We start from the raw sequence: 72,089 nt of genomic DNA on the forward strand, positions 1-72,089 counted from the left end.
CGCTGTCCTCACAGCTCCACTCCTGCCAGCTGGTGGAGTTTAGCCACACAGATTTCCACACAGACTCACCCAACACTGTGCACCCATCCGCATGGTTCACAGGTGGACAAAAACTGCCTTACCAGCAGGGTGAACATAAGGTTTTCTTTTCACCCAGTCCAGGGAGAGGAAACTACAAACCAGCCCCTTCATATCTAAATGAAGTCAACACACCATTTTTATTCCTTTCTCCCCTGAGGAGATGAGGCTATTCACGCCTAACTGGTTCCGATAAAACAGCTTTCAAGCTCCATTTTTTTTCTTGGTAAAAGCTAACATGTTCTGCCATTCCTAAATAGCCTTATCCGAATTGGATTCTCTGTCCGAATCTCATCGCTCTGTGCAGTTGTTGCAGGCTGGCAGATAAAACTGGGGGTTCAACCCCTCCCTAGAGTACACTGGTGCTATCACACCACAGAACTATAGGTTGGAGCTGTATTTCAAAAGCAGTGGATTCACAGCTGTATAGGCATCAAGTGCATTGACTACTCAGATGTATGACCTCTTACACTTTGTACATGAGCTGAACAGCCTCAGAGCTGGAGCACAGAAGGCTCCATCCCACTGCTGCAAGCATATGAAGGGTGTTAATTCTTCTAACAACAGAAAAGTCTCCTATCTATACATGGTCCCGTTTAGCCATCAGGAAACCTGAGGCTTCCCATAGCATGCAGGAGGGGCTTAACAAAACAATCCTGTTCCCAGTCTTTTGCCATGGATTTTATTTATGGGGAGGTTTTATGATGGAAAACTTTAATCTGAAGGACACTGTACTGGTATTGAAGGACATGGATGGCAGCATGTCAAACATGGGCAGTGCTAGAAAATCAACACACTGGGCGTCTGACTTCTGCTCTGCATAAACTTCTACAGCTCTGCCAGCACAGGAGAGCTACGATGTTGTACCGGCTTAGTTGCAGTGACCTTTTTTTTTGTACAGAGTTCAACTTCTGCATTAGCCAAAGCTACCATATCTTGACAGGAATAGGCAGCATGTACCTCATCGAGATTCTCCCTCAGAGAATGCCACCCTGCCATATTTTATACTGCAAAAGTCAGTTATTTATCAAGTAACAAATGCATACATACTTATAACAGGTTTTACTATACTTGCACTTATATACAAACAGTCTGAGGAATTAAACTGCGATTTTGAAGGTGCCAGGCTTTTTGGGTTTGATCTTAAGGGTCTTTTCCAACCTAGTTGATTCTATAGTCCAAATCCTGAGGCACGTCTGTTAGAAATGGTTGTCCCTGGGTACTGCTGCCCAAACCCACAGATTCAGAGAAAGGCCTGTGAAAAGCCACAGCTCTCACACAACCCAACCCAGCCCAACCCACCCGCCCGCCCTGCTGCAACCGACCCTCAACGCGGGGCTCTCCGTAAGAGCACCTGCCAAAGCGCGAGGCCGGCTGCCCCAGGCAGACTACTCCGGGCAGACCCTCCCGGAGCCAGCTGCCGTCAGCAGGGCTGCTCGACCCGAGGTGGGTGCCGCAGCAACACCTGCTTCCAATCACAGGCAACACTGGACTCTCCCCCCCACCCAGTAAGCGCTCTTGTCAGCTCCAGCAGCCCTAGCGAGGCTCCGATCCGGGTCAGCTGCGGAGCACTCACCAATTAGCCACCGGTGCTCGCAGCCGCCCTTCCTCCCGCTGCAGAAAGCACGGAGGGGACGTGTTCTCCCCGTGAGGCGCAGCGGTGGTGCCTGTGGTAGCTCCACAGGCTTTTTCTCGCAGTTGCCTAACACTTGCCCTGTCCGCGGCCTTTGGGCTGCTTTGTTTTGGTTCTGATCCGTGCCGCAGCCGGCTCTCCCTCAGAGCTGCCCCTGCCCGCCCGAGGCTTCCCCAGTGACCGCTGCAGAGCCAACTGCCTGTGCGTCGCCGGGAGCAGCAGATCTCGGCGGCTGTGGCACTATGCTTGCCGCCTTCGCCGGAAAGTGCCTGGAGAGGCTGCTGCTGCTTTGCCTCTGCCTCAGTCTCTCGGGCGGGAGCCCAGCAGGTAAATGCTCCCTTCTTTCGCGGGTTGGGCTGGGCTAGGTGGTTGCCATGCTGCAGCCACCCTGTCCGCCCTCAGAACCGGGGTGGAATGGGGCAGGGGGGACAGGGGCACCACCTGGGAGCTGCGGCCGAGCGAAGGTTCTCCCTGCCCTGCAGCATCCCCGTGGCTCCGCAGGGAACGAGGCGGGGGTGCGGCGAGGCGGGTGTCCCGCGACCCTGCCTTCTCAAACGATCGAGGCGTTTCTTCTCAGCGACACCGAAACTCCCCGGCGTCGGAGCTCCTTGGTGCCGCCTTCCCTCTGCCTCCGCGTGCTCTCGCCTTTAGTTTCAAAAACGTGCTTGTGTTTCTCACAGGTCTGCTGGCAGTAGGGACCCCCTGGCCGCCTCCGTGTAATTGGCGGTGACATGGTGGTCGGCGCGGTGCTGGCTGAGGGGCAGAGGGCGCACTGGGGCCTGGGGTCTGGCTCCATCGCTGCTCCCTGCCGCGCGGACCGGAGGGTTTATTAGTTCACAGGTGCAGGAGTTAGTGGTTTATTGCTGCCTTACGATTATTGGATAAAGCTTTGTTTTAAATTCTGAAAAACACGAATTGGTAAGTTGCGTAAACTATAAGTATGCATGGCAGGTAGTGAGGCATATTCCTTGGAGGATTTCAGATTGGGTTTTTAAATGGGGCACCGAAAATCCAAGAGGGAAGAGGGACTTGGACTGACTGGGCTCTGTTCTTCCTTTAGTAGTTTTCAACAGAAATAGGAGTTTGGTTTTGTGTGTTTTTTTTTTTTTTTTTTTTTTTTTTATTGGGCGGTGGGGGTGTTTGTGTTTTTTTTTTTTTTATTTTTCGGTTGGTTTGTTTTCCCTTCCCTAAAGCTAGTGTATGTCTGTTAATTGCTGGTTTTGGAGCATTGCAAAGTAGTACAAAATGACTGTGGAAGGAAATGCCGGATTGCTAATGTCAGCTGTGCGAGACATGACTGTTGGAGTGTGTCTTGACAAGGCAGAAAGTTCTGCCAATGTATGTATGTGAACATTATTGCTGAGGCTTCAATTCATTGTCAGTGGTTTAGCTGCGTTTTCAGTGTGTGCTATGTAAGCAATTACATATCAACACAAGTTTTTGTGCCTCTGTTGGTTTTTGTAACACTAAGAGAAGCAGTAGTGCTCCATGTGTATGATAGCCTCTGTAGAATTTGTAGTAGTTTCATATAATACATAAATATTATGATTTGCATGAATATATAAGGACAGAAAATGTGTTTTACACTTATTAAGGCTTGTATGCACACAGAGGAAAATCTGTAGTTCTTAAGCTGTAAAATACATGTGTATTTATGCACACAAAGCTTTAAGTCCTTTCAAACAGTTTATTTCATTAATCAAAATATTTTGTGACTGTAAATGGCCTGATAATTGTAGGAGCACAAGTAACATCATAGCGAGTTAGCCACATGTTGGTGACTGCTACTGCTGAAAACTACCTAAAGGTAGTTGAAGCAGTTCTAAGTTTATATAAAGCCATCAGTGAAATAGAATCTTCTGAAAAACAAACAAAATACGTATTTTTTTAAAAAAAGGCCAGAACCACACACACACAAAAAAACAACCCAACAAAATTCTATTTGTGTTTTCAAAATTTCCAAAGTCTATCTTCCTGAAGTGGTGGATATCATGTCTGGCTTTGAGCAGACTTCAGAAATAAGCCACCTGCATTAGTACCCTTTATCTGTATAGAGGCTGTTGTTTTTTGGATTTATATTAAATGCTTTTGTATTTCTATAAACTAGGTAGGAAGGCTTCATCCTTCCTACCATGGTGATTTCCATGGTGATTTAAATGTGAGGAAGAGTATTTTAAGCTTTCATTGGTTATTAACGAAATGTACAAAAAGCTTGTCAGGCACAGGGGCTATCTGCACACGTGCAGTAAAGGTGAGTATCATGTTGTTTTGGAGGGTGGAGAACTAAAATTGCCTTCCTGTGAAGTCCAGAAACAGTATGCGTTCAGGGGATGTAGCGGTTCAGCAGTCTTCTTCAGGCAAAAGGCGTGCTTGCAGTAGAAACAACCAGAGTGAGTAGTTAAGTGCACAAGGACAGTTGCAGGAAGCTGGGTTGCGTAGTCTTCTGCAGCTGGTCAGGCAGAAACCACAAGAGGCCTCTTAGATTTTATTTTGATAAGTAGCTTGAGAAGAGTTCTTACTCTGCTTTTGTCTTTTAGTCTTGTAAACGTTAATTGTTTTGAAAAAAAAAAAAAAAATAAAACCGTTACTCTTACTCTGTACTGAATTGAGAGTAATTTCTCAATCAGAGTTTGTTGCTTCATTAGGCAACCTTCGTGGTTGCTTAGTTTAGTTGCAGCATTCCTCAAGGAAAAGCAAACCCACCACATCTCATCTCCCAGCTTCTGCCTGTAAAGATACTAAGGAGTTCTAGGAGTAGAGGATGCACCTAACTTAAAGACTTTGCTTCCAGGCTGGATTTTCTGTTTTGTCCTGACAGAAGGGCTTCTGTCTCAGGGCATTTGGAAATCTTATTTGTGTGAATCCTCTGTTGCTTTTGGGAGAGCTCAGCATGCAGCTTTTACCTTTCCTAGGAGTACTGAGAGGTTCTGGTGGCTGATTTTCGACAGTAAAGCTGTGTGCTTGAACAGACTTGTGAAATTGGTATGAAGTAAATTGGCATTAAATTAAACATTAAATTGATGATGTTAAAATAACCCAAATTATATCTCAGTGCTTTTCTATTCAGCTGCTTTTCTGACTGAAAAAGAATGAATAGATTTTGAAGCCTGAAATTGCTCTGGTGATGTGTGGTACATCCACTTTCTGTCCCACAAGTATTGGCCGCAATATAGAGCAGAGGTAAGGCAGAAAAACAAATTAATGACCTCATACTCTTCCCCAGCTCCTTCCTGCATAAAGATCAGGGCACCAAGAGAAAAGCAAGCCACCACATTATTGATTAAATATAATGCACATCAATTGTAGGTGAAGGTATGCAGCCATGACTCAGTAGTTTGAGAAGGTACTCTATTGGACTTGCTTACGTTGCTGCCTGACTTGATGGCACTAAGCATGCAGTGCTGGGTCATCGTGATTTCTGATGCTGTTCAGCAGGTGTATAGGAGAGGAGAAGAGCGGTGCAATGTTATCTCTGCTATGTAGTTTGACATGTGAACAGATAAAAGCTAAGATGTGGAAGTGGTGGTGACTAGAATAATGCTACTTGAACTGCTTTCACTTGGTATGTGAATCAATGAAGACAGCCAAGATGAGAACCATATTAGTATGCAAAACATGTTGCAGGTTATCTGCGTTCCTTGCAGAGCGATAACAGAGCTGCTGTATAGCTTGGCTCTAGCATCTTATAAGTTCATCATCTTTTGGGATTTTAATTACTGTGCAGCTGATGCATCTACTGAGCTGACAGGTGATCCATGACATCCTTAGAATGCCTCAAGATGCTACAGATATAAAAATTCATGGACCTTTCTTCAACCTTACCATGAATATTGGAAGCACAATAGCTCTCCCTGCTCTCAGCACCTTTGTTAAGACAACTTGGTCTTTTTGCTGGCTGAGTCATAAGTCAGCAGATACTCAGAGCAGATTTCTTAAGTTTTTTGCTTAGGTGAAGGGCTGTGAGGGAGCACTTGGCTGTAGGACCAGTGGTTTGTTGTGAAGAAGTATGAAGAATTAAGAGGCTGTTGCTAAGAACTGCTAATGCTTAATTTTTAAATAACATTATTTGTCTATCTTGTTTTACTTTTGAGGCAGATTGAGAAAGCAGATGGTGCAAGCTGGGCATGACTCTGTAGTCTGGAGTACCTGTGTGCTGTAGGTGCCAGTGGGAGAGTCTGTAGGTGGTCTATGTCCATCGCGCTGAAATAAGGCAGGAGTGTTAGTAGTGTTGTTCACTTGTAGGAACTGGTGGGGTGCTGACTTTACCTTCTGCTGAAGGCATGCAGCTCTCAGCGCCGAGCTTGGGCACACTTTAAAAGTATGATGTAGCTTTTGACTTTCCATCTATACTTGCTGCTGTCTTTGATGTCTAGCATAGATTATTAACCCTGCCAGACTTTAATTACAAATGCAAAGCATGTGTCCTTTTTTCCCTGTGTAGGTACCAGCCATACCACTTAAAAAGCTACTAATGTGAGATTGCTCTGAGTTCGAGAACAAGTATGTCCTAGTGTTATGGTAGTAGAATATGTCCTGGAATACATAAGCATCTGAAGGTAGTAGTATTATTTTACAATAGCTAGTTCTGCCACTGAAATGTGGGAACAGAAAGGAAGGGATAAATATTTTGATTTTTATAAAATAACTAGGGACCTTGAATTGTTAATAGAAGGGCGACACAGCAATATACTTGAACTAAGCAAGTCTTGTGCCTCTTCCCCTGTCTTTTCTCCAGTCAAGACCATAAAGCAAAACCCTAGAGTCTTGCCTGGCTCTTGCAAAATCTGTATTACAGGAGCTGAATAAGGTTTGCAGTGGTGATAAACGGAAATAGTCATTATTAATACTTGAACTCCATATTTAAGATGAATGCTTTTGCTTTGCCCACCAGGGTAATAGCAGGAAAGGAAGTTTTTCACTGCATCACAGAACAGGCTAGATATGTCAGGTTGTAATGAGGTCCTTATTCTATTAGTGAATCTGCTAATCTTTGTTTAAAAATAACCAACTAGTGTTAGTGTCATAAAACATGGTGGTCTAAGCCCCTAAACAAGACCGAATTTGAGCACAGCTTGTAAGGTTTGTTGGCCTGGTGGAATATCCTGAAGAATGGCTTTGCCTCACTATAGGCTAGCTACAGGAAAAGATATGTCTACAGAGATTAGAGGTCAAATGCTGCTTCTGTTCTTTAATCTTTTCTTGCCTAAAGTAAGCTAAAGAAATAATGTAAAGTAGTTCTTGCACATTTTGGCTACATATGCTCAGAACTTTGGGGAAAAAAAGTAGGTAGTAGGCTGTGGTGAAGAAATTATTTTTTTATTTTCGTTAAGTAGATGCTTCTGACTCAGCTCAACTTAGGGAGAGTAAAGTTTCTTTAAACCCTTTTTTCTTTCTTTAGATCCAGCTATGACAACACAAGATGCAAGCAGTCAGTCTCAGGCAAACTCTTTGACTAATATGAAGAATGGACTTAATGGTAATTGTTTTATTTCAGTACACCTAAAGCTATAATATATTTTCCTAGTGATACTAAATTATGGTGTAGAGTTGATGTTTTTATACTAAAGTCTTTGAAAATAAGATTGTGACTTTTCAGGGGAAAGAGAAGTAAACATGTAATCTAGGTCTTTTAAAACCACTGTGAGAGCTAAGGTGTAAACATCTTGAGGACCGGAAAAAGCTGTCTAACTGCTAATTTTGTGATCTGTTGCCTTTATGCATATATGTGATAAAAGCAGGCAATGACCCTGGAGATGGGATAATTCCCAACCTAGAAACATTGTTGGAGGTTCTGTTTTAGCACTTACCCCTGATAAGAATTCTTCACACAAAAAATTATCTTAAGCTAGTGAGAGATATAATAATGCCCTTGCACCAGGGCATTAATAACATATGTTATTAACTAACTAGATATATATGCACACACTAACTATTCTATGATTCTGTTAATAATGCCAGGCACCTTGCTATTGTGTGCTATCTTAATCTGTTTGTTTTTTAAATTATGGATATGTCAAAACCTTTGGTTGTCCCTGCACTTTATTCGTCATATCCTGGATGTTAACTATGGTTTTAATAGGGAACAGACAATAAGTTCCAGGCAGGAGAAGAAACTGATGATTGTTGATTCCACCTCTCCTTTCTCATAAACAAAGAAGCAGGAATTCAGCAGTGTACCAAAGCTCATGTTGGTTAGTGCTTATCAAACATAGACTAGGTTACATTTATACATGAACTCAAGCAAGTTTGGACAAGTTGCTCCATCTACAGTTCCGTTGCATTCAGTAACTCTTTCCATATGTAAGCACACATATGCATAGAATCACAGAATGGTTTGGATTGAAAAGGACCTTAAAGATCATCTAGTTCCAACCCTGTTGCTATGGGTAGGATCACCTTCCACTAGAGGTTCTATAAAAAGATGTGATCTAGAAAGGACTACAAATATGTTTTTGAAAGCTTCCATGAACTAAAATACACAAGTATTTTATATAATATGACCTAACCTGATTATTTTCATTTATATGTGAATTGAGAAAGAAAGTCAGTATAATGATCCTATTAGTGTGCAGGACATTTTAAAGGTGGTTTTGTTTTTTGTGGATGGATAACGATTACCATGCGGACTGGCACTGCTGCCTTCTAAATGTATTATCATGAGAGAGTTCAGTAATAAGTGATACAAGTACTAGACTGACATAAATTCAAGTGATCCATGACAAAACAGGGTGTTTTCACACATAAGCAAAGATTCTCTAGAACTCTTTCAGCCTTCATGTCTTACTTCAATGGTAAATATTTGGGCTAGTTTTTCTCTTGTCGGGTAGAGATCAAGGCTTGCTTGTGCTCTTATCTAGAGAACCAGGACTTATTGTCTAGTGCTGGGAGACAACTTTATAATTTTTTTTTGCTTAAAAAGCCATTTTGTAATAGCACTTGAGATTGACAACAGTCTACTGTCAACAACCAAATGTAGCTGCGTTCTTCTGCATCATCCACCTTAATATGCAGGTTTATTGTTACTTGTCGAAGCAGGAGGGAAGGTATGAAAGTGCAGATGGAACAAGCCAGGCAAAAGGCTGATTGCCTGTGACATAGTGTTCTTAGTGTTATGAGCTGACATGCAGACAAAAGAAAAACACTGCTTTACAGAACGGTCCTGCAGCTTGGAAGGCATGTGGTACCTGTGTTTATGCTTGCTCAGAGACTTTTGGATTCAAATCACTAACGTGGCCCTCCTTCACAGCCAGATTCTCTCAAATTGTAGCTGAGAGAAATACATTCAAGAACTTTGCCTCAAAGTTCAGTATTTTATGCAGGAAAAGTGAAGGAGTAATTCTGAGGAGACCTAGGCTTTCAAGAGACTATTTTTACTGCGCAGTGATCAACTCTGCCACCCAGTGCTTCTGTCAGTAAGAAATCAAGCTCTAGGACAGTTTGCTCCATTTTCCTGACTGAATATGAACCTTTTCAATCCACGCACAGGAGACATAATGAAGCCCTTCTACAAAAACTAGTATAGTTTTCCCCTATAATGTTGTATGATTAGGCAGATTCAATATATAGTTACTATTTATACATTTCTGAAATGCATTATAAAATTGACAATAAAATTGCTTTGCAAGCATGTAAAACTAAAAGCATTTAGTGTGTTTTACCTACTGTGTGTCAGGAGGAATCTCTGTTGCTTTTGTTTCTTCTCTAAATTGAAAGAAAAATATTTTTTTGTAACAGTTTTTTTTTTTGTCACCTTTCAGAACACATGGCAACTACACAAATTGTCAATTGGCAAACGCAGGGGCGCCCTTCGGATCATGTGACACTTGGACATGAAGTATCTGTGCCTGGTAAAAGCAATCACGTCACTCTACTGAAATGGTTGTTTTAGTTACCGTAAAGTTCTACCTCTTTTTTTTTTTTTTGTAATTTTTTTGTAATTTATAAGAAGTGGTTATGGAGGGTTTGTATTTGTTGGTAATTAAAAAGACAAAGATGTTCAAGCTGTACTGAAAGTAACTGTGGAAACGGAATTGCTAGAACTGTGTTAAATTGACCTTTCCTTTAAGCATAACTTCTAATGCCTTTTCTCACAGTGTGTTTCAATTTTCTAGGGATTTGTATGCAGATAGTACAATATTAAGGAAACAATTATGTATGTAGATGTGGAAGGATGATGCTTCCTTAGTGAGGCTACGCCTGCTATTAATGCTGTAGTTTATCAATTTGCTTTCTTGCTCTGTCCTGGAAATGGATGGAGCATGAAAACAACTAGAGTAGTGGGAACAGACTATTCATGCGCACAGTTGCCTGCCTGAGAGCTGTATAGAGTTTTATAAAGGTAGTCCCTGAAAAGTAGGCTATCCATAGCCCAACAGAGAAGAGTTTTTGCAGGCCGTATTAAACCTCCTAAACACAGTTTTCCCTTGCAGAAGGAAATGAGTATATTTTAGTCAGGCATATGATGGTCAATATATATATCTTTTGAGGAAGAGTGTTCCCTGCAGTGAGGGACTGACCATGTTCCAGTGGAGCACAGGATGTTCTTGCGTCTGCATTTGTCAGATAGTCTACCTCTGGCTTTTTGGCCATATTGTTAAATTGCAGTGGCTTTGGGAATGGCAGTGTTCTGTCCTTCTGGGTTATGTTGTGTGTGTGTGTGTTTGTGGTGGTGTGGGGTTTTTTTTTTTTTTGGGTTTTTTTTTTTTGCGTGTGGGTTTTTTTTTTTTAAAGCTTATTACTTTTCCAAGCTCTACTTAAACATTGATGTAGTCCTATACAGTTCTAGGGCCTACCTATCATCTTTGAATCAAGCTTTTAAATGGATAGTTACAACTTCTTCAGAGTATTGACATTCACAGTTACAGTATATTAAAGCTAGAAACGATCTTCTGAAATGACATAATTACTATAGCAGCAGCCACACAACACTGCAGTTTTCAGATTCTGACTTGTAACCCACAAGGTATGTGAAAGGATCTACACAGTAGTTTGTGTTTAGCAAGGTCCTTTTCTTTCCCTCATATTACTGTAAGAAATAATTGCAGCACTGTATTGATGTTCTGTAACATATCACTTTGCTTCCTTTGCAACCTTGTTAGGTCCAAATCTTGCCACAGTAGAGTCCAGGCAGACGAGCAATCAGAGTGTCAGTTCTGTACAGTATGAGTTACTCCTACCTGGTATGTAGTTTTTCCTTTTCCAGTTACGTTATATTGAATGCCTTTGATTATGCACAATCTTTTATATGAGTTACAGAACTCACAGTAAGCATGTGATGAGCCCAGTAAAAGGAAATATTTGTAAGTTTGTTGCATTATTGAGTATTGTGTTCTAATAATTATTTTTATTAGTGGAGAATGAGATTCTTACTTTTTGAAAATTGAAGGTAAAATCAGCTCATAGCTATGTGTTTCCCCCAGATCAATCCAAGTGACAATTTCTTTGCGCTAGTGAATCCACTTGTGAAGGCCACATAAGCTAGGGTACTTGTTAACCAGCAGGTGTTAGTCAGCTTTGCAGCATTACAGGATTTAAAGCATTGAGAAAAGGCAGGATAAAGCTTTTCCTACAGTAGATGCGAAGTTCCCGTAATAATAATTTATAACTAATTTCATGGACAACTGGAGAAATTAATCTAACTGAAATATCTCTCAATGGGAGGAGATAATTTAGAATTCCATTGCAAAATTCTGGTATGATATTTTAATGACGCTATTGTACAGCATTTACACTGTATTTCTTCTAGCAGGAAGCTTAAGGTAGTATCTCTTGTTTTGGTACATATACTCTTGGTACAGAGATGTCCCAGATACCGGTTGTGGTAGTGGTTAGCCTTCAACAGCATTGGGTTTTCACATTCCATTCATTTAAAGTGTGAAGTTTTTAAATAAGCTCAAAGTATAGATTCTACTTTTAGTCAGTGTAATTAATCTGACTGTAAAGGTTTAGCTACTCTGAAACCAATTCCATTTTTAATTTGTAAAATTACTTCTGTCGTAAACAACGAGGTGAGTTATGCTTGGCTCATTTATTAAGTATACTGGCTCTAATAAATGAGTTGCAGTTACTGACTTTCCTCTGCTATGAAAGCTTAAGGTGTTGCACCTGTAAGTTTGACCCCAGTTCAACAGATCTGTGGTATTTTGGCTGGGATTTGGACTTTCGGATGTGCTGTTTGGCTGTGTAAATGTGTGTACCAGACCCAGTGAAGTTTAAATATTTTATGGGAGTATCAGGGCTTCTACTTCAGCCAGTCTTTGCTGCTGCTTAGGTATGACTTGCAGTACTAGGGCAAGGAGCTGTACCTTAAAACTTGCTTTTTCTCAAAGAATTTGAGTGAGCTGTGAAATACAGATGTACCGTTTACCATCAAATACTACAAGGTAGGTGTAGGATTGAGGTGAGGCCTGGAATAATTTTTAGTGGAGTATTTGGATAGACTAACCACAGTTGTATCTAAAAGGTATGAAAGAAAATGCTAATTATGAAATAAAATGTCAGTGTTGACCAGTAAAAAGTCAAGTGTGTTTATAAAAGGCTGAGTAGATCAGAGAAGATACAAGATAATCAGGTGATCATAGACTGGTTAAGGTTGCAAGGGACCTTAAAGATCATCTGGTACAAACCTCTGCTGCCACGAGCAGGACATTTTCCACTAGACTGGGTTGCTCTAAGCACCGTCCAACCTGGAGTTGAAATCTCCCACAGATGGGGCAGCCACAGCTTCTCTGGACAACTTGTTCCAGTGCCTTAACACCCTTGCAATATCTGCTGTTGAAGTCTACTTTTTGGGTACACTCACTTTTGCTTTTAACAAGCTTCATAAGCATAAAACAGTGTCAGGTGGTTTTACTGTATTGGAGTGTTTTCATATTGTACTGGCTTGCCGCTAGGAAGGCAAAGGCATCCATAATTTGAAGATGATCTGTTTGCAAATTCAGCAGCTGTAGCATGAAGAGACAGATGTGAAAATTTTAGGGCTGTGGATTTTTGTCAGCGTCTTCACTAGCAGCGGGACATTACTTGTGCTCTCACAGTATCATAAAAATATGCAACTGGCTGAAATCTGGGTGCTTGCAGATACTTAAAAGTAAAACTTTTTGAGATTATTAATATTTTTCCTATGCTTTCTGTTACTTTTTATCTAATAAATCCTGCTTTTTAAATACCAAATGTGAATTTGAAAAGGAAGTTTAGATTGGGAGCAAATATTGTTGCCCCTGGTGAGAGCTAAGTACTTAATATACTTTGGTTTGGGTTAAATTATGTAGAAGAATGTCTTATCTTGCTTTCACTGAAAGGATATCTATGTTTATATGTTAGAACTCCATAAGAATTCTACCTACAGAATGAGTGTAATTTTTGTAATGGATGTGTATCATAACTCAGTTGTGGCTTAAGAAAATTACTGGCATTGTCTGATTTTGGAGTTTTAGCCTGGAAAGTATAACAGCAACACAATATATCCACTTATAATCCAGCATATGTGTAAACCACAAATTTGAATCTGTTTTTCCTCCGCAATGAAGAAATGTTTTTCGTAAATACAGTTTTTAAACTTTTTAGGTGCTTCTGGTACTTCTGTGGAAACAACTGTCAGTTTGGACAATGTAGCTGAAGTTGAACTTACTTGCATATTGGACAAGCAATATTCTTATTTGAAAAGTTTTCAGGTGACTTGGGAGAGGGGAAATGAAACAATCAGTCATACCAATAAAACGGGTAACAGCTGGAGCATCAAGTAAGTAGCATTCTTTGCAGTTTGACCTGCAGGTCCTAATGAGTTATCCCATGCATATACGCTGCCAGCACTAGTCTATGTGTTGCAGAGCAAGATGCAGTGATTAATATATGTCTGTAATTGGCACATTGAAGCTGCAGGAAAGGAGAAAGGTTGCAGGTACCACAAGCGAAGGAAGAACTCCTGTATTACAAAGAGCTTAAGGAGTCTTAGTCTGAGATTGCTAAAATATCTCAATTACTTTTTCAAGTTCCCTGTTTTTCCACATTCTCTTTTCTATCTCAGTGCTCCTTGCAGTAATCTGAGAGTCATCAATGATTAGGTCATAATTAGCAAAACAAAAGAAAAAACAGCTTTACAGCAAAAATGTTTTGTTTTAAAGATTTTCTTAACTCTTTATAACCTCTGAGGAGACTCAAGAAATGTAGAAATCTTCCTCAGGGATACTATTTACTGTTGGACTCTAAAATTAACCCCTCTACAGATATTTAATGAGGTTGTCTTCAGTTGATTTCTGTATAGCTTTGGTTTCTTAACATCAGTAATATTTATCTAAAATTCCTATGATGGAAAATGTGGTGAGAATGTATTTCACTTTTCTGCTACTCTGTATACACAAGCACAGCCATGTAAATCTTTGTACAAAGTGCCTGTGAAATGTTTACAGACAGAGATGTTGTGCTTCAGTAGGTGGCAGCTCTTTAAAACTGTTCTGTGTTGAAGCTGTGCTAGCCATTGGCTGGCTTTAGAAAGAATAAACCATTCAGTCTCTTCTGAAGTCCTACATTGGACATGGGTTCGCCAGGTGAACTACATATCCTGTTTGGTAAACTGTAGAACATACTGCTTAAAAATGTTTGGCCTTCTATGAGCATCGAAGGTGAAAATATTTATGTTCACAGCTGTGCTTGTGCTTTTCTGTTTTCTTAATAGTGTCATGCTGTTTCTACATGGCAGTGAATCTGAATCCAGTGTTTCAGCAATGTCACTTCTCTGTTCCACATATGTTTGTTTATTTAGAATGTTAGTTAGCAGTCACCAATAGTTGTAGGAGAAAAGAGAATACAAGCAGAAAACAAAATTGGTGATTTTTTTTTTTCCTTCCCCCCCCCCCCTTTTTTTTTTTTTTAGGGTTAGTGTCTCAGATAGCAGTAAGTTGGGAAGTTACAGCTGTACCCTGAAAGGTGAAAAACAGCTCAGTGGTATTTTTCACTTCCAAGGTAATTGTATTCAATTTTAACTAACTTCAGTTTTATTTTACTTCAGATTTGCTTCACTTGACTATTGAAATTGTGTGTTATGATGGTTTCTGGATAGTATGGAAATAGCAACTTAATTTGATAAGCATTGACTAATATGGACAAGCTAAGTGATACTGTCAAAGACGTGGAGGGAAGTAGAATTTTGAAGCCTTTTAAGCAAAACTTGTTAGCAACCAAAAGAGCGTATAAGCCTACTTTTTTCCTAAACGAGCAACTAATTTCCCCTTCCTTTTCCATCCCTAAGCGGGAGTAAATGCTCATCACTTTCTGGGGTCTGGGAGGAAAGGATGGTGTCTCAGATAAATTCTTCAATAAGCAGAGCCAATGACTTAGAAGTTTGGCTTGAGATTCGATGCTACAAGAGGAGCAAATGATTGGCAGAATGGAGGCAGGTTTTTGAACAAATTCAGTTCTATTTCTGAAACACCAAATTACTGCTTTAGTACATCTGTCATTCTGTCTAAGAACAGCACTTACATTAAAAGTTACTGTGTTTAATTGTGCAGTAGGAGTGCCCTTTCTTCTGTGTTACGTTCTTTTCTCCAATAATATTGTCCCAACAGTAGTAGGTGAAATCCGGTTGAATGCAAGATGTGGGAATTGAACAAATACAAGCTGCAGAGAACCTTCATATCTTAATGAGAGCTATTGCCTTTTCCATTCTCACCATCCAAATTTTGTAAAGAGTGAGACAAACATTTCATCTGTGAAAGGTCCACAGGCTGCTATATATATGAGAGAGATTCTCACTGAACATAGTCTTCTAAAACTGATACCTCTTCAAATACTTACCCTAACCTCAGCTGGGCTAACCATCAGGGCATTGCACTTCAGTGGTGCAAGCTGCCTTTGTTCAGTGGGATATCTGCTCATATGTCTTGAGGAAACTCATGTATGTTCAACTCTTGAAACGATACCTGTACCTTCAGCCAGGGGAGACTAGCTTGTAGTATTGAAGAAAGCAAAAATTGTAGTTTATTCAGGTTTTTTTAATCTCTAAAATGATTGTATGTTTTTCTTGTCAGTATATGCTTAAATTTTAGTTGAATATCTCCCCAGTTCTGTTTAGATTTAAAAAAGTGAAAGGAGACCTTATTCATTTGAAAGTATACAGTAACTGTTTCAGTAAGGGCAGGAATGACTCAATAGGGAAGTCATCTTTTCCAGAACAGTGCATAGGACTGGTTGATTTATTACAAGAAGGTGTGACAATTGTTTCACAATGGTTGAATGCTGCCACTTCTGGTGCCATAAAAAGTACTGGCTTGACATTTTTAAAGATTAATGTGTGAGTGAAGGAAATGGGAAGGAGAAGTCCTTGAATCTTCCAGTCAATAATGCAGAGAGAGCAAATCTCAAACTGAAAGATGAGTAATATGTTGATAGACTCAGTGGCTAAAGTCATCACTGCTGTAACAAACTGCAATGATTTTCCACAAGGCAGTAGTTAGGCATTATGGATGTCTTACCTCTCCTCCCCTTCCTCCCCATTCTGGCATGGCATGACCCGGCAAATTTTGAGGTGTTAAGCTTTTACCCATGTCTGCAGAAAACGAGATGCTTATAGGAAGATCAAATTATTAAATATGGAGACCATTCATGGGTATTTTGAAGTGTTGCAGTAGCTATATTAAAGGGTAGAATAATTTGTTTGCCCTTTGTTCAGGGGTCCTTGAGCTCCTGTCCAGGTATATGCGCTGTGAAACAACTCTCATCTTTGTAAACTAGTGTGGAACTCTTCACTGGTACAAATGCTGGTGTGATCACCTGTCTGCTCATTTCAACATTTTTCAGTGCAGCACCAGTGCTGGGTAAAAATTCTTGCAAAAATATCTGGAACAAAGAACAATATTTCCTTACACATTCAGGATTAACAACTCTGTTAGAGCCAGATCCCAGAACTCATGATAGATATTTGTGTACTTGTTTATGGCTAATGTGGTCATAAGTGTTGTTGGTATGCCAGTATCTGTAGTTTGCCACTCATCAGAATGGCTAAACCTTTTTGACCAAAAAAACCCTATTGTGCTGGGTAGGAGGATTTTCTGTTTGCTTTCCTTGTTATGTTCTTTTTTTCCCTTAACGTCTTCTGTTTTTTCTCTTCTATAAATTGCCAGGGAGGTGTAAACAATTACTGGCAGTTACCTGACAGGAGCGAAGGTACTCTGCCATAGCTCTTTAGAAGGATAGTGTTTAATGATTAAAACAAATATGTATGGAGTGAGAAGACTTCACTAGTAATGATGCTGGGTTGATGTATAGTGCAGCAAATTCTGAGGTTTTAAGCAGTGTCCTTTTTAAGAAATTGGTTTCATATCTTTCTCTGGAATGGAAATTTTGAAGCTTGGTTGCTCACAAGAAGTGAACTTTTTTGTGGAAAATTTGTGCTTAGCCAATTAAGAGGGGAGTGAACAAGCATAATCTTAGTTTATACCAAATTGTTCCATCATAACTGCTGAAAACAAGTTCTTGGCCTGTTTAGTCTATTGTGACCAATATGATTTAAGATGTACTGGATTTGTACTTACAAGATAGAACAATGAAACTTTTAGGTAAAATTTAAATGGATCTGAAGAAAGCATGCTGGTAAACATCCTAATAAAGAGGGGAAGAAAGGGGAAGGGAAAATACATACCCTATCATGATATAATTACAGCTGAGCAAATATATCTGTGGCATGCCTGAATATATTCAACAACTCTTGGCTTTTGCTGTTGGAAGGCTGTGGGTCATCTGTAGTTATAGTGGCTGGGACAAGTAGCTCTGAAGTTACAAACTGATGCATTGTTTCTTCTGGCAATGTTCTGTCCTTACCAAGATTGGACTGACATTCTTTTGTATTGGCATGCAGCTGAAAGCCATACTTCAACTCAAAATATTTTTAACCGCAGAGTTCTATCAGTCTGTTGTTTTGTCTGTATGCTCCCTGCATACGCAGTCATTGCCACATACCCATTATGTTATAGCATTACGTCTGGAATAGACTTCCATGACTTTTTGCTGATTGAGTGAAATTGCACAAAAATTGGTATGTTTTTCTAGTGTACTAGAATTGAAGCATGTAGCTCACAGCTTTTAAGGAAAGAGGAAATGGCCAAGGGTAGAAATTGCAATCTGAGTATCACTTGATTTTAATTTTTAATTGACAACTTTTAAGATCAGACAGCAACTGAACAGGATTCTCGTATTTTCTGCTTAAATTCTGTATGTGTAGTGTCAGCCTGAAATGACTCTTCGTTTACATCATGTCATGAATAATAGAATCATCTATATTTTAAGGAAAAAGGAAGTGAATGGACTACTATAAGTAGATATCTAAATATCTTTTTGCAATATTGTAATTAAAACTTGTAGCTCTCACATAATGAACTTTTTATCACTTCATAGTACCGAAAATTGAACGAAAAGAAAAACCCACAATCAGTTACCTTAGAGATACAGCTGTAATGACTTGTGAATGTCCTGGCTATACAGCCATTTCTTGGACCTGGTATATGACCAATGGAAGTAAACAGGTAAGGTTTCCATCTGTTTGCCAAGCAAAACAACGTGGCAAAATCCAAGTAAGACACTTTGTAAAATATGATGACTTTTTGCTATAGGCTCTAATAATTGAATTTCTGTTGAAGCTCATTTAAATCTCTGTAGATGAGGGGGAAAATCTGTGACATTTAGGAATAGTCATTATTACAGGGGTTTAGTTTTTGTTCTGTTTTTTTATGATGTTTGCTTTCCAGAGAGTCCCTGCCATGCTATTATAGCCCAGATAGAAGTGAAACAAGTCAGGCGGGTCATTAGGTATTTCATTTTGCTATATTAATGGTCATATTTTGTTCAAATTTTGCTGCTTGGTACCAAGAAAAATCTTGCAGCACGACATTTCTAAAGACATGAAAGGTATTGGAGGCTTGAGGTGAACAGGCACATACCCATTTTTCTCCTTCTCAATATACAAGTAATTCTGTATTTCCCAGTCTGTATGGCCTCAGAGGCACTGAAGCTAAAGGAGGTCATCCCATTGTGGAGGCTGCTGTGCCACTTGATTCTGAAGGAGCTGAAACCTCTTCTCACTTCTGCTCTTGCCTTAAAGGCTGTAAGGAAAAATCTTGCTCAGCAGTTTCCCTCCTTCATATACCCACGTTTCAGGATCTCCATTAGTCCTGGAAGCATAGCCACTTTGTTCTAGCCCTTTTCTGGGGGAAGCACCATTTAATTTCTAAAATAAGTTAGAGAGGAGGTAAACAGATTTGTCTCCTCTGTGCTGCTGTAGAGTAGCACTGGCTTGTAAGACTGTCAACATAATTTCCAGTGAAGCAGCATTTGCAGTTCAGCTTGAAAGTACATGCTTTGTGCTGTGGTAAAACCTGGGTATTGCATCCTGACACCTGAAGCTGCCTTTGTCAGTGGAGTGTCAGTACAGTCAGGGATACCTTTCATCTGATCTTAAGTAGACTAAAACAGGTCAGACAGCTTGCTCATTAAAAGTGTGTATTTTCCTCCACTGAATATAACGGGAACACAGGCAGACAGCTAAGATAAAACTAGTGACAGAGCACTGGAACAGGTTGCCCAGGGGGGTTGTGGAGTCTCCTACACTGGAGATATTCAAGGCCCGCCTGGACAAGTTCCTGTGTGATGTACTATAGGTTACCCTGCTCTTGCAGGGGGGTTGGACTAGATGATCTTTTGAGGTCCCTTCCAACCCTTGGGATTCTGTGATTCTGTGATTCCCTTGGAGGTGCATTAAACATAATTCACAAATGCCACTTGTTCTGACTTGTTTTTACATCGCTCTGTATAGAACTATCTATTGATAATATAATTTGATTAGACACTTCCTCATTGCATTAATAAGACTTGTATTTTTTAATTTCAGATTGTCATTAATGAGTCTTTGCTGGCAGACAGGTATGTAATAAGTAAGAAGTCTGCCAGTATAACCCAGCTGAAGATACTGAAGCTCACCAAGGAGGATGATGGTGAATATTGGTGTGAAGCTGCTTTTGAATTAGGGAAAAGTGAAGGAAGACTGGAGCTTAAAGTTCTGTCCTTCATGGTGCCTCTCAAACCCTTCATAGCAGTCGTGATTGAAGTTGTTATTTTAGTAGCTCTCATTGCATGTTACGAGATACATTCAACAAAAGTAAAATGTACAGGTAAGCCTTTTCTAGTTTTCCATTGACATTGCAGACAAAAGTAGAAAGATATGACATGTAATACTTCATATATGAAGTTCAGTGTGATTTCCCCCCCCCCATCTATTTTTTCTGATTAAAATCCTTTCTTCTAGAGCACTGCATTATTTTTTGATTTTTAAAATCTCTTCCATGAGTCTTGAATTCAGGTACAAAGTGCTTTCAGTAAACAGTGCTTTTCCATAAATATTTTGATATAGTCATTACTTTTTTCTTTACAAGACAAAATAATCTAGAGGCTATACTTGTTTAGGAATGGAAGTAACTCTTAGTAGTCTTGAAGAGAGAAGCTTCTGTTAAGCAATTGAGTAAGAAGGAAAAAATGCATTAAACCAGAACGCACTAATGGTGGTGGTTGAATCTAAGGCACATACAGGTGAGCCAAACTAGATGTACAAGATGAAACAGAAGTGATACATGTATGTAAAAAACCCTATGCATATATGTGTCTATATTATATGTATATGCATATGTTTTTCAGTTTTATACATATATGTATGTAAATGTATTGTATATATACCATGTATTAAAATCAGGCTAAAACTTGATCAAAGTAAGCTTTTTGAAAAATTCACAGGTACTTCCACTGAACAGAGGAACAAGATAATTTGAACTATAAATCTGGGAAAACTAATAAAATGAAAAGTTTTGATTAGACATGGAGTAAATAACATAATAAGCTAGAACTTTTCTAGTGTTTGTTAAATTGAGACCTTATATATTTCTTTTTCTGTTATGCAGAAGCCAAAAAAGAATTTGACCAAATTGAGCATCTGTAAGTAAAGAATTTGTGTACTATAGTTAAATATTTGCTCTTTTGCATATTAGTATGTTGTATAAAATTACACCTTGTTGCTGACCCAATTGATAAGGGTTAGTGATGAATGAGAAGGTATAGTTCATTCCTTTCCTTGAGACTTCCTAAAAAGTTCCAGTGTGCAGAACGCTGTTTTCTAGGCAGCACTTAATTTTGGTGTTTAGAATATATTTCATTTTTTTTTTTTTTGAAAACACCATGTATTCTCATTATGAATGCATGCTAAAACCATAGAATCATAGAATGGTTTGATTTGAAAGGCCATTGAAGGTCATCTCATTCTGTCTCCTCCTGCCATGGGCAGGGAAGCTCTATGATTAGGAGGAAAATCACTTTCAGGTAGAAATTTTATAAAAGAGTCTTTGAAATTTTTCTCTTATTTTATTTATCCATATTAACATAAATTTCTCTCACCTGCATGTGGTCAAAGCCCTATTATCCTGGGTAAGCCTGTAGTTGCTGGGTTATTGGGAGCTGGTATTGTTGCCTATTTTGGTGGTTAACACCAGCCTCTGGAATAGTGGCTCTCATGGTGCTGATGGCTTGGGCTCCCTGGGCACAAGGATGGCTGCACTGCTGGAGCTAAAGGGGCAGGTGTAGGCACTTCTGTTGCTGTTCTGCTGCTTGAGTGTTTGTGTTCCCATGTAGGCTTCCCCATCCTGAGGATGATGCAAAGCTTGCTTTCAAACTCAGTCACTTCATCTGGCATGTTAACTTTCCTTTGTTTTGAGATGCAGCCTAGCAGTTCTTTTTCAATGTGTCCAGTCTAATGCATGTTTTATTCTCAGTCACTTCACTTGTGTTTATCTCTTTGTCCTTCTGCACGGCCCCCTTCTTGAATTTCTTGCTGCAGTGACCTTTGTTTCCCTATGTTGTATTCATGCTTCCATTCCTATTTGCAGTGATAGATAAAAATATATTTTTAGTATTTATCCCCCTTTTTAACCAGCTTTAAAATTCAGTTACATTATAAACTGGGAATATGTCTTGGAAATTTATTATGCTATTATACTGCTGTTTCATAAGGATCATAGAATAGTTAGGGTTAGAAAGGACCTAAGGATCACCTAGTTCCAACCTCCTTGCCATGGGCAGGGACACCACACGCTAAACTATGTCACCCAAGACTCCGTCCAGCCTGGCCTTGAACACTGCCAGGGATGGAGCATTCACAGCTTCTCTGGGCAGCCTGGTCCACTGCATCACCACCCTCACAGTAGAATCATAAAATAGTTAGGGTTGGAAAGGACCTTAAGATCATCTAGTTCCAACCCCGCTACCATGGGTAGGGGCATCTCACCCTAAACCATGTCACCCAAGGCTCTGTCCAGCCTGGCCTTGAACACCGCCAGGGATGGAGCATTCACAGTTTCCTTGGGCCACCCATTCCAGTGCCTCACCACCCTTAACTTCCTCCTTATATCCAATCTAAACTTCCCCTGTTTTATGTTTTACCCTGTTACCCCTTGTCCAATTACTACAGTCCCTAATGAGGACTCCCTCGCTAGCATCCTTATAGGCCCCCTTCAGATACTGGAAGGCTGTTGTGAGGTCTCCACACAGTCTTCTGTCCTCCAGGCTGAACAGCCCCAACTTTCTCAGCCTGTTTTGATATGGGGGGTGCTCCAGCCCCTCTTATTGTCCTCATGGCCCTCCTCTGGACTTGCTCCAAAAGATCCATGTCCTTAAGCTGAGGACACCAGAACCGTACACAGTACTCCCAAGTGAGGTCTCATGAGAGCAGAGTAGAGGAGCAGGATCATCTCCTTTGACCTGCAGGTCTTTCTTCTTTTGATGCAGCACAGGATATGTTTGGCTTTCTGGGCTGTGAGCACACACTGAAGCCGACTCATGTTCATTTTCTCATCGACCAACACCCCCAAGTCCTTCCCCGCAGGGCCGTTCTGAATCTCTGTAGCTGTGCCTGGGATTGCTCCGACCCAAGTGTAGAACCTTGCACTTGGCATGGTTAAACTTCATAAGGTTGGCATCAGCCCCCCTCACAAGCATGTCAAGGTCCCTCTGGATGGCATTCCTTCCCTCCAGCATATCAGCCGAACCATACAGCTTGGTGTCATCGGCAAACTTGCTGAGGGTGCACTCAATCCCACTGTCCATGTCACTGACAAAGATGTTAAACAAGACCAGTCCCAACACCGACCCCTGAGAGACACCACTTGTTACTCATCTCCAGCCGGACATTGAGCCATTGACCACAACTCTTTCCGTGCAGCCATCCACCCAGTTCTTTATCCACCGAGTGGTCCACCTATCAAACTGATGTCTCTCCAATTTAGAGACAAGGATGTCTTGTGGGATAGTGTCAAATGCTTTGTACAAGTCCAGGCAGATGATGTCAACTGCTCTGCCCTTGTCTGTCAGTTCTGTAGCCCCATCATAGAAGGCCACCAAATTGGTCAGGCAGGATTTCCCGTTAGTGAAGCCATGATGGCTGTCACCAGCCGCCTCATTGTTTTTTCATGTGCGTTAGCATGCCGTCCAGGAGAATCTTCTCCAAGATTTTGCCAGGCACAGGGGTGAGACTGACTGGAAATGTCTTGGGTTGAAAATTGCCCTTGTTGTGCAGCCCTGCACAGTATAGTGCAGTGAAATAATGTTTTCAAGCTTGATGAGATCAGCTGATAAATGTTTACTTTGGAGTTCTATCTTAGATACACACATGTGAAGAAAATCTACTAAACCTTGTACTTTTTGCCTGATATTAATAACTGAAAGTTTTATCAGCTACTGGCTGTTTAGAAGATAGATTTGTATGTCAGAGAGAGTGACTCCAAAGGAAGTTCTCAGGTCTGTTTTGTCAAATGATGACTAATATACATCTGAATTTGGTTGATGAGGTTATAATTAGAATGTTACAGTTCTAATGCTATATATATAATAATGCTTCAGTTCTATAATGCTGTAATGCTACAGTTCTAGGTAGGAGGGTAGTGATTCAGAAATAGTTTTTTTTTTTTTCTTTTTTAAGTGAGCGTATTGTTAATGTTTTGTGACCAATTGTTAATGCTTTGTGACCAACACCCTATAGGTAGTTGTAGGTACTCCACTCCAGAAAAAGCAATCATATAGTATTTCAGCCAATATTCAGAGGAAGTTGAGGTGTATATTGTTTAAGCATTCACTTCATGTACAAATTCTATACACTGAATAAAATGATAGTACAGCAATGATTTCTGGTACTAGTGTCACTGTTTGTGGGGTTTTGAGGGGGATTGACTTGTCCTTACTACTTGGCTGAAAGATGTCGAGTCAGGTTTTTTTGGTGCTTAATTTTTTTAATCTTATAACTTTATGTGTTAGAAGAGGGAAAATCAACTAGATGTACTCTGTTACTAGGTTGTGGGACTAAAATGACTGTGCTTCTACTAAAAAGTTGAGTTCTAGGATTTAACATCTCTTTCTTATAGTAAATCAGAAGACGGTGGTCTGGAAAGCAGTGAAGTTAGGCACAGAAGAATTTGATCTGGTTACTAAAAAGGTACGTAGAGATGAAATGGAGACAAGAATTTACTCCTTTTTTCAACAGCCTAATACAAGGATGAAGAAATCTGTTGTGCCATCCCAGTGTCGCAGTGTGGTTGGTTGTTGGTTTGTTTTTTTTTGATTGGTTGGTTGTATATTTATTTATTTATTTAAATGTGGGTACACAGGAATAGAACCATTTTTTAGATAAAACAATATATAGTAATTTATGGTGTATTATCAGCAAGACAATGAGTCCAGTCCCTTATAATTCAATGCTGTCATCGTCCTTGTGGTTTAGTAGTTCTGTTCACCTATGCAGGTCTTAAAATAGGACCTGGATTAACGTGCTTAATAACGTGGCTCCTGATGAAATACATCTGTAGTTGGCAGGGAAAGTGCTGAGGTGCATAATTGTTGATATATCTAAGCCCCTACTCTTTAGGCTGTGTTTTGGGTTTTGAGATTATGGAGGAAGCATGCAAGTGGGGAATGTGACAGTACCAAAGATGTGAAATAAGGGATTATAGGAGTCTAGGAAAGTAGGCAAAGTGTAATAGATGGTGATGGAAAGCTTTAGTGGTAGAAGGAAGCAGAGGATATGTAGCCCTCTGGTAGCTACATAGTGAACACCCTCATCCTTGTTACTCTTTACAGCATAATTACAGATTGCTTCTACTTATGCCAGATGGAAATGCTTGTTAGAGGATGGTATGTCAGTTGAGCACCAATCCTACACAGTAGCTATTTCCTCTTGTTATTCCCCCTCTGCATCTGGCACCCCAATCTCTGATCTCAAGATGAGGTATTAATGACTTTGTATTCATGTCACAGCTTGTAGTGTTTCTCCTCATCACAAGCCATCTACTTGAAGATTGTTTCCATACCCTTTGTTTTAAAGAGCAGAAAGAGAAGTGGCAGGTGAAGAGTAACAAAGAAAAAATAATCACAAGTACTTTCAAGAGCATATTCTCTCCTCTGTTTTCCTACACGTTGTACTTGTGATTGCTGTGACTTAGTTTCTCAAGGTGTCATGGCTTAACCCTGGGTAGCAGCTAAGCCCCACCCAGCTGGCTGCTCATGCTCTCCTGGTGGAGTGAGGGAAAGACTCTGAAAGAGAAAAGTGAGAAAACTCGTGGGTTGGGTTAAAGACAGTTTAATGGGCAGAGCAAAAGCTCCACACACAAGCGAAAAAAAAAAAAAGGGGGAATTCATTCACCACTTCCTATGGTTAGGTAGGTGTTCAGCTACCTTCAGGAAAGCCGGTCTCCATTATCCATAATGGTTACTTGAGAAGACAGATACTTTAATTCCACATATTATTCCCACTTCCCTTCCTTCTTCCCATAACTCTATATATAGAGCGTGATGTCCTATGGCATGGGATACCCCTTGGTTCATTTGGGGGTGGCTGTCCTGGCTTTCCCTTCCCAACTCGTGCACCCCCAGCCTGCTTGTTGGTGGGACATTGTGAAGAGCAGAAAAGGCCTTGACTCTGTAAGCCCTGCTCAGCAATAGTGAAAATGTTCCTGTGTTATTTATGCTGTTTCCAGCACAGATTTCAAACACAACCCACACTGTGAGGAAAATCAGTTTTATTCTAGCCAAAACCAGCACAAAAGAATTTATCCAGTATTGGTTCTAAGGTCCTATTCTTGTAAAGCCCTTTTTACACATGATACTCAGTGAATCACTAAGGATTCAGATTTGCAAATTGGGCCATTTAAAAAAAATAAAGTAAGATCTGAACTGTAATGAAGCTTATTTTCAAACAAATATGGTAAAATATTAAGCAGCAAAATAATAGAATTGATGTTGTAAGGAAATATGTTTATCTTTAATTCAGGAGATCTAGGGCAGCAGAAGTGGAAGTCATCACAAAGCTACGGAAGTATGCAGCTGTGCATTTTAAACATCCACTATGCTTCTAAGTAAACTCCTCTACTCTTCAAGAAAATAAGATGCTTTTAAAATAGCTGTGAAACTGCTTATTTTATACAGATGATAATGTATTTCGATGTACTAAATTTAGATCTCTTAACATTTGACATTTTACTACTAAAAGGCTTTTCTTTTTATGTGGTTAGACTTTCTGTTGTTTGACTGATGTGTTTGATTTTATGTTCTAAATTGGAACTAACTTTGCATTCACTGAATGAACAGATGGTACAGAATGGGCCTATAAGTGTTACAAGGCTGGACTTGTAAGATCAAAAAAGTATTTCCACCAAAGAAAATGCCTTTTACTAGAAGATGAAGTAAATGTGACATAGCCATTTTTAAAAAAGAAACTGTCAAAGGGAAATCTTTATCATTATTTAAATTAAACATGAACAGGTTTGCAGTTTGCTCTGAGCAGTAAAATGTCTTCATTCTGACTTTTCTTAGCTTCATTTAAATGAGGAAGATAGGTACGTTCTGAATACTTAAGATACGAATTTTCTGAAGATGTCCTGCCATATATATGTGCTACTATACTGTAATTCTAAATAGGCTAAATACTTATATACTGTGCAGATCAGATACTTCAGAGTATTCCAGAGTAGATGAAAGAAGCAAAGGGGATACAGTACCATATCCAAAGAAACTGAAATAATTCTTTATGCTTGTAAAATTACTGCAGGATCTGAGGGCTGCAAACCCAGTTTTGTGACTGTAATTTATACAGAGCACAGAAATTTCACAGATATAGCTATGTGCTTCTTAAGTTCTGTCTACTTGATACCGTTTGCTTCTTGCAGCATACTGTGTTGTTCCTTAAACTCCTCTTAAAGCACAGAGTAGGTCTTGAGCAGCTAAAATTTTTAGAGTATTACGATAAAGCAGCATGAGTACCACTAGTTCTCGTACACACAAAATTGTGACACTGCTGTTAGACTTAAGATACTGCTTTAGAAGAGGTAGTTGCCATAATTCTAAATATACCATTTACTTACACAATCAGCAATTGAAAAAGGTGCAGCTAATAGAATATCAGTTGATTGCCTTAGTTGCCTTTTCTTCCTAATCTAAAACAAAAAAAAAAAAAAAAGAAAAATTTTAAGAAAGGGAAAAGTCAAGTCTTCAAAATACTTTCTTTCTTTTCTCGACAAAAATATAAGGAAAAAGCAGGCAGCATTTGCAAACTCCCTAAGGAAATGAAAGGAAAAAATACCTAAACAGAATTTCCTCAAACTCGTCATTTTTCTTTGAACATAGATAAAGGAATACAGAAAATAGGTATAATTTCCTCCCTTTATTTTTATGATTTTACTGTTCTTATGGATTTGAAAATAAGAGCCTAGCATTAGCTGTTGAGGGGACAAAATCCAGTCTGATATATGCATTTTTGTTTTCACTGTTTATTTTGCATCTTTAAAATTACAAGTTAAAGGCCAGGTAAAAAACAATGGGACGTATATAAGCATTAAGTGATTGACTGTGTAATGGCTGAACACTGATAAAGACTTCCCTTTCTGAGATACTGTGTTTATTGTATTTTGCCTTGAAATTTCTATGCACTGTAAAAACCAGAATGCATTTACAGCTATTCCTGCAAATTTATTGTTGCTACAAAGTTGTTTTGTTGTACCAAGTAAATGGTTTGCAGTTTGGAAAGACTTACTTCTGTATATTGTTTGAAACAATTTTTGTAGCTATTTCAGTAGTGAAAAAGAGTGAGCTTACATAGATTTAAGAGATTCTGAATAAAGCAGGATTAGTATCTCTTGCAACAAAAAGGAGGCTAGGTACTATATGGAAAAAAGACCACTTTTTAAGCAGAAATGGTAACAACTTATTTCTGCCTTCACGGAGCATTCCTATCTGATACTGAAATTGTGGTATGAAGTCTTGGCCAACATCAGCCAGACTTAAGATATTTTTTTTGGTGTTAGCAAAAAAGGGTTGCACTGAAGGCAAGCAAGAACTGGGAAACCCGGATTAAGCATGGATTTTACGTCTATGATGTGTTTCTCCTATCAGGACTTTGAGAGTTTGGTCAAATTGGCTTCTGTAACTATTGTTTTGTCCTGACCTGCCTCTAGCATGTTGTGCTTGCCATGTCTGCAAGGGGTTTCCTGTTTGGTTTTAGGTTGGTAAGTAGCTTTTCATATTGGTAAGTGGTTTTATTCATCATGTGTCTGCTTACATTTAAGCCTTGGGTTCCCCTACAAAGGGCAAGAAATAGTATTAAAGGATACATATTAGAAAACGGGCATAATTAGTGGTATCCCCTACAAACAACAGGGCTAAGTGTTAGGATCCACAAAGTTTTAATAAGTTACACTAGTCTGTAATTGACCTAATGGTTAGGCTCAGACATACACATTTGTTGGGCTAATCTTGTCTTCCAAGATGAAATCATTGTTTTCATGCAAGAGTTTATTGGTTTCTGTACCAACAAAAGCCTTTTCCATTTTTTTAGAGGAAAAGACTATAAGGTCTGCCAAACAATCCTGAAGGGCTGTTTCCTAATGCTTCAAAGTGGCCACTGCAGATTCCTCCTGTACATAGGTCCAAAGTAAAAGCAAGCAGCTGTGAGGCCAGATTCCTTGTGAATTCCTTGAAGACAGATAATAGAAGAGTTTCCAAACTTTGAGCTCAGATGGAACTGTAAGACTGTTTCTATAGGATGGAGAACCTAAGAATTACCCAATAGTGGGCCAAGATAATGGATTACTTACAGGTCATTTGACGCACGCAGTCCTGAGGAAGAGAGGGAAAACCCATCAGTATTGGTACTGAAATCAGCATCTGTGTGCCTTTAACTATTTTTCAACCAAAGAAAATGAGGTTTGTATCCTGCTTTAAATTCATCCTCAAAGCTTTCCAACATTGACTGTTGAGCAATTAGGAGGAAACTGGTTGGTGTCTTAACTGTAGGGAGAGTTCTTGAGTGGAGAGGTCCTTTAACTGTTGAGCTACATGCAAATGCAGGTTCACCATGATTAACCGTATTGTGTTGCAGTTATAGCTGACAGCTCCCCCAGATTAGGAATGGGCAAGGAGTGAGGGAAAAAACAGTTGAATAGTTGTAGGGACATGGGAAGGACCTGCAGCAGGAACTGAGATAACTTGCAGTCAAGATGTGTACAGGGAAGACAGTGAAAATCTGTGGGGGAAAAAAGCCAATTTTTTAAAACTGTGCCATTCAGAATGTTTGTGTAGGAAGTTCTGTACAGTGACTGAAAACAGTCTGCTATTGCTAAGCACTTGCGCAGGTGAAAAAACCAAGTGATACATCTTGCATTGGAAGCAATATCCTTGAAAAATGTTTCTCCACTGGTTTTAAATAATTTTGAAATCTTGTTATTATTCTTACCCAGTTCGTATATATCTAATGCATTAAACAATTCTTGCTACTGAAATTGAGTTTAAATTTGCTGTTGGTAAGTTCATTTTTGTAGTTGAATTGTATAAGACTTCATACTTGTTTGTTATATCTTAGCCAAAATGATGTTTTTTTTTTTTTTTCTTCTATATGGAAACATGACATGATTTGTTTTTCCATTCAGCCTTTCATTTAACCAAAGAAAAATTTGGGTTGTTATTTATTTCTATATATTTTTTTTAATTATTGCTAGGATACTACTTCTGTCAACTGACTTGCTGGATTCTTTTCAAATTGACATTAAAAGTTACGTAACAGTGCCTTAAAGGAATTCATTTACTGTAGTTAAGTTCTATTCTCTCATTTGCAATATTCTTGTTAAAAGTTTCATAGGAAACCTGGCAGCAAAATCTATTTTTCTAGTGAACTACTACTAAGCTTAATGCTTTTATCACACTTGCCTTATTTTAACGTTCTGATTTCATACTTTGTGCTCACTCAGCTGTTTTATTGTTTTGCTTGAGCAGTAAAATGTATGCAGAAATGGATGTATATACAGTCTGTTTGATGTATATGAAATAATGAGAGTAGTTATGAGTAGTGTGAATTGTTAATACTGTACTTACAAATAATTCCAATAAACTTAACCATTAAGAAGCCATTAAGTGGAGAGTGATCTTGTGCTTGGTGTCTTAGAGAAGCAAAACCAGACCTCTCATTTGTTTTTTTGTCCATACCCATATATCTTACGCTAGACATAAACTGCTCATTTGCTTGAGTAACAAGCTGCCTTTGTGCGGAGCTGTAACCTTCTGGGTAGATTGCCAAAGATAAGTAATGCCTAAGTAATTCATGTCTAAATGCATATACTGCATTTGGCCTAGATTAATCCCTTGTAGTTTGGCCATTCAAGTTAGGAACCTATCCCTTCTGTTTTCTCAGTTAATGAGGGGTGGGTGGGCAGGATTATCTTCCAGTAGAAAATAACAGCCTAAATGGAATCTGGAGTTAAGCAGGATAAATCTCAGTCTCTGAGTCAGTATTAATTTTATATCAAAACGTATTTAAAATGGTTTTAGTCTTCCCATGAAGACAAATCTTTGTACCTGGCTATGAAGTATTTCCTAGTTTTACCTCTCAGTTATCATTTTAAAGGGGACCTGAGGATATTTTATTCGGTTGCCTTCTACTATGTTTACAAAGAGAAGTAATATGACACTTTCTTAGTACATATTTATGCTATCTATGCTGTGTTAAGTAACACATCTCATCATTGCTGATTGCCCTGTTTGCCTGAGGAGTTCAAATGAGATTAAATAATTAAAATAAATTGCAAAGCAGTGAGTGTACATTCAGTTTCCCTTTTGGAGGTTGTTTTGAATGTTTGTGAGCACCTGCTTCCCCCCAGCACAGGATAGTGAGGTAGGCTGAAAGATGTTTGGAAGAGAGTAGAATACCATTAGCTATATTATTGCTATTTAGAACTTCTTTTACAGAAGTACCAGTCTAGGTAAAAATAGTTAGGTTTAGCCTTTGCTGTTACTGATAAATAGTCACATCCTAAGCAGATGTAGGATCTGCAGCCTGGGGTTTTGGGAGGACAACTTACTGTGAGAGAGTAAGAGAGTGAAGCCATATGTTTGTAATACCACATACTTCTCTGCTGTCTTTTTCAAAAATCTGCCATAGGAAATGGAGAGTAATAGCAGAGGGAGAAAGTTTGGAGTTCTTCCAAGAGAGGAATAAGAGGATTTATATCCCTTGCTGTTTATGGTCATAGTCTTCTAAACGCATCATACTTCTGAAAACCGTAAAGGAAAATTTATAGAACAGTATTGCTTTAAAAAAAAAAAATTAAATTGACAGCTCAAGTACAATGGATTAGAAACAATCTCCACAGTGCAAATAAAATAGCAATAACGTTTCCATATTGTTTAATAGGTGTTGTTCAGTCCCTTTAGTTCTCATCTGTCTGTAGGTAGAGTTGATAATCAAGTCCACCATCTTAAAATACATTAGCTTTTAGATTTCTTGATAGATGGGCACCTATGATGTTATCCTCAGCTCCCACTGGGACCATCAGAAAAGATGAAGTAATGCATCTACTCTTTGAAACTTGGGAATTACTTCGGTTCTATGGGGGTGTGCTTGTCTTGATGAGCTGATTTCCATTTGCCACATAGCTAAGCCATGCATCCACTTGCACAATTGGGACTTGGGGTTGTTCTATGTTCAAGTGTGGTGGTTTTGCTCAGTGAATGGCCATGCAAATCTCTGTAACCATAAACTCTTAGGACGCAGAAGGGAAGTAAATAAATAATAAGAATCAGAAAAATGCTATGAAGCAAGCAAGCCCAAGAGAGAAAACTACCAATTCAGAAATGTACAGTGTATGTAGAAGTTTTTACTTGCCTCTTTCCATCCACAGAGAATCACAGAATCATAGAATAGTTAGGGTTGGAAAGGACCTTGAGATCATCTAGTTCCAACCCCACTGCATGGGCAGGGGCACCTCACCCTAAACCATGTCACCCAAGGCTCTGTCCAACCTGACCCTGAACACTGACAGAGAGGAAGCACTGACAACTTCGCTGGGCAACGTATTACAGTGCGTCACCACCCTTACAGTAAAGCGTTTCTTCCTTATATCCAATCTAAACTTCCCCTGTTTAAGTTTTAACCCATTACCCCTTGTTCTGTCACTGCAGTCCCTGATGAAGAGTCCCTCCCCAGCATCCCTATAGGCCCCCTTCAGATACTGGAAGGCTGCTATGAGGTCTCCACACAGCCTTCTCTTCTCCAGGGTGAACAGCCCCAACTTCCTCAGCCTGTCTTCATACGGGAGGTGCTCCAGTCCCCTGATCATCCTTGTGGCCCTCCTCTGGACTTGTTCCAGCAGTTCCATGTCTTTTCATGTTGAGGACACCAGAACTGCACACAATACTCCAGGTGAGGTCTCACAAGAGCAGAGTAGAGGGGCAGGATCACCTCCTTCGCCCTGCTGGTCACGCTCCTTTTGATGCAGCCCAAGATACTGTTGGCTTTCTGGGCTGCGAGTGCACACTGCCGGCTCATGTTCATTTTCTCATCAACCAACACCCCCAAGTCCTCCGCAGGGCTGTCCTGAATCTCTTCTCTGCCCAACCTGTAGCTGTGCCTGGGATTGCTCCAACCCGGGTGTAGGACCTTGCACTTGGCATGGTTAAGGATATCTTGTGGGACAGTGTCAAACGCTTTGCACAAGTCCAAGTAGATGATGTCAGCTGCTCTACTCCTGTCCATCAGTTCCGTAGCCCCATCATAGAAAGCCACCAAATTGGTCAGGCAGGATTTCCCCTTAGTGAAGCCATGCTGGCTGTCACCAAGCACCTTGTTGTTTTTCATGTGCCTTAGTATGCCTTCCAGGAGAATCTTCTCCAAGATTTTGCCAGGCACGTGTATAGAATAGAAAATATGGAATTTGGCACAGCTTGCTTTTGGAGAAGTAAATAAAAGCATTTGTTAGATCTGTTAACTTGGGGAAACTAGCTTCCTGATCAATACTTGTTATGTCAGGCTAAACAGGAGGAGCTTCAGGTGTCTATAGCACCATCAGATGCCATTGTGAGGAAGAAAGATACTATGGCTGAAAATAGTTCAGGTGATTTTTAACGTCTGCCAAGCCTCAGTTACTGACTGTGCAGATATAGGAACTAATATTCTGAGTTTACTTCCTATAAACCTTCAGACTTCTACACCTTTGGAAAAGTTATACATTGCTTGGCTGTTTTTTGGCAGTAACAAAGTGTCTGCATTGAAAGGAGAGCAAGCTTTCTCCTAAGTCACATTTTAGAAAGAATGGCATTTACTGGACTACATCAGGCCTAGTGAAGGATGACATGCTCATTGTTCATTCAACAGGAGGCATAAATGTTACGTGAAGTAATCTGTGAGCTACTTTAGGGCACTGTACCTTGCTACATGCAAAGGAATACTACAAAGGTCTCAGAAAAGGGGGGAATAAAGGGGAACAGCTGTGGCTTCATAGGGAAGGAAAGGCTTGCTGTTAGGTGTTGTGCCCCAGCCATCTGTGCAAATTTTTGCTGCAGAAGATGTGATGGTTTACCACTTGATGAAATAGATGCCAGACATAGGCAATGAGGCTAGTAATTTTTCTGCCATATCCTACGTGTACAGTTACAGCATACATTAAGAAAAGCTATCTTTGTGCATGCCAATGCCCTTTTCTATGTTCATGGTTTTAATATATATGAAAGCAAACCAAATGGATTATTTGACTTTCCTTTGAATCCAGAGATATTTTATATATGCTTTTGCAAGATAAAAATTTTTAGAGAAGTTCTCCTCCTTGGTACCAGACCAGCTCAGGAATGCAAGGAAGAATAAACCAGGTGAGACATCTGGGTAGCACATATGTCTGAGACACATGAAAGGCAGATACCGGAAAGCTTGTCCACCAGATCAGAGCCTGCTCTGCTCATTATTAATTAAAGTTTGGAAAGTATCTGGAAAAAATTCTTTTAGGTGGTAGGTCAGTAAAGAAATCAAATGAGTAAAGTGATACAATGAGGAAGAGTCAGCACAGGGGTAGTGTCTCCACAGAAGTCCGTAGGAGTTACTTGAAGGAACCAATACACCTGTGGAGTGAAATCGTGTACTTTGGCTTTCTAACAAGGTCCCATACCAGTGATTCTGAAAAGACTAGGGAAAAAGCGAAAGACTAGGGAAAAAGCCGATAGTTGCTTTAACAAGAAACAAGCACACATGGTAAATATTCAGCTTTCACAGAGCAAGGAGGGATCAGGGGTAAGATTAATGTTCTACATGTTAGTAAAAGCAAACAGAGTGCCTAGTGAGATAAGGAAGTTTGATGATAGTTCTTGACTATAAATCTGCAAATGAGGTCTCAGAATTGTGGAAGAATAACATTTAGAACAAGATTAAGTGGCAGATAACAGAACCTGATAGAAGCAAAACTAGAGCTAGTTTACATACGTATTGTTAGGTTGCAATTTTCCCATGAGATGTCATTAAACTTGAGAACTAACTGCTGCAGCATATTGTGAATATCAAAGCTTAGACAAGCTGAAAAAGTAATTATGTAAATTCACAAATGAAGATTCTGCCATTAGCAAGTACTGATAAGAGCCTTTGTCTCAAGGACAGTCTAATCCAAGGATGATTCAAATCATGGCAGATATCCCTGAAGCATATCACTGTGTTCCTGCCATGCTTTCAAGAGATGAAGAGAAACCAAGGTACAGTTTGTCCATTTTTTTGGTTTTACCAATAAAAAATGCTATGTAGCAATCATTTATATACCTTATCAAGCCACCAGTGTTCTTAATGTGTGGTTTACTTTGTGCTTTTTTATATGAAGGTGAGTAGTACACTAAATATTTCAGAAAAGACGGTTGAAATGCTGTTGATTTTCTTGTCTTCAATTATCTTTCTTATGTTAGAAGGGCTGTATTAGGGATACATGTCCCCTAAGTGTACACTTTTCATGTTGGTCAATAGCCAGCTTTGAGGTTTTGACCTTGGCCAACAGCGAAATACACACAGAGCTGTTCACTTGCTGCACTCCCTTCTGAGACAGGGAGGGAACAGAGGGAAGGCAAAAAGACTCTTGTATCAACACAGTGACACTTTTAATAGGGTAAGAAAAGGCTGTGCATGCAAATAAAGCAAAAAGAGTATTTCATTCAGTACCTGCCATTGGCAGACAGATATCCAAGCAATTCCTAGCATCCAGGGCCACAGCATGTGTAACACCTGCTTGGGAAGACAGGCGCCGTAACCAGAAATATCCCCACTTCCTCCTCCTTGCTTTGAGCTTTTATGAGTGGCAAGGATGCTATTTAATATCCCTTTGGTCAGTCTGGGTCTGCTGACCTGGCTACATACCCTCCTAATGTCTTGCCCACCCCGAGTTTCCTTGCTGAGGGGACAGAATGAGAAAGCCTTGATGCTGTGCACTCTTCAGCAGTGACCAAACTACTGCTGTGTTACCAGCGCTAGTAAGCCACAATTTTGAAGCACAGCACTGTATGGGCTGCTATGAAGGACATTAACTCCATTCCGGCCAGACCCAGTGCACCAGTATCTTCAAAGGCTGCACGTCCTTTCCAACAGGACGTCACCCTGAAACAGACTGGAAAAATCTTTTTTTCCAATGATAAACCTATCAAGGCTTCTTGCCATCTGAGTTAATTGGCAGTAAATTTCTAGCAGCAGTCAAAACCCCAAAGGTCTAAGTAATGAGAACAAGTGTGTGAGAAATACAGTGAGTATTTCTCCCCCTCCCCCTGAAAACCTCGTATGTATAATATGTAATTCTTTAAAGCATGTCATTCAACATTTGGCAATAGGTAAGGCAAGCATGCGTTTGGGATTTTACATTTTTTTTCAAATAATCTGCATCTGCCATTGGTAGTTTTCAAGATTTGAGGGATTTCTAGAACTAAACGCTTTTCATCCATGCTGAAGATGCAGCGTTATGGATTTAAGCCTGTTAATTGGTTTTTAGTCTCTCTTCCACAAACCTTAGCAGAAGACAAAATGTAATCTTCTGCTTTAAGGCCCAACTAGGAGATTGCTCTGCAGTCCGTGTTGTCATGTTGCATTTCCTATGCACCTTCCTGTCAATCAGCCTGCAAAGGAAAGACCAAAATTATTATATATATATATATATATATAATCATAGAATAGTTTGGGTTGGAAGGAACCTTCAAAATCATCTATTCCAACCCTCCTGCAATGAGCAGGGACATCTTCAACTAGGTGTGGGAGTGAATCAAGCAAAATAAACTCCTCATAATTTTGTACTCCACAGATGAAAATTTAAGATTGTAATTTCCTTTAATAAATTGATAAATCACACAGTGCTTTGAAGATGTACCTTGTAAATGTGTTTTCCTATCTGATTTTAGTTAAATCACAGAAAAGCACCTGAGGCCCTGGTGCAACAGGTATTTGTTCATCAATTGCTTACTAGATTTTGGACCTCAAAAGATAAATTAAGACTTGGGAGATGGCTGTTGTAGCTCAATTGATTCATCTGTCAATTCAATGGTTTCACTGGCCAATGTAACCTATGTTTAAATTTATTTGTAAAAAAAAAAGTATCATTCTGGAGAAATTGGGGAAGAACTAGATTGGAGATAAGGAGGAAATTCTTTCCTGTTAGGGTGGTGAGGCACTGGAATGGGTTGCCCAGGGAGGCTGTGAGTGCTCCATCCCTGGCAGCGTCCAAGGCCAGGTTGGACGAAGCCTTGGGTGGGATGGTTTAGTGTGAGGTGTCCCTGCCCATGGCAGGGGGGTTGGAATTGGATGATCTTGAGGTCCTTTCCAACCCTAACTATTCTATGATTCTATGATTCAATTTCTGCAGTAGTCAAAGCAACACAAAAAAAATCACCCATAAAGAGAACCAAGTCTTTCTCTTCTCATGGCTTGCTCCTGCTAGTCGTGAGATGACTTCTAACCTCTGAAAGGAAATTTCCATAGCACGGTGCTGAATGCTAGAAAAGGATTCATGGCAAACTGTGCTGGGATCAACTGAGCTAGCTGAGTTGTTGCTTTGACAGGGTGAAGCCAGTCAGGAAATATGATATGACACGACACTTGATGTAGCTTTCTAAGGAATTTGTTCAAACTGTTGGACAATTAAATGAAAAGTACCAATGAAGGAAATCCTACATCCTGTTTATCAAAACTTGGTAACTGCAGTAAAAATACTGCTTCCTTGTTACTACTGTAACACTACTGATGGTGAAGAAAAAGTTGGCAAAATTTCACTTGCACATATGCTGTCACTCAGTTTCTCACTGAAAGCATCCAATATCACTTACAAGTACTTATCATCATCATCATCATCGCTGAATGGAAAGAATCACAGAAACACAGTCCAAAGACAAACATGCAGCCTAGGAAGAGATGTGGTGTAGTGGTTTTACTGAAAGCAGACAGATTATTGCTGAAAAGAGTGCAGTAGAAGTGATTTCTGGTAGCAGTCAATATTAACATAGCATTTGAATAAAATCCTATAAGCAGAAGTGAGATTTCATATGATGGTTTGGTGAATAATTGAAGACCCCCAAGGATCTTCAGGTTACACCTTGTTGAGATTAAGGGCAATAGCAAAGCACCAAGATGACTAACTAGGAGCATGATCAAGGTCTGTTATTTGGTTATCATGCTACTAAAATTGACTCTTTATTTTGGGGCATTGTATTTAATCACTGTCATCCCCAATCACCCTACTTAAGAAAAAGTGTGGCACCAGTCTATTTAGTATTCCACCTCTCTGTTGTAACATCAGGTCAAGTACTCTAAAGAAAATCACCAATTTGAATGAGTTATTAAGTGCCAGACCAAATTTTAGGAGAGTAATATTTTTTCATTACAGTGTTCCATAAAGTCTCAGTTGATCTAGAGGTACAGAACTGACACATCAGCTGAGTCAGCCAACAAACCTCCCTGTTATTTGAGTCCCTCTGTTCTCACCACAAATTCCACTCATAAATGTCTATACTGATAAAATTTCAACAAAGGAGATCTTATGATGACTTTCTGAAGACTTCCAGCAATTTCAGTATGTGGAAAGAATAAAATAAAGTTTTATCCAGGCTACATTATCCTGGCATGATTCAGATATTCAGCACCATAACCTGTCCATCTGTCTTCAGACAGTGAGAGAAATTGGGTATTGGGATTTGCCATCTCTATCATAATCTGTGAAACCCCACATTGTATGAGAAGTTCAGTCTGTGTCATGCTGAGCACTTACTTGCTTGCCCACATAGCATTAGGATGAGGCAATGAAATACCATTACCATATATCACTAGAGGTGTATTATTCTCTCCATTACTTCTGTAGTGAATAGTCATTAGGATTTTTAAACCAAAAATGGTTGAGAAAAGTTCTTTTCACTTCTCAAAAGTTCATTTATTTAGTTCAGCTCATGTCAAAAACACCAGCAGATAAATACCCGCAGTACAGCATCAGGATTGCCAGCACTAGGAGATTCGGTGATGCCAGTGGAAAGTAATTATGTATGAGTATCTTACAGGCAAATGCCGGCAGGAGGAATAGTTCCCCGCCATCCCTACACCACGGGAGGTACGCCAGTTTGCGGTTTGCTGTGCACATCTCTCCTTTGGCCAGGAGGTGTCACTATCCTACCGCTCTTTGCGGCTCCTGAGGTTAAGGACGAGCCGGGGCTGCCCCGCAGCCTTTGTGTCTTAGCGGCCCGGGAGCGGTAGCCGTAAGGGAGAAAGGCCCGGGGTGCCTGAAGACTGGGATGGCCTGAGCTCTGGGACGGCTTGAGCACAGGGTTGCCCTGAGCTCTGGGACGGCTTGAGCACAAGGATGCCCTGAGCACGTGGGATGCCCTGAGCACAGGGATGCCCTGTGCACTGGCATGGCCTGAGCGCAAAAGGATGGCTTGAGCGCGGGGATGCCCTGACCACTAGTGTGGCCTGAGCACTGGGGTGCCCTGAGCACAGGGATGGCCTGAGGAAAGGGATTCCCAAGTTTCTATACCCATTTTAGGACTCAGTTTTCTTTCTGCCAGCATTCAAAGACTGGTCATGAAAACATGCACATCACAGGAGAATAGACTGCTATCTGTACAGTGAATTGTTACTTAAGTTTCTGAGTCATATTTTGTTTTTTGTTTATTTTGTCATAAACAAAGAAGAAGATAGTGTTGCACTTGACAGCTATCAGATAAGAAAGTGTGTGATCAAAGACAGCGCTGTCACTGAGAAGCAAGTGGAATGTCAGAGAAGTACAACAGCAATGGATGCTCGCACCAAAATTTTTCTTTCCTAACTTTGAGCACTTATCCTCCCAGTTTAGCCATCTATTTAATTTACTTCCTCTGCATTTCATGGAGAGACACAGCAAGATGCTTCCAATGGCAGTTCAGATTCAAGATAGCCTTAAAGTTGCCCTCTATTATTAAGCAGTCTGAGCTAAAGGACTTCTAGTTCTTTGCCACAGTAAGATACTGAAAGCACCAGGATGAATCTGGCCCACTGATTCAGTGTTCCAGGCCAGGCTGGATGAAGCCTTGGGTGGGATGGTTTAGTGTGAGGTGTCCCTGCCCATGGCAGGGGGGTTGGAACTAGATGATCTTGAGGTCCTTTCCAACACTAACTATTCTATGATTCTATGATTCTATGATTCTATAACATGGGTGATCAGCAGGAAACTGCAAGTACTGGATCTGTGCAAAACCCCTTGCAAATGTTCTGGGGAGTAGCACTTTCTAGACAATCACCTTCTGTACAGACTTCACACGCTTTCCCTATCAGGTCTGATTAGAATCACTGTGAATAACACTACTGTGTTATTCCAACATTTTAACTCACTGTCAGTAACCATGCTAATATGAAAGACATGACCTTCCAGAATGAAGGTCAAACAACAAAGCATTAGGCAAGCATACTCATTCTATGAAAACTGAAATATGTAGCATAAACCATACAATATATGCACAAAACCTGCTACTTGGTATTCTTTCACTCTTTATGATATGTTATGAGAAATAACAACAAAATGGTTTCCTGTATTTAAGTTTAGGAACAGCAATAAAGTTCACCAAGTATGTTTGCTCCTTTCCATTGTGATAAAGTGGAAAAGTCTTTCTGTAGCTCATAGGTATATTAAAAGAATATGAGAGAGCTCTTGTAATTCACTATCTTAAATAATGCTTTATGGAAATGTTAAAAGATGTGGAAAAAAAATACAAGGAAATCTTTGCCCTTATGTAGTATATTGGATATCAGGTTTTCCTGATTTTTCCAAATTGAATCATGTAATACCTCAATCTTAGTTTAGGGTATCTATTTGTTAAGGTACAACAGGCCAAATCTGAAAAAGATTAGCATAACCAAAACGTATTTTGTCCCCACAGTATTCCACCAAGGAGAAAGCCACACGCTCCTGGGAAACCCTCAGGAGCTTCTTCCTTTCTGAGAAAGACTGCAGTTCCGAGGGGATGCCAAAACACAGCCACTTTGCAGCTGTCTGTAAGCCCACTGGAAAATGGACTGTGTTAGGGTATGCACAGTGCCCAGCATAATTTGCTGACAGCTAGTGTAGCACCATTATACCAACGTAGATCATGTGAACTATCTACATTTTCTAGTTCACTGGCCAAAAATGTGTTACTTAATCATTTTGCCAACCTGTATCATGAGAACAATATACATTTCCTACCGTTTTGATTAAATGTATTACTATTTTAAATATATCTTGGTTATTTTAACTTTATTCAAGCTTTTCTTTACTCTGCAATACCTTTAGTTCCAAAATGTTCATGTAGTTTTTTAAAAGTTTGCTTTGTGTGCTTTCTTCTCAGTCCCTTGAGAGAAACAGAGTTCCATTTCTACCTGCAGAAATCTAACACCAAGTTTAAGTTTCTGAGAGAAGTGAAGACACAGCATGTTTCTTTCTGGAACACAGCTTTTGACTCAGTTTGGGCTGAGTATCCTGGCTAAAGGTCAAAAATATACCCTTTTCTGGCAGAAAATGTAAAGTTTCTGCCTTTTTCCTCTCTTTCGTTCCATTATGAACTCTATTTGAGCAATCTAAATGGATCACGCCCCAAAGTAAATTAAGACAACAAAGAATGTTATGGCTAATATTGATGGAGAGTGGAAAATTAAGAAAGCAAGTTAAAATACATAAGAAAACTGTGTTTAAAAGAAATGCATGTTATAAAGTGAATATTGTAGGACCATACTTTGTTCTTAGGTATGGAATATGTTAATATTTTGCTTCCTTTAATTCCACTGAAAAGCAGCTTTGCTCAGCCGAAGTCTTATCTAGCTAAATATGTTGTTCTTAGAGTAAACTCACTTACCTCCTGTTGGTCTCCCAAATTTAATCAGATATTACTGTCTTCTATCATATGTCTACACTGGGATTTTGTTTTTCTCTGATGATTAGGCTGGGCGGAAGTTAATGAGGAACACAGTGTGCACAGACTGTGACCTTGCAAAGCTGTTCTATCCCCTAGCAGCTCACAGAAAAGTCTTTTCTCATTTGCAGCGAGCCATTGATTTTAGCTGACAGACCTGAAGGCAGCATAGATATTAGTGTGCAGCCTGCAAGCCACCTCTCTCTGCTGACTTACCCAATGAAATCACTCTAATTTCTACTGTCTTCTCCAATCTACCAGCAATTCAGAAAAACTGCTGTATGTCCCCAGAGATGCCTTTTCAAAATGACCCGAATCTCACAGGAGTACGTGTGTAAGGGACTCCCAGCTGTCCAGCCTAATATGCAGGAACAGTAATTAATATTTCATATGATGCACTGGCAATTAAAGAGGGAAATATCAAATTGGTAATAATTTATTGACGAGAAGCTGAAGTTACTCATAGGCTTGAGGGTTTTTTCTACTGTTGTTTGGACAATGATTAAAGGACATTCACCATCATTCTGTATTATACACCACTCACTTATGAGTCCTGATGTCTTATATTCTCTTCCTCAGTGTCACACCAGGTATCATATTATTTGTTCAAAAGCTTTAATAAAATTACAACATTAATATGCATGAGACTCCCTGACAGCTACAAGGAGTAGCATACATTGATTATGCAGCATGATTGATAGCTTTCTCGGTCCAAACAAATGCAGCTGGGAAGGACAAACTGAGACAGGATGTTGAAACATCTAAACAAGGACACTATTTTCTAACTGCAGAAATGAAAAAGCAGGCTCACCTGCTAGGGATTACTTTCATAAATAAGGGTTCAGATAGACAATTTCTAAATTTACAGATCAAATTTCCTGACTGTTTTTAAGATGGTTTACTTGCATTTTGCCATTATCTTTTCCAGTCCTTCAAAAACGGAGTTTCGTCTCCATGGGAAAGTTTATATTATTTCAGTGTAGACAGGGCAGTAAGAAAAATGTCCTATTACAGGTCAGGAAGCAGAATTATGCTCTGGACACTGTCAATTCCCAAAGCAGAAGTTCCTTTTCCCTAATTTTATTCTGCCCAAAATAAACAGATTAGTTTAGTTTGTATGGATGTCTGAGTTAATCTCACTGACACTTCGTGCAGTTATGCATTTAGAATATGGTAACAGCAAGTTTCCAAGTACCACTGTCTTTATTATTTCTTTGTAGAAAGCTTAATATGTCCTATGGTGTGATTGTTTCCATATATTTCTTTGAGGCACATCATATTGATGTAAAAAGGAGACATTGAAGAACCCAGTGCCATGGGTACTAAGCTATCCTGCATGTCTAAGCTTCCAGGTAAAACTTAATTTCCTGACTGCACCTTTGTAACAAAGCCAGCAGAAACAGTGACATTTAGAAATGTCACTATTATGGATGTGGTAGTGGAGGAATGCTGAGATATGATAGAAGTGCAACCATGAGGAGAAGCTCTGTCCTGATCTTTAGCGTGTGTGTCCTCTGTTGCTGGGTAGAAGGCTCACAAATGTAAAGGAAGAGGGAAAAGAGGGGTTTTGGCTTAAATGAAGATATATAGAGCTGCCTGCTTCTTGAAGATGCAAATAAAGATCATAGAAACAAGTCAAAGGAGTCTCCATATGCTCTAGCCCTATAGCGAGGAATGACATTCATAACCTTTACCTTGATAGAAAAAGTTAATGTTATGCTTTTAAACCTTGCCTCTAGTGCACAGCTTTGTTTCTTAGGGATGTATTGTATCATCCTCAATGCACATCCTAGGTTTTGGAGTGCCTCAAAATCTGCAGTACGTGCTTATCAACAAGGTCCAAGGACTAACACTGAAATATCATGACACCGGGTGCCATACTTGTGAAGTTAAATTTGTCCTGAGAAGGGTTAACTAGAGCTGATTTACAAATGAGAAGAAAATGGGAAAAGAGCCTAAAACTTCAGGCTGACATAGTCTGTGCGTTTAGGGAGGCTGCAGGATGCTCTGGCTCTGGTGACCTAGCTGCCACAGATGCCATGGTCACACCTCCCTGTTTCTGACATGACCTTTCCTGTAACACTGGTGCTGATGTGAGCTCTGAGCCTGTTCACAGAGTTCATAATAATAATCAATTACTTTTACTGATTATTATAAAAATAATATAAAAATAATAATTTTGATTTGCAGGGTTAGTTTTCTAAAAGTGTGTCTGTGAACTGACTCGCTGTTCTCCAAAGTGAGGCACAGGCACAGAGAAGTCCATTCAGGTTTGGGAAGAAAATATTTTTTGTGTTAATAAAAAAGATTTTAAAAATTTATTTTAAAGCAGGTGTTTGTTTCCTTATTCTCATCCTTTTTAATCCCTAGTTTTGTTCATGCTTTGTAGTGTACATGATATACGAGTACAGTAGCAAATGTGTATGATTTTTTAATGCACGTACATTATGAGGGTGTCCTCAAAATGTTTTTACTGATGGGGTGCACGATCAAGAAAGTTCGGAGACCACTGCATTAGGGATTCAAACAGTTGATAAAAACCAGTGGAATGAAGGTGCAGCCCACACAGAGAGGCTGGCCCCCCTCTTGACAGTATCTGTCGAGAGGGTTAGCTTAGTCACACTGTCAAGCTATTCCTCAGTTGTGATAGTCCTCCACCACTTCCTTTTCTCATTAGTGAGGTTAACAGAATAAAAAACCTCAAAACAGGTCAGATCCATAGCCTTGACTTTTTAAATGGCAGGCTTCTCAGAGGCGGTGATCTGTGACAGAACAGCTTGAAAGACGTGGGAGTCACAGCCTCTTAAATTGTGCTAGCGTAAGAGGCTATAACAGGTGAAGTAAAAAATTCAATAGTATTTATGTAAATGAGTTTTTAAATGTATGCTTATTTTTAAAATAATTATGTTTGTTTCATTTCAAGCTTTCAGACATCCTGCCTGTGCCTATTTGGACATTATTATTCCTCTTGGGCCGGAATCTACTACACTCAGAATGCCAACTACAGTTACAGGGTCAGATATCTCATTTAAAATGGACAACGAAACAATGCTTAACCATGTTACTCTCCTGAGATATATTTAATACCTGCACTGGAGGAATCACCATACAAACTGCAGTTTTAAGAAGACATGATATGTCAAAATCTGCTCTCACAGTATTTTACAAATGTAATTTTCTATCATCTCAACAATGCAGCTGGAATTGAAAATACTAGGAAAATAATTTTGTAGAGGGTAAAGATGTAAATACCTACCTTACGTATCTGGTAAGGATACACAATAAATAGAAGCAATACAATTAGAAAAGAAAGAACAGGATTTTTCTGTATTTTGAAAAATCAGCATCTGTGTTTGTATTTGTGCACATTCTAGTTCTTGTTAGACTTAAAAATGAGTTAAAATGCATCCCATTAAATTTGAAATCTTGGAAGAAATAATCACTAATGGCAAGCTGTATTTGAGCTGTATTTGCCAGATGAAACATTCTGGTGTGGAAAACTTTCATTATAAGAAACAGCAACATTTGCTGCAGTAATTCTGAAGGGCGGTTTTTTTTCAAAGATATTACTGTCAGCATTCACAGTTCACAGGCAAGTGACCTGGCAGAGAGAGGAGAACATGTTGCTAACACAATTTTTCAGTTAAAAGACCTCTGATTAACTGTGCTGGCAGCTCTTACATCAGCAAGAAGAGTGTGCCCACTTTATGGGCACAGACCAAAACAGTTCTGCAATCTTTAGAAGGCAATCATCTTACTAAACATCCCTGATGAAAAACTGTGATTCTAATCTGAGTTTTCATGTTTTCTTAGTTTTGGTAAAAGCCTACAGAAAGTAAAATCAGAACAAACTAAAATAATGCCAAACTAAAATCAGGGCAGTGCTGATCTAAAGGGCTGCATAGATCGGAGGTCCATCTAGTCCATTATACATTCTCTAATAGCTGACCATAGTGGATACAGATGCCCGAGGAGGAAAATTAAAACAGAATGAACAAACAGTACTTTTCCCACATACTCTTGTAACCATCAAAAAAATGCAGGTCTAGGGCTTACTGACTGAGTGCAATGTCTCAGTGTAAATAGTTTGCAAGAGAATTTTCTCCCCATTGCTTTGTTTATAAACTTTTTGAATCCATGCGCACTTTCACTGTCCACAGCAGCTCATGACGGTAAAATCCCATCACTCCATAGTTTAACAAAAAATTATGCAAAAGACCACCTCCTTTGGTTTGTCTTCAGCCTTTCCATAACAGCTTCATTTAGTGTTCCCTAGCATGTACACTGGAAAGCAAAATGTACAGTCATTGCTTACTCACTCTCATGATTTCACAACCCCACCACATGCTTTCCGTAGGCTGGAGAGTTTTAGTCTACTTAGTTCTCTCTGATATACCTGTTCCTGGATTTCTAACAATAGAAAGTAGCAGAAACAACCAGAGTTCTTCAGCCCAAAAGAGTGACTGTTAGAAGGATTTTCTGAAGACCCGTATGTGACACGAAAAAAGGTGCATGCAGAATAACTATTTGTAGTCCCTTCCAGTATCAAAATTAGTAGGGAATTGCAAATAATTTTAGTTGAGCTTTCCAAATTCTTAAAGCAAGATGCTGTAGAAGTTAAAAGCTTATGGAGCATCTGAACAAACATTTGTCCAAGAAAAGTGCATCAAGATACTCTACCTGAACCAGACAGACCTTTAGTTATGAAACACTGGGAGTATATCCTGGGGAACTGCTCCTGAGTTCCCAGTCTTCATCTTATTTCTCCTTTGCTCCCCTTGGCATTTGCTTTCAATTTAGGATTTACAACTTTCTCCCACCAGCACACCCCCCCCCCAAAAAAAAAAAGAAAAAAAAATCCTAAGGCAGAAATCTATGCCTGTATCTTCTATTTATTTGTCTGTCTGGTTCTCTCAAACAGTTACTTCTTTTGAGAAAGAAATCCCATCTGATAACCTGTGTTATGGGTTCTTTGGACCCTCAAATAATTTTGAATGACTCATATGAATTTGCTAAATAGTGATTTATGTTGACCAATAACCTTATCAAGTGCAATAAAGAACAGAGCCTAATGCATTGTAATTTTCTTTATCATTTGTGGTAAAGGTGGACAAACCAATAGAAAATAAGTTGAAACCATGTTCTACCTATGGTATATATTGTCTCTTATCAAATTATCTCAACAGAAGGGAGGTCCTTCCTCCATAGAAGGGATTGTGTCAGAACTCATTCTTTATATATGCCTATTGAGTCACTAGGAGACCATATAGTTCTTGCACTGATTGAAAGTTAGTAGAGAAGATATGTAAAAAGGAATGTAAACATATTCATTCTTCTTTGTAATCTTATTTTCCATTAAATTTTCTTTTTTAAATCATTCTAATATGAAAGTCAGCATAGACTTTCTTTATTGGAGAGACAATATTCTGATGGTTTTTGCAGGAACAAAAGCACTCATGGGTTAATTTTAACATTCTCTTTCCTCATAGTTCTGCAACTAGGACAATAAACTGTTCAGACATTCATATTCTTTCTCTGTCTTTTAGAACTACTGTGTAATGCAAGCTCAAAATCAGAAGAAACTGCTTGAAATCAAAGACCTATTTCAAAGCTGATGAACTACCGAAACTGAGTCATATTTTCTGTCTGTTTTCTGAGAAGCAGCTAGAGTGTTCTAGGAAGATGTCTGGCAGTTCTTCAGAACTAGATTTTTTAATAGGACTCTCCTGTTCCACAATTTTCTGTTAGGAAGTGTAAGATGAGACAAGAAATCTTGGAGGAAGATTACTGATGGTTAAATGTCCTTGTAAGGACACTTGAATTATAGTTTTACTATGAACAAATGAAAGGAGAGGGCCACTTCAGAAAGAAGTTTAGCTAAATCACAAGGAAATAAATTGTTTCATAACAGTTAAGAATTCTCCTTCCACAGTTTCTCTACCATAAGTAATATACAAATAGCCTAGGTGTGAGCAGTGCATTTAGTTATTCAGAGACAAAATTGTATCATGTAATGCAATTTATACTGAAAGGGTTTGTCTGGTAGGAGACCTGATGCAATTACTTTGCAATTAATCACATTAATAGCCTGTGATGAAAAGAATATAGTGTACACTGGATAGGTTAATTCTCAAATGTAAACAGGCTGAAATTTCTGCTAAAAGCAGCAGTACTGAAATAGACTGTGAAGGTGGAAGATTTTGTCTGTGTTAGGATAAAAAAAAAACCCTCACGTATTCTCATGAGTAAGCTGAGATACGCATCTTAAGTAGAGTGCTTTGGTCAGAAGTTCACATAGTTTCATGTAGTTTCTCTTTATATCACACTCATGTTTGCCAAAGATACTAATATCTTTAGGTTATTTTAAAGTGAATGAAAACAATCTCCCAAAACTATGCTAAAAATATTATATATTGTAACAAATAATTGCTACTGATTGCAAATTCATAAAAAGAAGCACTTGCTATGAAAAAAAAATTGTGCTAAACAGAAAAATAAATTATCAAGTGAAATTAATGTATTTCATAAACACATTGACTCTGCTACATCTACATTAACTTGTTATAGAATCATAGAATAGTTAGGGTTGGAAAGGACCTCAAGATCATCTAGTTCCAACCCCCCTGCCATGGACAGGGACACCTCTCACTAAACCATCCTTATTCCATTTTTTGAGCTGATTAATCTCTTTATTTACACACAGAGAACAAACTGATATATATTTCATTCTATCTAGATGCTCTGTTCTGTATCACTGGAATAATACTTTATTCATCCACTCAGCCATCTTGCTGAGGACAAGGCTGGTTTCTAAACCATTTCAACAAATTGGTAGATTTTGACTTCCATCTTAATATCTCAAACCAATTGCAGAAAAAAAGAAAGAAAGAATAAATATTAAAACTTTTGCTTATGCAAGTGTTGGAAACTTCACATGTGAGTGCATGTACACATGTACACTGCATGTACAGAAACCACTGGCAGACCTCTAGTTCAGTCAGCAAAACTGTGCTGATTACTGTCTATTATCTGGTCTGACACATACAGAATTTATAAATTCATTGCCCTTATACAGAGGACAAAAAACCCAAACATACCCTGTGCACAGGGCATTTTCCAAAGTTCCTGTTGGAAATTTAATTTGTTAAATGCTATGATAACACTGAAATGCCTGTTTGTATTGCCTGCTTAGAATGACAGTATCCTGAAGTATATGATATACAGATATATGAGGAAAACACAAGGCATGGGTGACTGCCTTAGCCTTCCAATGTAATTCCTTCTGTGCAATATAAATCAGAGTAACAGCGGAATTTATGAGAGATCACAAATCTTTCTGCAAGCATTAATCAGATTTCCAATGCCTGTAATGAATCATAGAAAGAGCTGTCACTGGTCCCTAATATCACTCTACAGTTAAACTGCCACTATACCACAGAGCTCACAGAATGTGAAAGCAAAGTGGAGAGCCCATTGAGCAGTGGGCATGGGGTAAGCCCAGCTGGCATGCTGTCAGAAGATCCCTTTCATCCACAGAAACTGCCACTGACCCCTGAGGCCATCCAGGGATGGTTCATCTGCCATTCCCTACCAGCCTCCAGATGGGCAGCACCTGCTGTATTTAAAAAATCACATTCCAAATGGCTGCTCCTGTGCATAACCAGCACATGTCTGCACTATCCTAAGCAATATTGGAGTCTTTAGAAGAAAGCAAATTTGGGAATTTATTCATCCAGTAGGGGAAGGTTATTACACACAAACAATTGGGGTTTCACTGTTTTACTCAAAAGTGTGACAGCAGTTGTGACTCCCTGCTAAGGACTATGGTTTTTGTTTTCAGTGCAACTTCTGTACATTTAAATTATGGTAGAATTTACCTGTCTTATGTAAGTTTTGTATCTGCACCCTGATATATATCAGTCTTGAGATTACACTCACTTAAACAACTCCTGGGAATATGTTTGAAGGTGATAGAATATCAAATTTTGGAAGCCATTTCCAGGCATGTGAAGAAACAGAGGCTGATCAGAACTAGTCAACATGGGTTTACAACAAAGTCATACTTGAGCAACCAAATAAGCTAAGATGAAATTACTGGCTTGGTAGATATGTGGAGGGCAGTGGGTATTGCCCACTTGACCACTTAGACTTCATTAAGACTTTCAACCATCTCCCGTAAGGTCCACACAAAGAAGCTGATGAAATATGGGCCAGGTGAGCAAACAGCAGGTGGATTGAAAACAGCCTGAATGGGTGAGCTCAGGGGATTGTGGTCAGTGGCGTGAAGTCTAGTTGGAGTCTAGTAACTAGCACTGTACTCCCTGGGTCAACACTGTCCAGTGCTGGTCAACATCATTAATAATCTGGATGATGGTGCAGGGTACACCCTCAGCAAGTTTGCTGATGGTACAAAATTGGGAGAAGTAGCTGATACACCAGAGGGTTGCAGTGCCATTCCAAGGGACCTAGATAGGCTGGAGAAATGGGCTGACAGGAACCACAAGAAATCCAAGAAAAGGCAGTACAAAGTCCAGCACCTGAGGAGGGATAACCTGAGGCATCAGTATATATTAGAGACTTAACACCTGGAAAGCAGCTTCACAGAAAAGTACCTGAGGATCCCGGCAGACACTCAGTTGAGCACAAGCCAGAAATGCGCTCTTGCCTCAAAGGTCAGCAGTACCCTGGGCTGCATTAAGGGAAGTCCTAACTATACATCAAGGGAGGGAATCTTTCCACTCTCCTCAACACTGGTGACACCACCTCTGGATCAGCATGTCCAGTTCTGGGATCCCTAATACATGAGAGAGATGGAGTGACTGGAGAGAGTCCAGAGAAGATGCTGCAGGGACTGGAACATCTCCATAAGAAGAAATGCTGAGAGCGCTGGAACTGTTCAGCAGGGGGAAAGAAGGGTTAGTGAGGATCTCATTGGACAAATATCTGAAGAGAAGGTGCAAAGACAACCAAGCCAGGCTCTTTGCAGTGGTGTCCTCTGATGTGGCAGGAGATTATGGGCACAAATAGACATCTAGGGAGATCCTCTTGAATAGCCTTGGGTGAGATGGTTTAGTGTGAGATGTCCCTGCCCATGGCAGGGGGTTGGAACTAGATGATCTTGAGGTCCTTTCCACCCTAACTATTCTATGATTCTATGAATATCAGGAAACCCCTTTCCCCTGTGAAAGGTCAATGACTACAGGAACAGGTTGCCCAGGGAAGTTGTAACATCCCCATCCTTGGAAATCCTCACAAGCTGTCTGGACACGGCCCTGGGCAAGTTGCTGTAGGTGGTCTTGCTTGAGCAAGGGGGTTAGTGGAGATTATTTCAGCCCAACCTCAATCCTTCTGTGATTCTGTGAACTTCATAAAAGGGACAGTTGTATTCTATTTTTAATGATAAAACTTTAATTTTGTGCACTTAAGAAGCTCTACAGATGTTCTGCACTGGATGAGGAAAGCAGAAAAGTGCTGGCAAATAAAGGCATTGGAGCTCTAATACTGTATTTAGTATATACAGAGTTTCTTTTTGTTTCTCTCATTTTAAAAATTTAAAGGTAGAGATTTATCCTCTCCTAACCTTACTGCCTTCACTTTTCTTATCTAGTATTAAATATGTATGTATCATTTCTTATTTAGATTTAGAGATACTAAGGAATAAAATCTTCAGTATAGGCAATACCTTTCATCCTGGGGAAATTGCAAATTAGCTGCATACAGGATAGACTTAAGGATTCCTTAAGAGGAAGTACCTCTAGAATTAATATAGCATTGCTTTTATGAAAAGTCTGTTAATAGTCTTGTTCAAGAATTAAATAAGGCTATTGTACCCATTTGCAACTGCCAATAAATTGCTAAATAGAATGTAAATACTCCATGTGTAATTCTGCCAGGTCACTATGACAAGTACTATAAATATTGCAGAGAGGATCGTAGTCAGAGTAACATGCTCTTCTAGGTTAGGAAACATGATTTAATAGTTACCCAATCTTCAGATATCTAAATCTTTAGTAACCATAAGTGTTAAAGAGCATGGATTAATATAATATCCAAATCACAGGAAATTATTTATGGTTCCCTGTCTTATGCTGGTGAATGTATTAGGCTTTATATATCTTAGGGGAAGAACGCCACCTGATATATCACAGCTTCTGGCAAACAGCATCTCTTAATTCAAGTCCTTGCCCAGCTGGGTTATCTTGCAAACATCACAAAGAGCTTGTCCTAAAGTGATCTGGGGTAGCGTTACCTATGTATGCTTCTGTTATCTTAAATAAACATACATGTATATTAATTTAAGAAAATGCTATACTGTTCTGATGGCCTTTTGTCAAAATGGTACTGTCAGGGACACTCGGCACCTCGCAGCACAAATCTCTCTTGCTTGCATAATTAGTGGCATGAGTTCAGGCAAAGCACTTCAGCTTACTGAACTGTAAGATACCATGCAAGGTGGTGACAGGTGACACTTCTGGGGATGTAAACCATGCTTCATTGCTTTTTCCTGTTTCTCCTCTGAACAGTTTTGTTCCCTGGGTGACTAGAAGTAAGCTGGGTGAGATCTGACTTAATTTTTTCAAGAGGTGTGCAGATCATATATTTAACTATTGCCCATTCACAATTAAAACAGAAACAAACTGTTTCTTGAGAAAAATCAGCTTAAGTATTTGGTCAGTGCCTGAGATATGCTCTTACTTATTTCTAACTCTCTCAGTGATACTATACATCCTAAAATAAAGTGAAAGTTCTTGGATAAAAGCATAGAATCTGTTTTCTTTGACAGAAAAACGAAGATATTTCCTTGAGGGATATTGCTGCCTCCCAAACAAATGAATCCTCATACAGACACCCGGGGGCAGTAAGTCTTCACTATATGTCTAATTTATGCTTATTCTTACAAAACAATACAAATTGAAAGGCTCAAAGAGGAAACTACTATGTTATCTGCAGTCATTTTGCAAACAGGATATAGAGTGCTGTAGTCTTTATGCCACTGCTAAATCACACACAGCAGTCTCATTATTTGTAATAACTCTACTGAAGGTACATATAAAATGCTTATGCGTTCTTTTATTGCCATTGAAGTGGTTTCAGGTGATTGAAATGTATCAGGGCTTATCTTAAGATCCACAAGAAATTACTTCATATTCCTTTAAATGTTAGATGACCTATTTTTAATTTTAACCTGTATGACAGATGTATGTGCTCCTTTGTGCTTTAATCATCAGGTTTGTCCTTAAGTACTGTCTTCCAGGTAAAAATGGGCTGATGTTTCAATGTACTCCATATGCTGATACTGAAGACACCATTACTAGAGGTTTGCCTCCTTTGCAAGATTTTGTAATTCTTTCTATTACAAAGCCACCTCCTTAAAAAACAAACTGCCTTATATCACTGTTGCAGAAAGACAATAAATAAGAGGATATCCTTTAATATGTTTGAGGTGTCTTTTGAAATTACCAATAATAGTTTTTCTACAGACACCTTCTTTTAGATCTCTGACTTTAAGAATACAGTAGGTCTAAATCTTAAATATTTTATTTCCTGTATTTGATCTTAAATATTTTACTTCCTGTATTTAATCTCAAGAATCATACAATCTGATTTATAAATGGAAGAATATTGCTTACTATAGCATTAGATTTTATTGTACTGTACCAGTTTCACCACCTTCTGAGTCAGTACACAAAACCCAGTGATGACAGACAAGTTTCTGGAGAATTTATTCTACAAAGAAACAATGTCCCATTTGAGTATGACCTAATATTAAAGAGTTACTCGTTCATCAGCACAAAATTTAATTGAATTTCTAAGCATTGTTGTGTTTTTATTTGTTTGTTTGTTTGTTTGTTGGGTTTTTTCCCTTGGTTTTGCTGGATTTTTTGTTCTGTTTTAGTTTGGTGGGGTTTTTTTGGGTTTTTTTTCTTTTTTTTTTTTTTTGTGATTGTTGTTTCTGTCAAGATACCTAGGCTCAGACAATTTAAAGAATGATGTAAGAAAGTTCCCAAGCTCTGAAAAAATATATTTGCTTTTTATATAGTCTATATACTTATATACTATACTGCACTTATATATCTTTCAAACTGTCTATATATATTTGATTCTCACACTTCTGGTATTTTGACTACAGTCTCTACAGTCTCTGATTAAGTTATTGTTAGCCTTGAGATAATGCAATTAATATCCTGAGAAAATGTAATTTCAAATCCTTGCCATTAATTAAGATATAATCACATACAAATAATTAGATAATTAACATCACTCACTAATATGGATTTATAGCCATTATTGTTGCATAGAATGATAAAGAAATAATGGAATCATAGAGTCTTAGAATAGTTTGGTTTGGAAGTGACCTTTAGAGATTGTCGTCTAGCCCAACACCCCTGCCACGGGTAGGGACATTTTCAACTACGTCATGCGGCTCAAAGCCCTGTCCAACTTGACCATTAACATCTCCAGGGATTAACCTACTACCTCTCTGGGCAACTTGTTTCAGTGTTTCAGCATAGAAACATAGAATCACAGAATCATAGAGTCATAAAATCGTAGAATCCCGGGCTGGAAGAGGCCTAAAGGATCATCTGGTCCAGCCTTTCTTGACCAAGCAGGACCCAGTCTAGATGTCCTAGCACCCTGTCCAGCTGAATCTTAAAAGTTTCCAGTACTGGGGAATCCACCGCTTCTCCAGGGAGATCATTCCAGTGGCTGGTTGTTCTAATTGTGAAAAATTCTCCTCTTGTGTCAGTTGGAATCTCTCTGGGGACATGTGCCTATTACCTCTCAACTTCCATTTCATTCTTTGTAAAAACTGAGTCTTTGTCGTCTTTATAGCCTATAGCCACCCTTTAAATACTGGAACATGATAAGGTCTCACCTGACCCTTCTTTTCACTGCCACCATCGTCAAAAATATCTTCCTTATATCTAGGCTAAATCCTTCCTCTTTTAGTTTAAAACTATTGCCTCTTTTCCTGTTGGAAGAGACCTTGACAAAAATGTAGTCCCCATCTTTCTTATAAGCACCCTTCAAGTATTAAAAGGTCGCAATAAGGTCTCCCTGGAGCTTTCTCTTCTCAAGGCTGAAGAGCCCCAACTGTCTCGGCCTGTCTTCATAGGAGGCACGCGCCACTCTCTGATCATTTCTGTGGTTCTCCTCTGGCCCGTCTTTCCCGTGCTGAGGACTCCAGAGCTGAATGCAGTACTGCAGGTGGGGCCTCACCAGAGCAGAGGGGCAGGATCACCTCCCTTGACCACTGGCCACCCTGCTTTTGATGCAGCCCAGGATGGGCAAAGGAAACTTAGGAAAAAAGAGAGAAGAAAGACTAAGGATAGTCAGTCACTGGAGACAGTCAAAACTCAGCTGAATGAAGCCCTGAGTAACAGGCATAGTAACATGCAGAAGTCTTGCTATAAGCAAGGGTTGGACTAGATGACTGTGAAAGGTCCTTTCCTATCTCAGTTATCCTATCATTATAATTGAAAGATGTTATCACAACTTATATAGAACCCATAAAAATGTTAAGATCTGAAGGTTATTCTGGTCAAAGCTTTATGAAAGATGTTGAGAAGACTGTCAGGTCTTGAAATAGCTTCTCAAACACTTCAACAACTTAAACTTACTCTTTGTGCAAGGCACTGGCACTACAACTGTTGCCAGCAGGTTGAAGGAGGTGATCTCTCCTCTCTCCTCAGCATTGGTGAGTGCAACTCTGGACCACCATGTCTGGTTCTTGGATCCCCAGTACATGAGAGAAATGGAAAAAATGGAAACAAAAGTCTGAAGCATCACCCATAAGTGGAAAGACTGAGATTGCTACAACTGCTCAGCCTGGAGTAGTCTTCGGGTATCTCATTGGTCTGAAGCTAAGGTGCAAAGATGACATAGCTAAACTCTTTCCAGGGGTGCCCATGACAGGTTATGGGCACAAACTGAAATACAGGAAGATCCTCTTGAATATCAGGAAGCCCTTTTCCCCTTTGAGGGTGAATGACCACAGGAACAAGTTGCCCAGGGGAGTTGTAGAGTCCCCAGGGTCTCAGATCTTCACAAGCTGTCTGGACAAGCTTGGTCCTGGGCAAGTAAGGTAATCTTGCTTGAGCAAGGGGGTTGGACCAGATAATCTCCAGAAGTCCCTGAGAATCTCAGTCATTCTTTCATCTCTGGGGCTTTCCCATCGGTGACATGGGGTGAGTCCCTGACAGCCCTTGGCAGGGCTAACTCCAATGAAGATACTAGGGCTTCCTACCTACATTGCTGGGCTGCCCATTGCCAGGCCTTGTGCTTAGAGGCACCAACCTCTCTTTACAGGACCTGAGAATACTGAGCTAAAGCCCACATCCCACCACAGGGGAAGGTCATATGATGGGGAGATACCTTTAAGCAGGGCCTGTTGTGACAGGAGGAGGGGCAATGGTTTTAAACTAAAAGAGGGGAGATTCAGGATGGACATGAGGAAAACATTCATTACAATGAGGGTGGTAAAATACTGAACACATTGCCAGAGTGCTGATAGATATGTCATCCCTGGAGACAGGCCAGGCTGGATGTGCTTCTGGGCAACCTGACCTAGTTGAAGATGTCCCTGGGCTAGGCAGATTCCCACAGCAGTGCTATGTCCTGTCCAGATATGCCATGAATAACAGCATCCCATCTTAGAGGAGGAGGTCTGTGGGGACAAGTGACAGACCTCCAGGACTCCCAAAGGATGACCTCCCAGAAGGGTCCTGCAATCACAGCCTCCTATGTGTGAACCCTACCAAGAGCAGTGGAGCACATGGTCAACACTGGGGATGGAGCCTCCATCCACATCAGCATGCTTGTGCTGCCATCCGTGCGTGTGCAACTCTCCTTTCGGGAAGCTCAATAAGCCTCTGGCCTCTTTTCGTAGTATATGTTTTCAAAACGGGTTCACAGGCCTAACATGTGAAGGAATTGGTTTCAGAAGCATCCCTAATGGGTCATGTTTTGTACCAGGAAGGACCCGCCTGTTATGATCCCAGTGAGAAATTTAATGTCTCTCAAAATTAATTTTAAAGTCTATCTGTTAGAGCTGTGGCTATGAAGGAAGAGAGAGGTACTGATGATCTTCAGTCCCCTTAGAACTAACACTGGCCATTCACCAGACAGTTTGCCAGTTTAGGAGGCCACTTAAGAAGGGAATGAAACAGCTCCTTTCCAGAGGTTGACACAACAGGAGAAGAAGAGCATCAGCAAGGTCTTGTGAGCCTGCAGCTTGTGCAGATCATTTACAGACTCCTGAGCAGGGTTCAGACAGCCAGGCCTCATGGGAAGAAGCTGTCCACAACCAGAGAGAAATCAGCAGAACTGGGAAAAAGACAGAAAGCTACTAAGTTCTTTGAAACTTTGCCAGAAATGAAGTACTTGCCCTGCAAGGACACAACGGGCAGAAAGGAAGTTATTTATAACCTCTTTTGATTTCTCTTCTCATTTACTCACTTCAGATTTTCTTTATGCCATCTCTATAACAAAAGCTAATGAATTTAATTTATGATCTAATAAAGACTGTCTTTGAGTTTCTGTGCCTTTCAGTTTTCTTCAGGGAGGTCATTAGAAGAACACAGAGGCAGATCCACTTCATAGCATTGTTGAATGTGGGAGATGGGACATCATGTGCAAGTATATTTAGGCCAATTTTGTCAGGTGTTCCTATTTGAGATCATGCACCTGGCAATTTATAGATAAACTACCGAGTTTTTTCTCACCTCTAAAGCCATTCACACTAGGATCTAAAGTTGCTTTTGTGATAATTTTCTGATATTTTTAAAAAGTGAAAGTGTCTTTTTTTTTATTTTCCACAGAACAAAATAGTGAAATAACATTTTTCTATAATATATAACATCTTTTCTATAACATTAAAAACTCCCTTGAATCTACAATAATTTCTCAGATCTGTACTGGAAAAGGAGATGACTAGGGCACTGGACAGAGATTCAGCAGGTAAGAATTGCCTACTGATTTTCAGAGGTATCCTATGACATGTTTGCAGGCAATAAATTTGCTTTAACCTTTGGCTGTCCATCTATAAAATGGAAAAAAAGTACAGCTCCCGATCTTTCCAGAAGATTAGGAAGAAAAATCTACTAGCACTTGTAAGGTAATTATAAGATAATACTCAAATTAGATCTTAGCAGTCAAAGAAAAGCAGTTTCTTCTACAATGGAATTTGGAACGTGCAAAGTAATTATGACCTCACACTGTGTATCAGACAACAGTACATCGTAGCCCTGTTGCCTCCTTCAGTGAGTAGGACTGTTCTGTATTACCATGACATATGGTTGCTTTATGAACAATAACTGCCATAAATGAAATATATCTCAAGGCATGCACATAGGCAAAGGAGGAGAGTTATACATAAAGATGATCAAATTATGAAGGTACAGAAATCCTCCATATACCCAGAGGAAGGCTCTGTATATTGCCATGTAGTATGACAGATGTCATCAAGTGTCTGACTCACTTCAACCAGAATCTCACATAGATTCCTCTAACACATGCACCAGCTTCATGGATGAATGCTAACACAAGTTCATGGACTAAAGATATAATAAACAAAAAAATAAGTTTTGACCTTTATTTTTTATATAATAAATAATAAAAAAAAAAAGTTTGAACTCATAGGCTAGGTGTGTGTCTCAAATCAAAAGGAGAAAGCTGGTAAAGTTAGACCAACTCTTCCAGGTGGCATATATATTTATTCACAAACCAGACCCTACCCAGACATACTTTCACCTGTCTGTTAGCAGATCACTTTCTATGCAAGATCATTTTTCAGATGAAGTACCTTAAATTGTTGGAAGAAAATACCAAATGAAGGTCCCACTTATACCATATTACATTTGTACTATACGGTTTTGGGGGATATGCTTTGTATTGTACGGTTTTGAGGAATATGTTATGTTGTTCATTAATGATGGATGATAGTCTTCATAACTATGACACTTAAAGCTTTTTATGCATCAACCCTCTGTAAATTGAATCATAGAATCATACAATCATAGAATAATTAGAGTTGGAAAGAACCTTAAGATCACCTAGTTCCAACCCCCCTGCCATGGGCAGGGACACCTCACACTACATCATGTCACCCAAGGCTCTGTTCAACCTGGCCTTGAACACTGCCAGGGATGGAACATTCACAATTTCGTTGGCCAACCCATTCATTGCCTCACCACCCTCACAGTAAAAAATTTCTTCCTTCTAGCTAACCTGAACTTCCTCTGCCTCACTTTAAGCCCATCACCCCTTGTCCTATAGTTACAGTCACAGCTCGAGTCCCTCCCCAGCATCCTTGTAGGCACCCTTCAGATACTGGAAGACTGCTATTAGAAATAGCAAGTAAATTATGTAAATAGCAAGTAAATTATGCTTACTGCTTGCATATTCTATAGAATACATTTTTCCTGATTATATACATACTATGAAAGAAAAACTCAGAAGAAAATGTTGTTTGTTTTCCTGGTTCTATCAGTTCTGGTTCTATCAATGTAAAATAGGAGGAAGTGCAGCAGGAGGGCCAGGAGACCTCCTTGGATGGATAAGGAGCTGCTGAGGAAAATTCAAAGGAAAAAAGAGGCTTATAAAAAATGGAAGCAAGAACAGGCGGCCTGGGTAGAGTACAGGGATGTTGTCCAGGAAGCTAGGGACCAGGTTAGGAAGGCTAAGGCCCAGTTAGATTTAAACCTAGCCAGGGATGTTAAGGATAACAGGAAGGGATTCTACAGGTACGTAGCAAACAAAAAACAGACTAGGGACAACATAGGCCCCCTGAGGAAGCTCTCCAGAGAACTGGCTACACAGGATTTGGAGAAGGCTGAGGTTCTGAATGACTTCTTTGCCTCGGTCTTCACTGGCAAAGGCTCTGACCACACCACCCAAGTCTTGGAAGGCAGACGCAGGGACTGGGAGAATGAAGACCTTGGGCCCACTGTAGGAGAGGATCTGGTTCGAGACCATCTTCAAAATCTGAACGCACACAAGTCCGTGGAACCTGATGGAATCCATCCGCGGGTCCTGAAGGAGCTGGCGAATGAAGTTGCTAAGCCACTGGCCATCATATTTGAAAAATCATGGCAGTCAGGTGAAGTTCCCGACGACTGGAAAAAGGGAAATATAACCGCCATTTTCAAGAAGGGGAAAATGGAAGACCCGGGGAATTACAGACCAGTCAGTCTCACCTCTGTGCCTGGTAAAATCTTGGAGCACATTCTCCTGGATGGCATGCTAAGGCACATGAAAAACAACAAGGTGCTTGGTGACAGCCAGCATGGCTTCACTAAGGGGAAATCCTGCCTGACCAATTTGGTGGCCTTCTATGATGGGGCTATGGAACTGATGGACAAGGGTAAAGCAGTTGATGTCATCTACCTGGACTTGTGCAAAGCGTTTGACACTGTCCCACACGACATCCTTCTCTCTAAATTGGAGAGATATCAATTTGATGGATGGACCACTCGGTGGATAAAGAACTGGCTGGATGGCCGCACACAAAGAGCTGTGGTCAATGGCTCGATGTCCGGCCGGAGACCGGTAACGAGTGGTGTCCCTCAGGGATCGGTGTTGGGACTGGTCTTGTTTAACATCTTTGTCAGTGACATGGACAGTGGGATTGAGTGCGCCCTCAGCAAGTTTGCCGATGACACCAAGCTGTGTGGTTCGGTTGATATGCTGGAGGGAAGGGATGCCATCCAGAGGGACCTTGACACGCTTTTGAGGTGGGCTGATGCCAACCTTATGAAGTTCAACTACGACAAGTGCAAGGTCCTACACTTGGGTTGGAGCAATCCCAGGCACAGCTACAGACTGGGCAAAGAAGAGATTCAGAGCGGCCCTGCAGAGAAGGACTTGGGGGTGCTGGTCGATGAGAAAATGAACATGAGCCGGCTTCAGTGTGTGCTCGCAGCCCAGAAAGCCAACCGTATGCTGGGCTGCATCAAAAGGAGCGTGACCAGCAGGTCGAAGGAGGTGATCCTGCCCCTCTACTCTGCTCTTGTGAGACCTCACCTGGAGCATTGTGTGCAGTTCTGGTGTCCTCAACATAAAAAGGACATGGAACTGCTGGAACAAGTCCAGAGGAGGGCCACGAGGATGATCAGGGGACTGGAGCACCTCCTGTATGAAGACAGGCTGAGGAAGTTGGGGCTGTTCAGCCTGGAGAAGAGAAGGCTTCATGGAGACCCCAGAGCAGCCTTCCAGTACCTGAAGGGGGCCTATAAGGATGCTGGGGAGGGACTCTTCGTCAGGGACTGTTGTGACAGGACAAGGGGTAACGGGTTAAAACTTAAACAGGGGAAGTTTAAATTGGATATAAGGAGGAAATTCTTTCCTGTTAGGGTGGTGAGGCACTGGAATGGGTTGCCCAGGGAGGTTGTGAGTGCTCCATCCCTGGCGGTGTTCAAGGCCAGGTTGGATGAGGCCTTGAGTGGGATGGTTTAGTGTGAGGTGTCCGTTGGAACTAGATGATCTTGAGGTCCTTTCCAACCCTAACTATTCTATGATTCTATGATTCTAAAATGTGAGTATTACATTTGGTATTTAATAGCTTTTTAATGGTTATATGTAAAACATTCACAAAGAACATATGCTGTTACACATAAACAGATTAAGATTCTAAAAAGAGTTTACTTATACACATATTCAGGTAAATACACTGTTTATTACGTTTGATATTCGTAATCCTTGAGATGTATAAATTTTTTGTAGCATTTATAATGGCATAATTGATGCAAAAATTTATGATTAAGTTACTATCATATATTTACTCAGAACAGCTTTAAAAGTGCTTTATTGATTTTTATATTTACCAGAAGTTAAGATATTGTCCATCAGGGTTAGCAATACTTTAGATATTTTTTGTTTTAGGAAAAAAAAGTGAGTTTGAAAAACAGGGAGAGCTGCTGACACAGAAGGTGTCTACCATATCTAAGTACATTCTATAGACAATGGCTGACCAAAGTTACTCCAGCTACTTTTGTCAAAGACCACACATTAGATCCCAAATTTAATAGCTCCAGGCAATATATGTTGAATTGCAACAATTACAGAACATAACATCAGTTTATTTTCTTTAACTGTTCCAGAATTTTTCCTAAGGATTTCAGTATCCAAAATCTAAGTTCTTTTAGACAAAAAAATGTTTTTTATCTTTCTTACGGTTGGTTAACTGTGACAGACAGACCAAATTAGGCAAGAAAACTACTGAGGCAGCTTCACTCTGCTGCCTTTTGACACATACAAATGGACTAGATCAGTGAAATGAAAGCTTGCACTGGTGTATTCATGAACAGAAGCTGTTTCAAATTTGAGATATTGTAAAAATATGTACAACAACTACTGGCACAAGCCTGATTTCTGCTGCCACAGAATGTGTCACCACTCCCACACGACCCTTCCCTGCCATCCCTGACCACTTCTGCAAAGCTTCTGTTCTTAATAAGCCTGTGGTAAATGCATACTGGGTAGGACTAAGAATGCCACTAAAAAACAGTGCTGTACTGGCAATACATGATATTCAGGCCATGCATTTGACTCATCAGCATCCCATCCGTATTGCAACTTTAGAAAATTTATTTCCAAGAAGTCATTGTCTCTCCCTGGTGTTACCGCTTTGACTGGGGAAAACCTTTGCATCTTATTCCCAAAGTCTCCAATGTAACATGAGAGTTTCACCCCCCACAACCATTTAGAATTCTACCTTTGAACTTCTTACTTAAACTCTGTTTTTTTTTTGCAGTAAGAGACACTTGGGTGATTACACTTACACAATGTAAATTACATTTACACTGTGAGAATTCACACAATTTTACAATCAAATGACATGAATTAAATATGTTCATACACATTTCTGCTCTAGCTATATGTTCTTCATGTAACTTCAAAGTAACTTCATTTTACATGAATTTCTTGTTCTCCTGAAATGGCCAGAAATTGGATCCCCAAATGGCCTTGGTGGCATTGTAAGGACAGTTTTTAGGGAAAAGATCCACCTTCTTGAACAAGGTTTGCAGGGTGTAAGGGACAAATATTTAATTGTTTCATGTATCAGGGGCTGTTCAGCCTGGAGAAGAAAAGGCTGTGTAGAGACCTCATAGCAGCCTTCCAGTATCTGAAGGGGGCTTATAAGGATGCTGGGGAGGGACTTCATTAGGGACTGTAGTGACAGGACAAGGGGTAACGGGTTAAAACTTAAACAGGGGAAGTTTAGATTGGTTATAAGGAGGCAATTCTTTCCTGTTAGGGTGGTGAGGCACTGGAATGGGTTGCCCAGGAAAGGTGTGAATGCTCCATCCCTGACGGCGTTCAGGGCAAGGTTGGACAGAACCTTGGGTGAGATGGTTTAGTGTGAGGTGTCCCTGCCCATGGCAGGGGGGTTGGAACTAGATGATCTTAAGGTCCTTTTCAACCCTAACTATTCTATGATTCTATGATTCTACACACAGTGCAGGAAGACAGCTAGAACAGCTAGTCAGCCTAGAAAGGTCCATGTCTGTGAGACAAGTTTTGTTCAGACTCAGTGATTTTCTTGATTTTCTTTCAAGAGAAAGGACCAGCATTACTTCTTAACATTTTGGGCTCAAAGTACAGACTTCAGAATAGTTTTTCTTCCCAATCCTTAATAGAGAATAGTCTTGTATTTCCACTGCTTTCACTGATATATAGAATAGTTTTTATTTTGATCTATTTCTTTTAAGATCATTAAAATTTTATAAACTAATAGCCACAAGAGGGTTTTGAGAGAGAAAGCATCTTAAAATCTTGCAATTTGATGCACAGCACAGCTTATACATCTACCCCATAGGTCCCTCATATTCCCAGGAAATCTGAATTCCTTCCTCAGTGCCCTCCTGAGTATTTTCCTGTGCAACCCACCAAAGGCTTCAAACTAATCTCATCACCATGTTTCCATTGGAACTATTTTCCTTTCTATTGACCCAATCCTAGATTTCTTGACATTATTCCTCTGTTGTAATATAAGAAGGATTCAGTTTCTGAAGCTTTTTTTCTGTTGCCTCTCTGACAGCTGGTCTATGTTACGGCATTTATGAGCTGAACACAAGAGTCATCTCTGTTAGGGATAGCTGTATGCTTTCCTTCTTGCTCTGTACTTGCACAAGTGTGTTGTTATTGCTGTCTTGTACTGTTCTTTGTAATGACAGAAAAGGTTTAGAGATGCCAGGAAAGCAATAGTACAATGTTTTCTTACCTATTCCAATCTTTGAGGGTCATTTATTGTTGTTCACTAAATTTCCTTGGTGTAAGAAGGAAATACTTACAATGACCTAAGTCCAGGCTGGAGCTTTGAGGCATATCTCCCTGCCTTCTTTGTTAAAGCATACCAAGACTACTAAAGACTGATAAAACCTTAAGTTGGCTCTTGGTTGAAGATGGGTGCTTTAGGCCTTTCCAAATAATGTGAGTAGCTCAAAAGTTAAAAAAAAAAAAAAACACCAAACAACAACAACATTTACATTGAAAGGCAGATTTTATCTGAGCAGATGTTACGATATTTGAAGTGAAGTAAAAAAGAATTTTCTCCCTTTAAACCCATTGCAGATTTCTGGATGTTTTTTTTCCTTTTTCTCTTGTGAACTATCTTTTTAATTTTGTTTGGGGTTTTTTTGGTTGTGATTTTTTTTTTTTTTTTGGCTTCTTGAACCACAGATATCTCTCCATTTTCCCATCTTTACCTCACACCTGAAGGTCTGTCTGCTTCTGGTGTTCCTTAGCAGTCTCCCACTCTCTGCTGTACTACAACCTTCCTTCTTCTGACAATTTCTTTTCACTTTTGTTTGTCTGTTTCATGCTGCCTTCTGAAGGTGGAGTTTTCCATTTTATTCCCTACAGTTTCCACATACTCTTTGGCCAGATGAAGGCTTCATCCTGGACACATCTTTCCAGGATGTGGACAAGGAAATAGTACAGAGAAAGATTTTATTAGAGCTGAAACTAGAATAACGATGTTTTGAAACACTAATAAGGATAAAGAACATCAAAGTGACAATCACATTTCCTGTCTGTGTTGGTAAACAGAACCTTTCCCCCAGTCTTGTTGTCATTCCAAGTGCTGTATGATGGACTAGCAACAGCCCCTTTCAAAGACCCAGCAAAGAGTCTGCCTCCTGGCTTTGGCAATACCCTAGGGCTTGTGTACCCAGCTCTTCTGTACCCTGCCTGCTCTGCCCATTGCTTTTCTGCCCACTTTATCCTGTGCTCTTAAAAGTGCTCCCAGGTGACTACACAGTAGTTACACAGTGAAAAATAGTGACAAATGATCATACGTACTTTAGAAGTAGATTAGATTCAAATGCTACCTTCTAGGTAAGATTAGATTCAAATGTAAATCTTAAACTGCCTTGTCTGGAGTAGTACTTTAGTAATTTGACAGTAGTATACTTTATGTAGAACCACTGGTTTTTGGGGATAGACTTGACCCTTTTAATAGTAGTTTTGGTTTGGTGTTGTTTTAACAAAATATTTTCCAATTCTCTATTCTACCCATCTTTGCTCTTCCTTAATTACTGCGCTGATACAGGATAATCTAATTTTCTAACTTCATCAATGTACAAAATCCTTCATCTTATATATATAACTTCATCAAAGTACAAAGTCCCCCATCTTATATATATAACTTCATCAATGTAAAAAGTCCCCCATATTATATTTAAGTAGTTCATACATACTCTATTAGAGCCCAAATATTACATCAACACAGTACTTTTAATGCAACATGTACATCAAAGTCAAACATTTCTCTAAATGTTTGATAAACTCTCTCACCAATCTATAAATGTATTTTTACCCTGTCTCTCAAAGCCTGTGCTTATGAACAAAGCTTCTCTGGCACCTCCTGGAATTGTCTGGAGTAATATTGGGTGTGATATTATCATGAAAATTTGGTCTTGGCTGACAGGCTAAACAAACATTATTGTGCCAGAGCAGAAATAGTCATAAAATTAAAATTATAACAGAGCATCAAAGAAGTCTCACAGCTTCCATGACAAGTCCTCTTGGAAGGCATCAAGCATTGCATCCGTAGCATAAGTCCAGTCTAATGCACAATCTTCAGGAGAACTTCTGTCTCCATCAGATCCTTGAGAAGCATTCCCTAGCACTCCCCTGTGAATAATCCATTACCTTGCAATGCAGAACACAAAGAAGTTGGCTATCTATTCACATTGTTGTAGACATCAGGCTCTCCATTAATTTCATCAGAGAAATAGCACCAGAGTATATGAAACACAGAATCAGGGTTGGAAGGGACCTTAAAGGTCATCTGGTTCCAATCTCCCCTACCACAAGCAGGGACACCTTCCACTAGACCAGGTTGCTCCAAGTCCCATCCAACCTGGACCTGAACACTGCCAGGGATGCGCATGCACAGTCTCCTGAGGCGACCTGCTCCATTGTATCAACACTCTCACAGTAAAGAATTTCTTCCTAATATCTAATCTAAATCATCCCTCTCTCAGTTTAGAGCCATTATCCCTTGTCCTGTCACTGCATGTCCTTGTAAAAAGTCCCTCTCTAGATCTCTTGTCAGCACTCTTTATGTACTGGAAGCTGCTCTAAGGTCTCCTGGAGCCTTCTCTTCTCCAGGCTGAACAACTCCAACTCTCACAGCCTGTCTTCACACAAGAGGTGCTCCAACCCTCTGATCATCTTTGTGGGCCTCCTTTGGACTCACTCCAATAGGCCCATGTTTTGACAACATTCATCCCCAGTAGTAAACAGACGTTGAAACCTTTGTTTTTGAAGTGACAGATAATTGTCACAGCAAGATCCACATTAAACAAAAACTGCTGATAATATATCAAATAAAATAATATAAAACATTTATATAACATCCTAGTGTGGTCATTTGTATTACCTGTTCACTCAAAGAAAAAAACTGCATTGTGTTTTCTCCATAAAAAAAAAAAAAAAAAGCACATCTCTGAAGCAGTGGAGGGGAGGCAGTAAAAGTGAAGTTATTGAATTTAAGAATTCCTAAGAGGAAAAAGTTCTGCAGAAAGCTGACAATTAGAAAGAAATTTGTCAGCCATAAATGTCAGGAAAATGACATAGAAAAGCTCGAGGGCTGAGGAATATATTATTTGCACATGAATAAATGTGAGCAAATACTATTATAGCTTTTCATGATATCTTACCAAGGGCTCTCTTCTACCCAAGATGCCCAAGATGGGTGTTAATCTGGAAATGAACAGATAAGTATGGTGTCAGAGTAAAACAAATTAAAACCAGAAATTAATTTTTCTTCAGATCCATCATTTTCTGATGTAATTCCCACTCATACACACATTAGAAGTAGATTAGATTCAAATGCAACCTTCTGGGTAAGATTAGATTCAAACGTAAACCTATTCCAAAGAAATCTGTTGCTGTCTGAATTGAGAGTAGCAGAGTTACGGACTCGGTGATCTTCAATATTGTCTCAAATCTAAATGATTCTATAATTTCACTTGGAAAAATATTAACGTTTTGCTCTGACTGTTTCTACAACTGCATTGTTATAGAGTCAGATATTAATCTCTCAGAGGTGCAGGATATGTCCTGAGATGTGAGGGTACACCAGGATCTACTGGAATAAAACTTCATTGTCTGATGAGAAGGAACAAGACACCTGAGTCATATCTCAGTACCATCAGGACCTAGACCAGTGTCCATCCAAACCGCAGTTCTCTCCTTTTCTTTCCTTTTCCTTTTCAGCAGAACAAGCATTTTTATCTATGGATGCTATGTTTCTCAGCAGGTGTAAAATTCAAACTGCGTTATCTTCCTGTGCTAATAAGCCATAACAGAGATTATACTTGGAAAAAAAAAATAAAAAAAAAAATTACCAGCTGATCTCAGGTACTGGAAAATCACCAGGTATGCCGGGAGCATTAGATTGGAAAGGTGAAATTAAAACCAACCATCTGTATTGCACATTTCTTCCACATTTAGCAAAAAAACAGAAAGCAGAAGAGTACTGTTAAGCATATGTGCAGTAGCAATAGGCTCACTACTGTTGCTTGACTATCTGAATCTTAAAGCCATCAAAAGGCCACACTTGGCAACCACACGGCTAGATTTGTAAGCAGCCTTTCATCATACCTGTGGACTTTTTCATGTATATCTATATAGTATAGATACATGCACACACAGTCTGTATTAAGTACTCCCTGGTGTCTATGAAGACCTATGTGACTGTGAAAAACAAAATATAGATTAACTAATTTACATTTCTTTGCTCCAAATGAAAGTAATTATATAAAATTTATAACTGAAAAAAAAAAGTTTCACTTTTGATTTTCAATACAATTAGGTACAATTAGCAGCAACAAAATTTAATTAAGTGTTTTTTAAAGCAGCACAGAGTTCCTAATTCATTCTTATCACTGAGGAAGAAAACATTGGTTATCAGCCAGGGCTACTGTGAAGTGTTCTTTAGACCTCAAAACCTCATTAAAAGGTAAAAATAGAAATAGACACAGAACTAAGGAGAAAGACTGGACTGAAGTTTTCTGGCTGAAAGACTTTGTTTTGAAAACACAACTTTATCATCTCCTTGAAAGTTTAAGAACTGTAAGGGAAGAAAAGATCACTTTGGTGAAGTTGGAATTTCCTGGTTTGATATAAAATTTTTGTCTCCACTTGAATTTCAGGCATCCTTTCTGAAAAAGATTCTTTTAAAAAATTGTTAGCAAAAAGTAAGCATGAAAACAAATTAACATTTACTGTACTCTGACATTTTAGTGGGAATTTTTTAAAATTCAATTTTATGAGAAATTCAAAGAATTAAAGAACAGATTTTCTATAAAGTCAAATCCCCCATATGATGTCTTACCAACAAAGGATCCAGTATCTGAGTGAGAAATGAGTTTTATTTACACATATTTCCCCAAAAAGAAAAAAAAAAAATTTTTTTGTTTTCTTAGTCTTCAGTCTTCCAGAGCTACTTCTTTGCAGTGGATAAGTTATCTTAAATTGCAACAGTTATTATTCTATTGCATAAGAAACCCTAGAAAAATACCATATAGCAAATTAGATCTAACAACTTAAATTTCAAAAGTTTGATTTTTGTTTTTTGATTGGGTCTGAGTATTTGTCCCATCAGCATTTTCTATAACTGAGCTCAGGACAGCAGTTTTGATCACTTTTGAGTAGTTCAGTCATTTCTTATATAATCAAAATAGATAAGCTCATCAAATGGAAAGGAAAAATTACATAGTACTTTCTACAGGGTCAGTGAAAGGTCTTGGTAATGCCTCAAGCACATGCTACTCTACTATTAGTTGCTGCCTCAATTCCTTTAAAATTGAAAGCTGACCTGGCACAGACCCAGTTTCAAGAGCACTAGCTGTTATACAGAAGTCGTTCTGACCCTGAACATAAAAAACCACATATGCACATGTTCAGAGAAAGACAGAAAGAACCTGTTATATAAAGGTTCCTGCAAAACTACTTGCTAGGTTCCTGGCTTCTTTAATTATATTAGTTATTTTGTCTCTCCTTGACATTTATAAGGCTGAGAATGGAATAAAGAAGAGACATTTCATCATTATTTTTAAGATTACCTTCTGAATATTTTTGGAAACTGGAAAAAAAATTACTAAGAAAGCAGCAAAAATCATTAAAAACACCATCTACATTGAAGTGTCCTCCTAATTACATCATGTTAGCAGCGAAATCATTTCCAGCATTTCTAGTGGGCTGAAAATATGCCTCGTTGAATTATGTTGGCTTTTTGTTTGGTTGAGGTTTTTTTGGTTTTTTTTGTTTGTTTGTGTTTGGTTTTTTTGTTGTTGTTTGTTTTTTGTGGGGTTTTTTTTGTTTGTTTGTTTGGTTTTTTTTTTTAATACATCTGGGCTTTATACCTACAAAATTTTAATGACATATTTCAAGGTGTCAGAAAATCTCTCACAACAAAATTATTCTGGTAAAAAGATCAAGGCCCGATTCTGACTTAGTGATCAAAGCAGCGCCTGCTAAGGAAAACAAGATGCGCAAGTGACACTAAACTTCTCCACGACCTGATTGCTCTAAATTGCATTGTACTTCTAGTAGCCCCTTAAACCTGACAGACATCAAAATTAATGGCAGCAAACAGGTAGACTTCAGTCCTCCAAAACTTTATTATCCACATATTTTATATATCTAGTAAGCCATTTAAGGAAGACTAACTAAAAATATTTTCATGGCCAGACTCTTCTAATACTGACTAGAAGCAGTGTCTTTTCCCTTGCTCCACTGCATTACAACAAAACTATGAAGTAGGTAGGAACAGCAGTAATCACCAAGCTATACTGATGATCCACAATCATATAATACTGGGGCAAGAAGTCAGTTCTTAAATGCAGGTCAAGAGCCATAGAAAGAAAAGATGATGTTTTCTAGCTACCATCAGAGAAGGACTTGTGGTCAGTTATGTCCGTCGAGTTCGTTCCAGGTTTACCCCTTTGCTACATGTGATCCTTGTTGAAAGAGGACACTCAAAAACCTCAATATACTTGCTACTTTGCCACAGGTAGGCAGGTGATGAACCTGGCCTTTTCTCTCATTCAACAACAGTTGCAGGTTCAGAGACATGCATGTTTCTTCAGGAGCAATCCAAACTTACAATCTTTCCTTATAGCAGCCTACTTTAAAAATAGAGAAATCTTTAGAAGGAACCAGGAACAAGGAAAGAACCAATAGGCCAGCAAGAGGCAAAATATCAAATCACCACCTCTCTGGCTGTAGAATTAGGTTCTAACAGTTGTACTCTTGGAGGCTTGTCAGACAGTGACATAAGCATGGGTTTTTAATATGAACTTCACTTCAGCGCAGACAAACACTCAGAATCCAGGCTACTCTTACACTTCCTTCATGGCTAGCATAATTCTCAGGGCTTCAGTTGTCCTTTTGACAATGATGACTCCCAAATTTATATCAACTTTTCTAATGTGTAAGTCCATCCTTTGACATTTCATTCTAGATTCTATTTGATGATTTGTCAATATCCTACATAGTATCAAATAGATTTCCTCTAAGCCCATAGGTTAATTTAAGGAAAACAATAAATATAACTAAAAAATAAAAAATAAAAATCTGCAGCTTCACCACCTTTAAGCTTAGATCCAGAGGACTTTCATTGTTAACCTAACTATAAAAATTGCTTCATATTAAGCTTTTCTGTGGAAATCGGTACATTTAATGAGAATTTTTGGATACTCTTCCTTTGGTTTTGAATCTGAGGAATTAAAAATTTACCACCAACATAATGGAAATTCTTTGTCAAAAATCACATACTCTGAATACAGCCTAGACTGTGATTTATACAACAGATTGCCTTTTAGCAAAACATTTTAACTTTGTCCGTTAATTACAATCTGCTGCAACTGACAATATTAGTTCAGTTCATCAATCCAAATAAGAATGCAGCAGCTGATTTAAGGAAACTAATATCAGTATTAATGTAAATTCAGCTGGAATAACTTCAGTGTGTAGACAGGGCTTTTATTTGGGTGATTCTCACCACCTAAGGGTGTTGTAACTAGTATGCTGGGCTGTTTACCCTTTGAATTTATTTATTCTGGTTTCCCAGGAAAATTAATTTTGTGGAAATTCGTAGATTTACTCATTATCTATTTGAAAATTTATATTGTTATCAAGGCTTAAAATTCAGAATAATTTTCACATAGGAAAATATTAAAAATAGTCTTGCAGATCCATATCAGGGGTTATGGCAAATCCAGAGACCTGGATGATTAAACAGCATTTTTTTTTTCTTACTGCTAAGATGTACTAAGGCAGCTATAAATATAGCCATTGCTTTTTCATATTGGCAATTGCTATTTACCCACCTCAACCCAAGTAATACCATGCACAAAGAATAACTATATAAACCTGAAGAAGAGAGAGAATTGATCCACAAGATATGTTTACATTTAAGATGGGAAGAGTACAAAAAAAGGACATTTAAAATCCCCATCCTACCCATATTTCATCACATTGTTATAGACAGCAATATCAGTGATCTGAGAAGCCTCAGGGACAGAGAACAGAAGGGTATCATGTGGCCAAGTGTCCTTTTTTTATGCCAGGAGATACAAGAAAAACAACAGGTAATATCAGATGGCCAGGATCACTTTTATTTACTTTACATATGAGCCCTAACAGCCTCAGACTGGTTTCAAGTTAACCTCAAACAGACACTTGAACTACTGGGCTGTATATTCAGCAATTCCAAAGCAGAGGCCATGAGATAAAACTATTTACCAAAGTATTGATTCTATTATTCACACCAACAGTACAGAATGTACACTATTTGTTATAGCATGACTCCAGAATGAAATTGCCTAGAGCCATCTAGTGAACATAAGCAAGTACGATAAAATGCAAGAGATACAGAATTCATTAACAAGGGGCTTATTACCTTCTCATTCATTTACCCTTTTTACAAGGCTCTGGATTAATTAGAAGTACTACTATTTAAAATGTTTAATTATTTCTTTTAAAAGACCAAAACAAAGTGAACAAAGCAAATGGAGATGCAACCTGAGTGACCAGCTCTAGCTGACCCTTCTTGGAGCATGGGAGTAGGACATGCTGACTTCCAGATGTCTCTTTCAGCCTTAGTTGTTCTGTGATTCTATAG

At 39.3% G+C, this 72,089-nt stretch overlaps 1 protein-coding gene across 3 annotated transcripts; it reads left to right on the top strand.

The window, feature by feature from the left end:
- Positions 1-1,644: 1,644 nt before the first annotated feature.
- On the top strand, positions 1,645-52,245 carry EMB (embigin). Of its 3 annotated transcripts, none has more exons than XM_065663391.1 (11): positions 1,645-2,038; positions 7,110-7,187; positions 9,469-9,558; positions 10,810-10,890; positions 13,277-13,451; positions 14,583-14,671; positions 18,101-18,228; positions 19,590-19,869; positions 20,650-20,683; positions 24,154-24,224; positions 52,236-52,245. In XM_065663391.1, the coding sequence occupies exons 1-10, from the start codon at positions 1,954-1,956 to the stop codon at positions 24,206-24,208; spliced, it is 1,095 nt and encodes a 364-aa protein (XP_065519463.1). In that variant the 5' UTR covers positions 1,645-1,953; the 3' UTR covers positions 24,209-24,224; positions 52,236-52,245. The 3 variants fall into 3 exon arrangements, with proteins under 3 accessions (XP_065519463.1, XP_065519462.1, XP_065519464.1); XM_065663390.1 differs by lacking the exon at positions 52,236-52,245 and adding an exon at positions 26,055-30,210; XM_065663392.1 differs by lacking the exons at positions 20,650-20,683; positions 52,236-52,245 and adding an exon at positions 26,055-30,210.
- Positions 52,246-72,089: the final 19,844 nt, after the last annotated feature.

This window comes from Lathamus discolor, chromosome Z (genome assembly GCF_037157495.1).
Source record: "Lathamus discolor isolate bLatDis1 chromosome Z, bLatDis1.hap1, whole genome shotgun sequence".
In the NCBI taxonomy this organism is placed as follows: domain Eukaryota; kingdom Metazoa; phylum Chordata; class Aves; order Psittaciformes; family Psittacidae; genus Lathamus; species Lathamus discolor.

Coding starts and splice junctions, on each gene's coding strand:
- EMB (XM_065663391.1), top strand. CDS start 1,954: ATGCTTGCCGCCTTCGCCGGAAAGTGCCTGGAGAGGCTGCTGCTGCTT. Junction 10,891..13,276: donor GTATGAGTTACTCCTACCTG/GTATGTAGTTTT, acceptor TAAACTTTTTAG/GTGCTTCTGGTACTTCTGTG. Junction 19,870..20,649: donor AACAAAAGTAAAATGTACAG/GTAAGCCTTTTC, acceptor TCTGTTATGCAG/AAGCCAAAAAAGAATTTGAC.